General features: G+C 52.8%; 2 protein-coding genes across 6 annotated transcripts; one reads left to right on the top strand and one right to left on the bottom strand.

Annotated features, from left to right (window-relative positions):
- Positions 1 to 9,483: 9,483 nt before the first annotated feature.
- Positions 9,484 to 47,756, top strand: CE3H16orf96 (chromosome E3 C16orf96 homolog). 3 transcript variants are annotated; one of them, XM_043560666.1, is made up of 17 exons: positions 9,484 to 10,128; positions 21,028 to 21,132; positions 22,322 to 22,402; positions 22,564 to 22,650; positions 22,759 to 24,193; positions 27,091 to 27,176; positions 27,467 to 27,577; positions 30,763 to 30,837; positions 31,282 to 31,446; positions 35,160 to 35,278; positions 35,976 to 36,038; positions 37,935 to 38,027; positions 38,875 to 39,055; positions 39,181 to 39,283; positions 45,209 to 45,289; positions 46,036 to 46,237; positions 47,585 to 47,756. In XM_043560666.1, exons 1-17 carry the CDS (start codon positions 9,709 to 9,711, stop codon positions 47,598 to 47,600), a joined length of 3,423 nt encoding a protein of 1,140 aa, XP_043416601.1. In that variant the 5' UTR covers positions 9,484 to 9,708; the 3' UTR covers positions 47,601 to 47,756. The 3 variants fall into 3 exon arrangements, 2 of the variants coding, with proteins under 2 accessions (XP_043416601.1, XP_043416602.1); XR_006294253.1 differs by lacking the exons at positions 39,181 to 39,283; positions 47,585 to 47,756 and having other exon boundaries at positions 46,036 to 46,075; XM_043560667.1 differs by lacking the exons at positions 38,875 to 39,055; positions 39,181 to 39,283; positions 47,585 to 47,756 and having other exon boundaries at positions 46,036 to 46,149.
- Positions 47,757 to 53,310: 5,554 nt separating this feature from the next.
- UBALD1 (UBA like domain containing 1) lies at positions 53,311 to 58,434 on the bottom strand. 3 transcript variants are annotated; one of them, XM_043560670.1, is made up of 3 exons: positions 58,196 to 58,434; positions 54,714 to 54,776; positions 53,311 to 54,408 (listed from the first exon to the last, which is right to left on the bottom strand). In XM_043560670.1, exons 1-3 carry the CDS (start codon positions 58,313 to 58,315, stop codon positions 54,055 to 54,057), a joined length of 537 nt encoding a protein of 178 aa, XP_043416605.1. In that variant the 5' UTR covers positions 58,316 to 58,434; the 3' UTR covers positions 53,311 to 54,054. The 3 variants fall into 3 exon arrangements, with proteins under 3 accessions (XP_043416605.1, XP_043416606.1, XP_043416604.1); XM_043560671.1 differs by lacking the exon at positions 58,196 to 58,434 and adding an exon at positions 57,740 to 57,910; XM_043560669.1 differs by lacking the exon at positions 58,196 to 58,434 and adding an exon at positions 56,385 to 56,588.
- Positions 58,435 to 60,948: the final 2,514 nt, after the last annotated feature.

Here is a 60,948-nt window from a genome sequence, read left to right as displayed (position 1 = left end):
TCACATTTGTAAAAACCTGCCTTTATACTGAGCACAGGAAGGGAAGGGAGCGTGCCACCCCTGTGGAACCCACCTTGTGAGGTCAGTGATTTGTCTGAATGGTGGCGGCTTCTCAGACCTTTGATACAGAAAAGCACTCTCATCGCAAGTGCACGGCACGGTGCATTTTCAGAAACGGAACACGTCGGCATGCGTGTTTCCCAGCAGCCCGCCTCACCCTCCCTGGGTGTGAGGTCACCCCAGGGTCACCACGCTGCTGACTTCTAACAGAAAAGATCATTCCACCACGCTCCATTTTTGTGCTTTTTATAGAAAAGGATTCATACAGTATGAGCACCTTTCTATAAGGCTTCTTGTGCTCAATTTTCTATCAGTGAGTCATCCCTGCCGGTGCACAAGGCTGCCAGTGTTCATTGTCATTGCCATATGATGGTCCATTGTGTGAACTTAGCATGGTTCATCTGTTGTGCTGTTCCTGGGTATCTGGGTAATTCCCGGATGGGAATTCTTAGGGATTGTGAGATTGCTGTCACAGACATTGTAGTGCATGCTATGAGTCTCTTACGTTTGGCTGCCCACTGTGGGGTAGAATGGCTGGGTCATAGGGTCTACCCGTGTCCAGCCCTGCATACCCTGTCACAGACTTTCCCAAAGTCCTTCTCCCAATCTACACTCCACCAGAGGGTGGGAGTTCTGCTCATCATAGGCTCACCAACACCTGGCATTTCCAGACCCTCCACCCAACCCTCCAACGTAAATGCTAAATGATTCTAAATTTTTTTTAATGTTTATTTATTTTTGAGAGAAAGAAAGAGACAGAGCATGAGCAGGGGAAGGGCAGAGAAAGAGGGAGACACAGAGTCCACAGTGGGTTCCAGGCTCTGAGATGTCAGCACAAAGCCCGACGCGGGGCTCGAACCCACGAACTGCAAGATCATGACCTGAGCCAAAGTCGGACGCCTGATCGACTGAGCCACCCGGGCGCCCCTAAATGCTAAATGATTCTAAATGGAAACATGAATGATTTCAGTGTTAGCTTCTGTTTTGTAATATTTCTGTCGTTGACACAGCCTGTGAGAGTGGACCGCTCCTTTGGAGCTGTCATCCACTTAGCAAACATTTACTGAGCCCCTCCTGGGTGCGGGGCTCTGTGTTCCGGTGCTAGAGAGACAGACAAAAGGAAGAAAGATCTCTGTCCTGAAGGAACGCCAGGGACATCCTGTCTTCAGCTCAGATGTCCCTCCCGAGGCCTCCCTGAGCACCTGCCCGCGTCACCTCATGGCCCGTTTGTTGACATGTTTGCTGCTCTTGTGAGGGCAAGAATCTTGTCTGCTGGGGGTTCTCTGTCCTGGAGGGTAGTTTCTGGCCTGTAGTCAACATTCAGTAAATATTTATTGGGTGAATGAATGATTGAATACGTAAGTGATAGGTGGAGTGAGACCTGAGATCTTAGATTCAGATCCTGGCTCTGCCCCTCATTAGCTGTGTGAGGCTGTCAGTAAATTATTTAAGTTTCTGATCCTCATTCCTCATCTATAAAACAAGGGTGGTTGAACTGGCAAAAGAAAGAACAAATGAGCTTGAAGCTAAATTGGTAGAAATTATATAATCTGAAAAACAGAGAAAATAGAATAAGGAAACATGAACAGAGCCTCAGAGAAATGTGGGACACCATGAAGTGCACCAACACATGTGTAATGGGAGTGACCACAGGAAAGAAGAGAGAGAGAAAGGAGCAGAAAAAATAGTAAAAAATTTTTTTAAACATTTATTCATTTTTTTTTGAACGTTTATTTATTTTTGGGACAGAGAGAGACAGAGCATGAACGGGGGAGGGGCAGAGAGAGGGAGACACAGAATTGGAAAGAGGCTCCAGGCTCTGAGCCATCAGCCCAGAGCCCGACACGGGGCTCGAACTCACGGACTGCGAGATCGTGACCTGGCTGAAGTCGGGCGCTTAACCGACTGCGCCACCCAGGCGCCCCAAACATTTATTCATTTTTGAGAGACAGAGTGCAAGTAGGAGAGGGGCAGAGAGAGAGGGAGACACAGAATCCGAAGCGGGCTCCGGGCTCCAAGCTGTCAGCACAGAGCCCGACACCAGGCTCAAACCCATGCATCATGCGATCATGACCTAGCCAAAGTCGGACGCTTAACCAACTGAGCCACCCAGGTGCCCCAGCAGAAGAAATATTTAAAGAAATAATGCCTGAAAACTCCACAATGTAATAGAAGAAAACAAAAAGAAGAAAGAACAAACCCACATTAATCTACACATCCAAGCATCTCAGCAAACTCCCAAGTAGGAGCACTGTAAAGAAAGCCATGCCCGGATACATCATAGTTAAAAGACGAGACAAGGGAAACAAATTTTGAAAAGAGCAAGACAAAAATGACTCATCGCCTACGAGGGAACCCAAATAAGATCAGCAGCTAACTTATCCTCGGAAACAACAGAGGCTGCAAGGCAGAGGGATGATATATCCAAAGTGCTAATAATAATAATAATAATAATAATAATAACAAAAAAAAAACAAGGGTGATCCTTGTCTTGTAGTATTATTGTTTCAAGTAAAGGAACTGAAAATTCAGTGTCTGATCACAGCGGTTTCCTGAACACATTATTAAGGATCATACAATGTCGTTTCTGATTGCCTCTTTTGTGTTATTTAATCCACCCTGTGTGAGCGACAGGAGGAGTTCCCTGTGGTTGTGGCAGAAGGTAGAAATCAGCCCTTCTATACCCATCTGGAGGTTCAGCCAAAGGAAGCAAATGCCTCCTTTGTGGTCCTTCCTCAGAAAAAGGCTTTCTGCAAATGACTCTGTTTTATTCATTCAGTCAGCAAGTATTTATGAAGTATCAACTGTGTACTTGCTAGAAGCCATCTCCCGTTAGAACTCACATCTGCCTCCAGGAACTCAGAGTGATGAGGGAGAATGGCACTAACCAGATAGCCACACAAATGACCGTGGCCAACATGTGAAGGAAAGACATGGGAAGTACTAAGATCCCAGAGTGTGGAATGTTTATTCCAATCAAGGAGGTAGGGAAGGCTTCCCTTGGAAAGTAATGGCTGAGCTGAAGTCTGAATGATGAGTAGGACTTTCGCTTCTCTCATAAATAGGGGCAGGAAAAATGTTTCAGCCACATGCCAAGGACAGGGGAGGGGCTAAGGAGCCTCCAGGTGTTCGGGTCCTTTTCATGGGTCAATTGGAGGTCACATCTTTTTGATCACGTTCCTCAACAAGGACTAAAAGAAAGTTAATTGGAAAATTGTATGTCTGATAAGGGGTTAATATCTAGAATACATAAAGAACTCCTACAACTCAACAACAAAGTTTTAAATGGGCAAAGGACTGGAATAAACATTTCTCCCGAGATATACGAATGGCCAGTTAGCACGTGAAACGATGCTCAGCATCACCAGTGACCAGGGAAACACAAATGAAAACCACGAGTTCTCGCCTCACACCCACTGGGGCAGCTGTTATCAGAAAATAGCAAGTTCTGGTGAGCACATGGAGAAACTGGAGCCTGGTAGGAATGGTGCAGCCACCACAGAAACCAGCGTGTCAGGTCCCCAGACACCTGAATTCTCAGCAATTCCACCTGTGGGTTCAAGAACTTACAGCAGGGACTGGAACAGGCGTTTATACCGTCATGTTCACCGGCAGCATTATTCACAGGAGCCAAAATATGAACACAACCCAAAGGTCCATCGCCCATCAGCGGACGAAGGGATAAGCAAAATGTGTATATACGTGCAATGGAATATTATTCAGCCTCAAAAAGGAGGGAAACTGACACAGGCTACACCATGGATGAACCTTGAGGACACTATGTTAAGTGAGATAAGCCAGGCACAGAAGGACAAACAGTGCATGATTCCACTTATATGAGGTCCCAAGAGTAGTCAAAAACCATAGAGATGGAAAGCAGAACAGTGGTTGCCTGGGGGTGGGGGGGAAGGAGGTAGGGGGGGTTAGAGTAGAAGGAGCTGCTGGAATTAAGGCCAAAGAGGGGAGAGGTGGGTCCAGCCATGCATCCTACAGACCACGCCATGTGGTTTGGTCTTTGTCCTAGGCAAAGGATTTCAGGGCTGCTGGTGGACAAGGAAGGGTGAGTGACATTGGTCGTTATTTAGGAAGAAAACAGGGCTCAGTGAAGGATGTGATGTGAGTGACTGGGAGAGGAAGACCCTCCCCCCCACCCTGAGATCCTTGGTCATTTCCCAAGAGGTTCTGGAAACCTCTGGTCTGAGGCCTCATTAAGGAGCAATGCTCTGTCCAGGTCCCTGTGCAAATGTAAACCCACATTTTATACCCCCCCCCCAAGAAGAAATGTGGGCACCCACAGCCTGCACTCCCACCTGGACACACCCTCCTGGCTGGGTGGGCATCATTCAGGCTCGGATTGGCTGTGTTCTCCCTAGACCCATGTCCCCCTGACCTTCACTGAGTTCCATTTGTGGTTTCTCACCATTTGCCAGCCTCACAAGTGAGCGCTTTGGATCAGTCGGGGCAACAGAACCTGAGTCTGGTTTCCTGAACAGAAAAGGGCTCAAATGGAAGGTCTGACTGCTCACAGAATTATGTTCCTGGCTGGGGAACAGAGCTTACATGGGAACCAGGAAGCTGGGGCTGGTCATGAAGCCAACCCAGGACAGCCTGCCTGGAATCACAGAGTGCACCCAGCCACTGGCCCCTCAACCCCACTGGGGCCGTCCTGAAAGCTTCCTTCCCTTTCCATCTGCTCTTTACCCTAGTGAGATTAGAGCCATTAACTTTAGACACAAGAAAGCTGAGGCCCAGGGAGGTAAGAGGCCTTCGTTAGATCAGGTGTCTTGCCTAATGTGGCAAGTGGCTGAGTTCCCCGACCCCACACGCCACCCCCACGCCCCCCCCCCAGCTTCCAGCAGACCAGTCCACAGGTGATTTGCACTTGAAAATATTGGTCCTGAATTTCAGAACCAGGAGCAGCAGTTGCTTTGTTGATTTTTCACACCTAACCACAAATGAGACAGAGGCGAGTGGGGTGGCAGAGATCTGACTGGACAAACAGTCTCTGAGCAGGGGGCAGGTTGCCTGCACCTGTCATGAGATCCCCCCCCAACCCCTAACCCTCACCCCCGCCCCAAGTTAGGAGAATGTCCAGATACCAGGCAGCCAGAAATGGCATGTGTTGACTAACCACAAACTCCGAGCCTTCACCAGCAGTACTCGCCCTGGCGTCCAGTTCTTCCTGGAGCTTGGGAGGAAAAGGCACCTGGTTATCCTTCTTAGCCATCTATGCAGCATGAAAATGGCTGGTCTGGGAAAAATGTATGAACGGCATTTTACAAAACAGATTTAATCATTGATGTTAACTTATTTGGGAGGGGAAAAACGCTAATGGTCATTTCCAACCATGTTAATTGTCTTCTGGCTCCGACCAGCCGCTCAGAGAATGTCCAGTGACAACTTTGTCCTGAAATTGTCTGAGAGACGGTTCTGCCGTCAGAACTCAGCGTTGCCAAATGACTGGTGATGACCGGTGACCCAAGGGCAGGGTCGCTTCCTGGGGACAGCAAATCCTCCAGGAAGCAGGGAACACCCTGTGGAGCAGCATTGTGACCTCTTCCACTCAGGCAGTCTGGTCTTTAGGTCTTTTGATTTTGTAACAAGTGTTCTATTTCCAGACCTAAAATGACATGATATTTAAAGTTTTTGGATCTTCTCTAACACGTTGGCTTTTTTCTTTTCCTGCATTTGATCACAACTGTTTTGATTCAGCGGCATCAAATCACCTGCAACATACACAGCTTTCTCAAATCTTGCCATTCTGTGACGTGAAGTGAGTGGATGCATGTGTGTCCATAGATGCAGACTGGGAGTAAACATTCATACGTTGCATCCAGGATACACTGGGGCAGATATACAGGGTTGTTGCTGCAGTGTGGGCGGGGCCACAGAAGGGGGTCTTTGCCAGGGGAGATCTTCGGGGGGGGGGGGGCCGTCTTAGAGGCTGGCTACCCCACCAGCTCGCTTAAATTAGTGCCCCTCCCACACTCTCATTTTGTCCCGTCTTATTATGTTTCTAACTCCTATCCCTCCTTGACCTTAGTCTATTTCTTTCCTGTAAAATAAATGTCTCCCCCGCTAGCCAGCAAGCTCTGTGAGATCAGAGACCGCCCCCCAGACCTACTCACTGTGGTCTCCTCCATAATTAAGTGCAGCATGTGGTGGGGTGCCCAATAAATACTGGTTGAAGAAAAGAATGAAGAGTCATTGCCAGGCCCACTGCTTGGTGCTGGGAAATATATCCGTCTCTGCAGTCGGCTTGCAGCCCTATCTTGAAGGCCTGAGACCAGACTGGGTTCTTTGAGATGAGTTTCCACCTCTCTGAACTGTTGCAACCCGGGCTCATTTACTAGCCTCACGTTCTTAGACCCCAGAGGAACATACCCCTCGGGGCCCAGAGCTGCCAAAGCCAAGCACGGGGTCATGCCCTCGCTTCAAAGTGAGCCAGGGAACCTGTGAGCTGTGGTCGCCTCCAACCAGGATTCCTAAAGTGGAGGCTTCCCCAGCCAGTACATGGGTGGTTCCGGATGCCGGGCATCCCCTGCAAATGACAAAGCACCCTCACACCCACTTGCTCACCCTGGCCCCCCCCAGTGACCGAGAATTGCTTCCAATTCTGTCACTCACATTTCTTTGTAAGGCCCATGGGGAACCCCTGGTCTGGCCCCGTGCTGACCTGTCCCGTCTTGTTTCTGTGCTAACCTGCCTGTTTCCTCTTATTTTCCCTTGCCTGTTGAGGAAAGCCTTGCCCGTGGTTCTGTAATAATACAGCTCCTCAGCCCCTTGCCCGCGGTTCCCAAAGCCACAAAACTCTGCCCACTGAAAGGTTTTCCGTTAAGTTCGCAGAATGAACCCCTCCAGCCAAGAAGCCACTGTGTTGAGCAAAGTTGGTCTTGTTGACTTGTTGCCACAAGAGAGAACCCACACAGTCCGTGTCCTGATTACCTCCCATTCACCCCTTTGGTGGGGCAGGGGGAGACATGTGCCCTCAATAGTACAACCCCCGGGGCTGGCCAGGACAGTAGTTATCAGCCACATACGCTCACTGGTGGGGGGAAAAGAACACCACCCGCCACATGGGGCCACTCGGGGTTGCAGTCAGGAACACAGTGAACCAGCACGGAGCTCTGGGCCGCTCTTTCTAATGAGAGGGTGGGGTGCCTGCAGGAGGATGTGATTGGCTTGCAGGCTGGCAGGGAACTGAAGCCCTGCATGCTGAGAACAGGGAGGAGCGTGGCCGGTGTGGCCACTGGGGGACTGGCTGGGGGGAGCCTTGCCCGACAATGGGGGTGCACATCTGGACGAGGGCGGCAGGCTGTGTGTCTGGAAGGTTTCAGGGCGGCACTTGAATTTTTGGGTCTTGTAGCACAAGGGGGAACCCACAGGACTCTCTGGGAGGGTTAAGTTGAAGGGTTTACAGGACTTGGGTCCATGTTAGGTGATGGGGGAATGTCTTGGATCGGGTGCTGCAGTGCAGAGCCCCCACGTGGGGCTGCATTTCGTGAGCAGCGAGATCACGACCTGAGCCAAAATCAAGAGTTAGACTCTCAACCGACTGGGCCTCACAGGCGCCCCAGGGACCATGGCGCCAGGCCAGGTCCCGATGTCAGGGACCGCTTTTCTCTTCCTCCATCTCTACCCCCACGTAGCCAAAAGCACACACAGTCAGTCCTCAGAAACCTGGCCCACAGAGTCCCAAGCTTCGCTGTCCCAAGTGTTGCTGGTCAGGAGGTTGTTCAGAGAAAGCCATCGCAGCTGAGCTGTGGTTACCACCCTCCCGCTGTCCTGCACAGTGAATCGTCCTGTCCCCTCATAGGACAGCCGCTGCACCGACTGCCCAGAATACGTCAGCCACCCGCCACACAGTTAATTATCAGAAGCAAACCTGTGTCCTGGTTTGCTCTGGTACCAGGTCCTGAACTGGAGCCTTGATTGCCAACCCCAGGCTGTGAATACGTGCCCCAGACTCCAGCTGGTCTTTCCCTAGAGAGCCAGGGGGCTTTTTTTTCTTTTTCTTTCTTTTTTTTTTTTTTTTTTAGAGAGGGAGAGAGAGAGAGAGAGAGAGAGAGAGAGAGAGAGAGAGAGACGATGAGAGCAGGGGTTGGGGGGAGAAGAGTGACAGAAGGAGAGAGTCAAGCAGGCTCCGCACTGGGTGTGGAGGCTTGATCTCATGGCCCCAAGACCATGACCTGAGCCGAAATCAAGAGTCAGACGCTTAACCAACTGAGCCACCCAGGCATCCCGGTGGCTTTTTCTTTTTCTTTTTCTTTAAGAGAGAGAGGGAGGGGCAGAGAGAGAGGAAGACAGAGGATCTGAAGCAGGGTTGGTGCTGACAGCAGAGGACCGACACGGGGCTCGAACTCATGAATTGTGAGTTCCACCTGAGTGGAAGTTGGATGCTCACCTGACTGAGCCATGATCATTGGCTGGCAAGAGTGGAATATCAATCAGGTCAGTTCTGGGGGAAAGGAATTCTTTTGAGTCAGAGTGGCTGGCACTTCACATGTGTTATTGCAGCACACGTGCACACACACACACATACACACACACACACACACTGCCCCTCCCCTCGGCAACCTCACATGGAAGGTTTTGTTTCCAATTAGGCAGCGGGGAAGCGGAGACTCAGAGAGGTTAAGTCATTTGCACAAGGTCCCACAGCTGTTGAGAAAGAGACATGCACACATCTCCATGAACCCAGAGTGGACAGGTGCTCCACCCTTTGTGGGCAAGCTGGGGGAGACCGCCCCTCAGCCAACTATACCCCTGAGCAGGGCTCATGCCGTGCACTGTGCAGAAGCAGCGTGTGTTGTGTGCCAAGGATGTTCCAGGAGTGGGGCTCCTGGGGTTAAGCCAAGGACCTTCCCTGCAGACTTCCCCAGGAGACCAGGATGAGCATTCTTGTCCAAGAATTGACACAAGCAGGGCCTGACCACATAGGAGCCCAAGTGGCAGCTGGCTCACAGCCGTGTCCTCGGGGCATGGGGGCTTCTGGAGCCCTGGCTCTAGCGGGGAGCAGAGCAAGGTTTGGCATCCCCTGGTGGGGATGTCCTCACCGGGGTGGGCAGGGCCATGCAGAGTTCAGACCTGTGGAAAGCCAGCTGCCTCTTGCCCTTTCCACCCCCATCCCCACTCCCCACCAGAAGCCTGAACATCTGTGGGGCCTTTGGCTCATGTCTGGAGACCAGCTTAGCTCTTCAGACTCCTTTCTACGTCCTCTTTTCTCCTAACTCCAAGAACTGTTTTCCTGTCCTAATTCTAAAGGCTTCCGAAGAGCAAGCTTCCTCCCCATCACCTTCACTGCATGCTTCTTAGAAGGGGTCATGGGTCTTACATAACTGAAGGGCTTGACATGAAAGGCTGACCGTCCTTCTGTTCACTCATCAACTTTTCATTGAACGCCCACCCTGCCCCACTCCAGGCCCCCCGGAAGCACGCCGACCTGCCCACGTTCTTTGGTGTCTTAGCAACCAGAAGCTCTCACCTGAGCTCCGGCCAGCACAGAGGCCATTTTCTCTCTGACCGCCATGACCTGCAGCCTCCCTGGGCCTCTGAGGACCTGTCTGTACAGCTCGTGTGTCCCCTGAAAGCCACCACTTGTCCCCGTGGACACCCAGAAAGCCCAGCCCAGCCTCTCCTCCTTGCAGAATGAGCTTCTCGCTAACATTCTCTGAGCTGGTCAACATCGCCATCCCGCAGTGCGGGGTGGTGAACTTCAAGGCCCTGCACCTCCTGCTCCAGGGCATCCTGGAGCACATCCACCTGGCTGAGCTCAAGAAGGTCCTCTCGGGAGACGAGGACTTTCTCCAAACCCCGCTGGCCGCGTTCATGCCCCGGGAAGCAGACGCCCAGCCCATCCTGCACCCCATGAAGAGACTCAGCAACGTCTTTGACCACGTGGTGAGCCGCATCGACAAGATGGAGAGCCAGCTGGCCATGCTGCAGGACCTGCCATCCACTTCCCAGCTGCTGGACGGCAGCCGGGGCAAGGGCCAGCCCGCCCAGGATCTGTGGCACCTGATAAAGCTCCGGAAGATGGTGGAAAGCAATGAAGAAGCCATCGCAAAGGTAAACCACCTGGTCCGGAAGCTTCCTGCCCTTCCTGCTCTCCACCCAGGCGCCTTCTCCCTCTCCCTTTGTGCGCCTTGCGATGGGCTCTCCCCCACCAAACAGGGGGGATGGGGCTTTGGAGTCAGGCAGAACCAAAGCTCCAAGCTTGCACCCTTTGTCAAGCATTGAGGAAAGAAGCCAGACACAGAAGGCCACCTGTGGTGTGAAACAGGCAGATCCATAGAGAAAGGAAGCCAACAGGTGGTTGGCAGGGGCTGGGGGAAGGGGGAAAGGGGAAAGATAGGCCAGTGGCTATGGGGTCTCCTTTTCGGGTGATGAAGAGAGTTCAGAAACACAGACCAGATTCTGCCATTCCCTCATCTCCTCACTGTCCCCTTTGCCCTTGAGGCTCTGTTTGGCTCCCTGCCCAGGGAAGGGAAGTTTGGCTCCTTCCCAGTAGAAGGAGCGCTCCCCTGCTCCGGGTGAGTTAGAGGCTTACGTCTGTTAACCCCTTTCATTTTCATAGCACCCACAGGAGACAGGTGCGATGATCACCCCCAGCTTAGGTGAGGCATTGAGGCATTGAGAAGTTTAACCCACTTGGGGCCACACAGTGTTAGCAAATGTCCTCATTTGCCGGCGCAAACCTGAGCTGGGAGGGGCAGGTGAGGGGCATAAGAATGTGGGGGTGCTCAGCATGGTGCTGCTTACCCACTGGACCAGGGGGTGGGGGATGATCATGGTTTCCTCCTCCCAGGATTGCCTCAAGATTGGTACGAGACAAGGTAATGCGTCGGAAGTGCTTAGACAGAGCTCGAGGTATTCTGGGTGCCCAGGCAGCAGTCACTAGGAGCGTTATCCAGAGACTTGAACTGAGCAGGGAAACTGGGGTCACCGTGAGCTCAGCGAAGTCAGGCACCGGGAGCCCTGAGGGACAGGGAGAGGGTGAAGTCTGGCCAAGGTGGGCTGAGAGGCAAGGCAATGCGGACCAATGTGAAATCCCATGCTAAGTAAAGCAGCCAGATGCAAAGACCACGTAGTGCATGATTCTGTGTCTCTTTTCTTCCATCTTTTCTTTTCTTCTCTTTTCTTTCCTTTTCTTTTCTCTTCTTTCTTTCTCTCTTTCTTTGTTTCTTTCTTTCTTTTTTCTTTCTTTCTTTCTCTCTTTCCTTTCTTATCCAGGTTAGTTAACATATAGTGTAGTGTTGGTTTCAGTAGTAGAATTTAGTGATTCATCACTTACATATGACACCCAGTGCTCATCCCAACAAGTGGCCTCCTTAATGCCCATCACCCATTTAGCCCCTCCCCCTCCCCACCTCCCCTCCAGCAACCCTCAGTTTGTTCTCTGTATTTAAGAGTCTCTTACGGTTTGCCTCCCTGTTACTTTTCCCTTCTCTTCTCCTACGTTCATCTGTTTTATTTCTCTAAAAAAATTTTTTTAAATGTTTATTTTTGAGAGAGAGAGAGACAGACAGACAGAATGTGAGGGGGCGGGGCAGAGAGAGAGGTAGACACAGAATCTGAAGCAAGTTCCAGGCTCTGATCTCTCAGCACAGAGCCTGCTGGTGCGGGGCTCAAACTTGGGAATGGCGAGATCATGACCTGAGCTGAAGTTAGATACTTAACCGACTGAGCCACCCAGGTGCCCCCATCTGTTTTGTTTCTTAAATTCCACCTATGAGTGAGACCATGAAACATCCAGAAAAGGCAAGTCCGTAGAGACAGAAAGTATATTAGTGGTTGCCAGGGGCTGGGAGGTGGTGACTATGGGAAGCCACTGCTGATGGGTATTGGGTTTCTCTTCGGGGTGATGAAAATGTTCTAGAAGTAGGTCATGGTGACAGTTGCCAACCTTGTGAATGTACCAAATGCCCCACTGAATTAATTTTGTTTCGGTATCCTGTGCATTTTACCACACACACACACACACACACACACACACACACAGAGCAGAGGTTGGCAGAATCACTTAAAAGAAAAAAGGCATGATTAAACTATGCCATGTCTATAGGAGACACATTTTAGATTCCAAGACAAATAGGTTGAAAATAAAAGTTTGGAAAAAGGTACTCCATGCAAGCAGTTATCAGAAGAGCTAGAGTGGTCACACTGCTCCTATCAGACAAGAGAGACTTTAAGACAAGAATTGTTGCCAGAGACAAAGAAGGCTGAATGGGTGCCCCAGTGTAGATTACAGAGGCCTCGGAGGCTGGAGAGATGGACACAGTGTCCAAGCAGCCTGTCCCTGGCTTGCCCTAGTGGGTGGAGGTTTCTAGAATGCACAGTACCCAGAGTGACCCAGCCAGCACATGAAGGGCGCTGCTGGACGGGCTCCAGCATGGCTTCAGAGGACTATTTGTGCATCTAGGATTAGAGAACGTGCCCCTGGCCTGGCCTTGGCTGAGGTTGCTTGGGGTTACCGCAGCGACGGTCCCCACCCTACTCCCTCAAGGGTGTTGCTATGGTAACTGGTTCTGGGATGGTGCAAGCTGCTTACCTAAGTATCTGCAGCACCAGCCAGTCAGGCCCGCAGACCAAACACCATGTGGATGTCCAGGTCACGTCCCCTGCCCCTGCCTCCCCCCACCCCTTTCTCTGGGGCTGGCCGGATTGGTGTCCTGTGCTGTCCTCTACGAGTGCCTATCAAGGTGCAAAGGCCCAAAGTGTGGAAAGAGAAGCCTGCTGGACCTGGCACCCACCCCGGACAGAGTGAATGGTGCCCAGAAAACTAGGGTCGGCACCAAGGAGGCTTCTTGAGAGAAGGTTTGCGGGGCTCTGCAGGCATGGTTAGCGCACGCCAGATTTGGGGCTCGGGCACTGCAGGCTGAGATTGCAGCGGCCGTCACCCTCACAGATAATTCTTCCTCGTGAGGGTCAACGTGTGAGCTGTGGGATGTTAAGCAGCGTCCTCGGCTTCCACCCTCCAGGTGCCAGAAGTGCCCCCTCGTGGTGACAACCAAAACTGCCTGCAGACTCTGCCAAATGCCCGCTGGGAGCCAACTCGCTCCCCGCCCCACTCCTCCCGCCCCGCACCTTGAGGACTGCCGAGTTAGAAAAACTGTGCTCCCCATGCTCGCCCTGTGTATTGTCCCCGCAGCCCCCGGGGAGGCTCTGACCCGGGGCCTCCTGCGCCTGCGGGAGCGCCAGCCCCACCTGCGGAGCTTTCCCAGAATTGCATGCTCCAAGGCCCTGCGCGCATCTCCCCGGCCACCGGCCCTGAACGTGAGTTTTAGAAAGTGCACGCTGGAATGAGCCAATGAGCCCAGCCAGATTCTAGAAAGCTGAGTCTGGAGGTCCTTGACTGTGTCCTTGAGACCTCGGTTATCACAGTTGTGATGATAACCCCTGGCCATTAGCCTCACAGGAGAGAAGGAGAGACCGCATCAGCTGTTTATTTAGACTATTCTGGGGGCGCATGGCTGCCTCCAGTCAGTAAGTAGAGCAGGCCACTCTGGATCTCTTGGGTCATGACTTCAAGCCCCATGTTGCAGGTGGAGCCTACTGAAAAAACAACAACAACCACAACAACAACAATAAAATACCGTTCTGGCTGACCCTGTTTCCATAAATAAAGTCGAGGTCCCTGTAGGGATTGCTACAACCTGTTGTTGCTTTTTCTGATTTCAAAACTCCCTTCCCATTTGACTCGCTGAAAAACTCCTGATGTAGATCCCACAAATTGAAATGATTTTAAATTTATTTATTTTTAAAAATAAAGTTGATTTATTTATTTTGAGAGAGGCAGAGACAGCGCCAGTGGGGGAGAGGCAGAGAGAGAAAGAATCCCAAGCAGGCTCCGCACAGCCAGCGCAGAGCCTGATTCAGGGCTCAAACTCACAACACTGTGACATCATGATCTGAGCCAAAACCAAGAGTCGGATGCTTAGCCCATTGAGCCAGCCAGGTGCTCCTAAAATGATTTTAAATTTAAGTTAATGTTTGAAAATTTCATAATAGGGGTGCCTGGGTGGCTCAGTCGGTTGGGCGGCCGACTTCAGCTCAGGTCATGATCTCGCGGTCCATGAGTTCGAGCCCTGCGTCGGGCTCTGTGCTGACAGCCCAGAGCCTGGAGCCTGTTTCAGATTCTGTGTCTCCCTCTCTCTGACCCTCCCTCGTTCATGCTCTATCTCTCTCTGTCTCAAAAAAATAAACGTTAAAAAAAAAAAAAAGAAAATTTCTTAATGTTTGAAAATTTCATAACAAAGCTGAAAGGTGTGAAAACACTCTGGGGTTTTAGAGAATAGGGTCAAGGTTACTGCAATAACAGTAATGAAGTTTCTATGGGGCCAGCACCTCTTCAGGGTGCTGGCAAGTACCTTTGTATTGCTGTTCCCTGGGAAGGAAAGGCAGGGAAGGAAAGGCAGGGAAGGCAGGTGTTAGCCTGGGGTTTGCCACCTTTTCTGGGTTTGCCCTGGACTACGTGTGTGTGTGTGTGTGTGTGTGTGTGTGTGTGTGTGTGTGATGGGGGTTGGGGGGGGGTGACTCCTGCTCAGGTAACTTATAACTTAGGCCCCTGGTTGCCTCCAGGGAGACAGGGGGAGAGGGAAGCATTCCTGCACTGGTGTAAGATCTAGACTTCAGAGATTTCCCTGAAAAATGTTTTCCATCTACAGCAGATAAAGACTCATGAAACCCTTCCTATAATACCATTACCACTCCTGACAAAATTAACAACTCCCAAATACCATCCAATAGACTGTATTGAAATTTCCCCCAGTTTTTTCTAAAACAAAAATGCTATTTTTTGCATTTTTATTGAGATATACATATGTTCATATACATACCAAAATATTCATCCATTTAGAGTGTATGGTTCATGGAGTGCCTGGCTGGATCAGTCGGTAGAGCATGTGACTCTTGATCTCGGGGTTGCGAGTTTGAGCCCCATGTTGGGATCACTTAAAAATAAAAATCTTTGGGGTGCCTGGGTGGCGCAGTCGGTTAAGCGTCCGACTTCAGCCAGGTCACGATCTCGCGGTCCGTGAGTTCGAGCCCCACGTCAGGCTCTGGGCTGATGGCTCGGAGCCTGGAGCCTGTTTCCGATTCTGTGTCTCCCTCTCTCTGGCCCTCCCCCGTTCATGCTCTCTCTCTGTCCCAAAAATAAATAAACGTTGAAAAATAAAAAATAAAAAAAATAAAAATCTTTAAAAAGTAAAGTGTACAGTTCAGGGATTTTAGTATGCTCACAGTGTTCTGCAGCAATTACAATCAATTTTAGGACATTTCCTACAACCTCCTCCCAAAACCCCCTTAACCATTAGCTATCATTCTTCTTCCTGCTCCTTTTTGAGCCCCACTCTTGCACTTACCATGATGTCTTCAAGGTTGATCCATGCTGTCACGTGTATCAGTACTTTATTTTTTTTATTGCCGAATGATATTCCACTGGGTGGATAGACCACACTTTTTTCTCAATTGGTGGACATTTGTTTTTTTCCACCTGTAGGTTGTTAGGAGTAGTGGTCACTATGAACAATGGTGTATACATTGTCCTGTGAGTATGTTTTCATTTGGGCATATACCTTGTGGTTTTGATTTGCATTTTTCTGGTGACTGTGCTGAGCATCTTTTTCAGGTGTCTAGCGGCCATTTATAACTCCTCCTGGGAGAAATGCCTATTCAGATTACTTGACCAATTTTAATTGGATTGTCTTTTTATTGTTGAGTTGTAAGAGTTCTTTATATATTCTGCATATATGATGCCATGTGTGTGATTTATAAATGTTGTCTATCATTCTGTGAGTTGTCTTCACTTTCTTGACAGTGTCCTTTGCTAGGCAAAGTTTTAAATTTTTCTGGAGTACAATTTATGTATCTCTTTTGTCACGCTTTTTGATGGATTGTCGCTTATGCTTTTGGTGGCATATCTAAGAAACCATGGCCTGGCCAAGGTCTTGAAGATTTACTGCTATGTTTTCTTCTACAACATGGGAGTAAATGGTCTATAGTTTATCTCTTAAATTGAGACATAGGAGCCATTTTCAGTTAATGTTTATATACAGTGTGAGGTAAGAGTCGTTCATTCTTTTGTATGTGGATATCCATCTGTTCAGTACTGTTTGTTGAAGACAGCTCTTCCCCTATTGATTTGTTTTGGCATTCTTATTGTAAACGTGACTATTTCTGGACTGTCATTTCTCTTCTACTGACCTATGTATCTTTTCTTATGCCAATACCACACTGTCTTGATTACTGTAGCTTTGCAGAAAGTTTTGAAATCAGGAAGTGTGAGTCTTCCAGCTTTGCTCTTTTTTTTTTTTTTTTTTTTTGAGATCGTTTGGCTATTCTGAGTCCCTTGCATTAACATAAGAATTTTAGGGGGGCGCCTGGGTGGCTCATTTGGTTGAGTGTCCAACTTCGGCTCAGGTCATGATCTCACGGTTCGTGGGTTCGAGCCCCGCATCAGACTCTGTGCTGACAGCTCAGAGCCTGGAGCCTGCTTCAGATTCTATGTCTCCCTCTCTCTCTGCCCCTCCCTCACTCACACTCCGTCTCCCTCTGTCTCAAAAATAAATAAACATTAAAAAATTAAAAAAAAAAAGAATTTTAGGATCCAGCTGTCAGTTTTTATGAAAGAGAACAAACTGGCATTTTTATAAGAATTAAGCTTAATCTGTAGATCAATTTGGGAATTAAGCCTTCTAATCCAAGAACATGGGGTGCTATTTATTTATCAGTCAGCTTTATTGTGATAAAATTCACATACCAGGGGCGCCTGGGTGGCTCAGTCAGTTAAGCGTCCCACTCTTGGTTTCAGCTCAGGTCATGATCTCATGGTTCATGAGTCGAGCCCTGCATTGGGCTCTGTGCTGCCAGTGCAGAGGCTGCTTGGGACTCTCTCTGTATCCCTCTCTCTGCCCCTCCCTCCCTCTCTCTCTCTCTCTCTCAAAATAAATAAATAAACTTAAAAAAAATCACATACCATACAGTTCACCCCTTTAAGAGTGTACAATTCAGTGGTTCCAGTCTATTCATAGAATTGTACACCCATCACCACAGTCAATTTTAGAATATTTTCATCCCCCTAAAAGAAACCCTGTACCCTTTGTCACCAATCTATCCCCTCAGGCTCCACTGCAAACCACCCCCTCCCCCCCCGCCAACCCTAAGCAACCACTAATCTGCTTTCTGTCTTGTAAATTTTTCTATTCTATATGCTTCATATAAACGGAATCATGCAATGTGTTGTCTTTTGTGTTTGGATTAGTTAGCATCGTGTTTCTGAGGTTCATTTTCCTTGGAATCAGTACTAGGTTCCTTTTTATGGCTGAATGATATTCCATATTGTGACTATATCATGTTTTGTGTATCTGCCAGTTGATTGACATTTGGATTGTTTCTACTTGGAGCTGTTATGAATAATGCTGCTATAAACATTCATATACAGGTTTTCATTTCTCTTAGATATATACCTAGGAGTAGACCTGCTGGGTCATTTGGTAACTCTGTGTTCTATCTTTTTTTTTTTTTAATTTTTTTTTCAACGTTTATTTATTTTTGGGACAGAGAGAGACAGAGCATGAACGGGGGAGGGGCAGAGAGAGAGGGAGACACAGAATCGGAAACAGGCTCCAGGCTCCGAGCCATCAGTCCAGAGCCTGATGCGGGGCTCGAACTCACGGACCGCGAGATCGTGACCTGGCTGAAGTCGGACGCTTAACTGACTGTGCCACCCAGGCACCCCTCTGTGTTCTGTCTTATGAGGAACTGCCACACTGTTTCCTAAAGTGGCTGTACCATATCGCATTCCCACCAACAGTATGTGAAGGTTCCAATTTTTGTACATCCTCACCAACACTTACTATAGCTGACTTTTGATTGTAACCATCCTAGTGGGTATGAAGTGGTATCTCATTGTGGTTTTGATTTGTTTTTTCCCTGATGACTGATGATGTTGAACATCTTTCCTCATGTGCTTAGTGGCCATTTGTATATCATCTTTGGAGAAATGCCTATTGAGATTTTTGAATAATATTGGCCTCATAGAATAAGTCTGGAATTCTTCGACTTTTTTGGAAAAGACTATAAAGAATTGGTATTAATTCTCCTTTAAATGTTTGATAGAAGTGAGTGGTGAAGCCGTCTCAGCCTGGGTCTCTTTATTTTTTTAAGTTTTTTTTTTTTTTTTTTGAGAGAGAGAGAGAGCACAGGAGGGGCAGAGAGAAAGAGAGAGAGAGAGAAAATCTCAAGCAGACTTTGCACTGCCAATGCAGAACCTGATGAGGGTCTCGAACTCATAAACTGTGAGATTATGACCTGAGCTGAAACCAAGAGCAGATGCTTAACTGACCGAGCCACCCAGGCATCTCTCTCTCTCTTTTTTTTAAATCACTGTTTCAAATCTCTTCACTTGTCTTAGATCTATTCAAATTTTCTCTTCTTTCTTTTTTTTTTTTTTATTGAGAGAGAGAGGGCTCAACTGAGTAAGGGCAGAAAAGAGAGGGAGAGAGAGAGAATCCCACGAGGGGCAGGGAGGGGGAGAGAGAGAGAGAGAGAGAAAGAAAGAAATGGGACTCACCTGAAGCAGGGCTCATGTTCCCCTTGAAGTAGGGCTTGAGCTCACCTGATGTGGGACTTGGACTCATGAACCATGAGATCACGACCTGAGCCAAAGTCAACTGAGCCACCCAGGTAACTAACTTGTAGGCCTACAGTTGTTCACAGTAGTCCTTCATAATTCTTTTTATTTCTTTTAAGTTTATTTATTTATTTTGAGAGAGAAAGAGAAAGCATGAGCAAAGGAGGGGTAGAGAGAGAGGAATGCGAGAGAATCCCAAGCAGTGGGATTCTGCACTGTCTGTGCAGAGCCTGACATGGGGCTCAAACTCAAGAACCACGAGACCACAACCTGAGCTGAAATCAAGAGTCAGATGCTTAACTGACTGAGCCACCCAGGTGCCTCTCTTTTTATTTCTGTAGGGTAATGTTCCCTCCTGCATTTCTGATTTCTTCTCCTTTTTTCTTGGTCAGTCTCGCTTAAGATCTGCTAACTTTGTTGATGTTTTCAAAGAACCAGTTTTTAGTTTTATTGATTTCCTCTCTTATTTTTCTATTCTCTAATTAGTTCCCACTTTACTCTTTATTGCTTCACTTTTTCTACTTGCTTCAGGTTTTTTTGCGTTGCTTTTTTCCAGTGTCTGAAGGCTAGTTTCAGCTGCATCCCATAAGTTCTAGTGTGTTCTGTTTGTTTTAATTCATCTCAAACTGGATTTTGATTTCACTGGTGATCTCTTCTTTGACCCATTGCTTATTCAGAAGAGTGTTGTTTGGTTTCCATTTACTGGCAAATTTCTAATACTTTCTTCTATTATTGATGTATTTGAATCCATTGCAGTCAGAGTACACATTTTGCATGATTTCAGTCCTTTAAAAAATGTGTTGACACTTGTGTTATGGACTAGCATATGGTCTCTCCTATAGAATGTTCTGTGTATGCTTGGGAAGAATGTGTATTCTGCCATTGTTGACTGGAGTGCCCTAAAGATGTCTGTTATGTCTAGTTGGTTTATAGTGTTGTGCAAATCTAATTCCTTGCTGATCCTCTTTAGTTTTATTCATTATTGAAAATGGGGTATTGAAAGCTCAACTATTCTTTTTTAATGTTTATTTATTTATTTTTGAGAGAGAGAGAGAGAGGGAGGGAGAGAGAGAGGGAGAGAGAGAGGTGGTGAGCAGGGGAGAGGCAGAGAGAGAGAAGGAGAGAGAGAATTCCAAGCAGGCTCCACACTGTCAGCACAGATCCTGATGCAGGCTTGAATTCACAAAGCATGAGATCATGACCTGAGTAGAAATCAAGAGTGTTCAACCAATCACTTCAACCAATCAGTTCAACCAATTGAACTGCCCAAGTGCCCCTATTTGTTTTTTCAAGTTTATTCATTTATTTTGAGAGAGAGAATCCCAAGCAGGTTTCTCTCTGTTAGTGCAGAGCCTAACATGGGGCTCATCCCACTACCATGAGATGCTGAGCTGATACCAAGAGTCAGCACTTAAGCAACTAAGCCACCCAGATGCCCCTAATGTCTGCCTTTAATTTTTTTTTATGTTTTATTTTGTTTTTTTGAGAGACAGAGTGTGAACAGGAAAGGGGCAGAGAGAGAGGGAGACACAGAATCCAAAGCAGACTCCAGGCTCTGAGCTGTCAGCACAGAGACCGATGCAGGCCTTGAACCCACAAACGTGAGATCATGACCTGAGCCAAAGTTGGACCCTCAACTGACTGAGCCAACCAGGTGCCCCTGATATCTGCCTTTTAAATGGGAGTTTAATCCATTTACATTTAATGTAATTACTGATAAGAAGGATTTCTGCCATTTTGCTGTTTGTTATTTTTGTTAGCTGAATGCCTAACTATGCACTGGGCTCTTGAAATACATCATCACATTTTTGTTTCATCATCACATTTTTTATATTCATTTTATGATTGAGGATCCCAAAACCTGGAAGGATGCAATAACAGCCCCAATGAGTGATGGAGCTGAGCTATGATCCCAGCACTCACTGTTCCCATCAGCTCTTGCCTGGAAGTTTCCTCACTGGTCCTCTGGCTTTCTCCCTTACCTCTGGGAGCCAATCTACACATGCAGCCAGAGGGACCCTTTTAAAATGTATATCCAATCATAACTCCCTTGCTGATGTCCCACCAAAGGGCATGAGATGCTTCCTAATGAGGGACTCCTGGTTACTGAATACATTGAAATATAGAGTTGCCTCCTTCCCACCCGGACCACCTGGGAGCTCAGCACTGTTGACTTTGGTGTCATATGCTAGCCTCTGAGTATGTTCCAGCCTGGGCCTTGGTAGAGCCAAGAGGACTTCTTAGACCATGGGCATCACCAAAGAGCTTCTGCACTTTACATACCTTTCCCCCCAGCCACACCCAACTTCACATTTTCCCCTCTTCTTCCCCTTCAGTCCATGAAGATTCTGCAGGATTTGCTCACTGACATTTATGCACTCAAAGTCTCCACTGAAACTCTCAGAAAGGATATGGACAAACTGAAGGACATACTTGAAAAGGTAGACCCTCTCTAGCATCCTCCATGCTATCTGGCCATGCTGCTTGGACCTCAGATGGTTGGGGGGGGGACAAGGTAAATCTAGGGAGCCTGTTCTTAGTCAAAGAACACAGCCCTGAGAGCAGGAGAAGGGGTTTGACATTGACCAGCCACTTAGCCCATCCCACTAAACTCTTCATGGCTCCCACCTAGCCCGTGCCACTGAACTGTCCGTGGCTCCCACCATGCTCCTCGCTCTGCTGTGTTAGGAGACCATTTGTAAGTTACAGAAACCTAGTTCATCCTGGCTTAGGCAAAATAAGAGAATGTAGTGTCTCATTTACTAAAATGTCCAGAGTTGCCTTCAGGTACAACCAGATCTAGGTGCTCATGCCACATCAACATCTGTCACTGATGCTCTCCTCTGGACTGGCTTCATTCTCAGACAGGTACTCCCTAAGTCTTGGTAACTCCAGGCTTATATTCCACCAACTTAGCAGAAAGATTCCAGCTTTTCCTATAAAGCTCTGTCCACGCTGCAAAGTGGAATAAACCTAGCATAGGCATACAGTCTATCTCCCCTTGGAGTCACAAGGACATCAATCCAGGTATATACTAACTCCTTACCATGATGTGGAAGCACACAGCATCCCTGAAGCATGAGGTCACAGCTGGTGAGTCAGAGCTGGGCTCAGAGGCCAGGTCTCCACTCCTGCAGGCTGGTATTGTGATTGAGGTTTTACGACTTGCCCCCAGATAGCATGGTTTAGTGTATTATTCCCAACTCACAGGTCACTGTACACATTTGATTGTTATGGCACCTGTGAAAACTCAGTCTGAGTAGCTCCCATCTGAGAAGAAAGGGCATCACGAAGCGCTAAAAAGGTTTCTTTGACCAATCTATGGAGAAAAATAAATGTCTCCTCAGCCTACCTCTTGGAGATTCTTAATGTACTTTTGCCCATTAAAGGCTCTGAGAAGTTCTGCAGTACAGAAACCCATCGAATCCTTTTAAGCCCAGCATTTTCCAAACTTATTTTCCCAGGGAACCCTCTTCTACCCATTTCCCACTCCCCGGGAAGCACTTGCTTTGGGATCTGTTCTTCCTTCTCCAATTCTGTCACCTAGAGCTAAGTCCTTGTCTTTGAGCTGTGGGAGAAGCAGGGCCAGGACCAGAACCTGCAGGGCCACAAACTTGGCTCATTTGACAGATGCACCCAGAAAGAATGGATACTTTCTTGGAGGATCTGAGAGGACAGACCCAGAAGATAAGTGTGCTGCAGCGGAAAGTGGTGAGGGCCTCGGTGCTGTCCTCCCTCCTGAGTCCCCTGACCTCCAGGCCCAGGTGGCTGGGGAGGGGAGGGGTAAGGAGGAGAACACAATCAGGAAAGGCAAGTATGGACCAAGGAGCCACCTGAGGGCCTCGCCCATCATTCCCAACCCTGTCCCCCAGGTTTCTCTCCAGAGCAAGATCCTCACCATCCCCAAAGCTGAGGACATGGTGCTCTGGAGCAGCCTCCATGAAGCCATGTTCAGCCCCGTGAGTGAAGGGGGAAATGGAGGGGCAGCAGCTGAGGGTGCAGGAGCGGGCAGGGGGACCGCTGAGCTCGCCTGGAGCAGCCCTGGCCAGCCTCACCCCTGTCCACAGGGAACTTTAACACAAGGAACCAGTTCACTACGGTTTGATGATTCAGAGCTGTTGCAGATTGTGGATCAGCCCCCAAAGACAGATCATCCCCAGACCACGGAGTACCCTGAAGCTGTTCGTCGTGTCCCGGTCTCAGGGGTCACCGAGCACCCCAGGTTACCGGAGTCTGCCTGGCATTATGAAATCCTGGAGGAGCTACAGGAGGAGGAATCTGCCCAAGATGTTCTACTAGCCGGGGCCCAGGGGCCGGGGCAGTCTCAAGTGCCCAAGCCTGGGTCTGCGCCCGAGCCTGAGCCTGGGCCCAAACCTGAGTCTGCGCCCAAGCCTGAACCTGGGCCCGACCCTGGGTCTGCGCCTGAGCCTGAGCCTGGGCCCGAGCCTGGGTCTGCGCCCGAGCCTGGGCCTGGGCCCGAGACTGGGTCTGTGCCCGAGCCTGGGCCTGGGCCCACGTGGAGGCCACAGCCTAAGCCCACTCCTGCACCAGGGCCTGTGGTGGGGCCTAGTCTGACACCTGGATTCCTACTAGCACCTGGGCCTGCCCTCAGACCTGGGGCCGCCCTTGCCCCTGAGGCTGTCTCTGGGCCTGCACCTGCCCCAGGGTTTCAGCCCACACCACCAGCAGGCTGGCGTCTTCCCAGAAGCTGGTCCAGAGCTAGCAGTTGGCCTTCCGGGGTCTCGGGCTCCTTGCAGCTTGGCCCAGACCCATCAGGCCTCCTGCCTGCACAGTCCCAGGGATTCAGGGCCCTCCCACCAGCCACGGAGTTTGGCTCCGCTTGGCCCTGTCCACTGTGGTCACAGTCCAGCCACGCACAGGTACATCTGCTGCCGGCTGTCTCAGAAAATCAAGAAGAATATTTATCCCACGACATGCCAGCTCCTCAGGCCAGGACCCCCAGGCCTGAGGACCCCAAAGCAGCACCCCCCAAGGCTCCCCCATCTGCCCTTCAGCGGTTGAAGACCACCGCCACCATTGCGGCTTCCGCCGCCGCCTCCTACGCAAAGGCCGCCACATTGGCAGCCCGGCAAGCTGAGGCCGCCACCAAGGCCATCAAAAATGCCCCGGCCACCAAGTTGGCCACCATAGCAACATCCGTGGCTGCATCTGGGCCCCTAGGGGTTTTCGCAGACATCCTGGGCGCGGGTTCTTCCCGTGGGGCCTTGGCCTCTGTGTCCTTGGCTGAGGACACCAAGGCAGAAGACTTGCAGGGGTACAGCGAAGACTTCTATCCCCCATACTCTGCTGCCAGCATCTCCCCCGGTAGGGCCTTGTCCCAGGCCATGCTGGCTGCCCAGAATGCCGTGACCACCGAGGACAAGAAGGAGGCTGTCAGGTACTCCATGGGCCACATAGCCCAGATGCCCATTAGACACAACTCCCTGAAAGAAGATTTTGTACAGCTGTCGTCCAGCCTTCAGCAGCACTTGACTTATCTAGGTAGGCTCTGCCTGGCTCCGGGGGAGGTGGCAGGGGCTGAGGCCCTCCCAGTGGCCTCCGAGAAGTCCCTCATCGCCTTCATTTAGCTCCCCCAGCAAAATCCGTATTAACCGTTAGCCATTCTTTCCTTTGGCTTCAGCATTAGCCTCTTATTGGTCTATTCTTTTACCATGAATGTACAGTGAGGTCTTATCATAGGGGAGAGGGGTGGTTAGGGTCTAAAGTTGGCCCCGAAGAAGGAGAATCCCACATCACACTTACTCTGGAAAACTTCCTTTCGACAGCCCATGTGACGCAGCACTACTGTACGATGTGTTGATAAGTCTGGATCAGCCAGAATGTCCGAGAGCACAGAACAGGCCCCAGATGAAGTGGTCAGTTTGAGGTTAGGAGCCACTGCCAGGCAAACAAATGTGTCCTTAAAGACCACAGAAACTCTGTGGGTGGCGGTGGTACCTGTAGATTTGTGCTCCCATTTTACGCCCATGCTGGACAGAGGCTCACTGAGGGGACTGGAGGGCAGGGTAGCCTCATTTACTGCTTCTCAACCTTGTGGTTCCCTCAGCATCCCCAGGAGACTTGTTAAAGCACAGACTGCTGGGCCCCACCCCTGGGGTTTCTGACTCAGTGGTCTGAGCAGGGCCCAAGAATTTGCATTTCTGACCCACTCCAGCAGCTGATTTTTTTTTTAATGTTTATTTGTTTTTGAGCGAGCGAGAGAGAAAGAGAGCATTTGTGTGCACAGCACAAGAAGCAGGGGAGGGGCAGAGAAAGGGAGGGGGCTGAGGATCTGAAGTGGGCTCTTCTCTGAGAGCAGAGAGCCCCTTATGGAATTGTGAGATCATGACCCAAGCCCAAGTTGGATGCTTAACTGACTGAGCCACCCAGGTGCCCCCCAGCATCTGATTCTGATGCTGCTGGCTCAGAGGACCCACTGTGAGGCCTGTTGCCCTATCCTATTTGAAGATTTTTTTAAAAGTAATCTCTGGGGTGCCTGGGTGGCTCAGTCGGTTGAGCGTCTGACTTCAGCTCAGGTCATGATCTCACGGTTTGTGAGTTCGAGCCTCGTGTCAGGCTTTGTACTGATAGCTCAGAGCCTGGAGCCTGCTTTGGATTCTGTGTCTCCCTCTCTATCTACCCCTAAGCCACTTGCAGTCTGTCTCTGTCTCTCTCAAAAATAAATTAAAATTTTTTTTAATTAAAAAAAAAAAAGAAGTAATCTCTATACCCAATGTGGGGCTCAAATTCATAACCCTGAGATCCAGAGTCTGACTTGATCCGCTGACTGAGCTAGCCAGGCATCCCAGCTCAGGGCCCTTTCTGAGACTGGAATAAACTCCAGAAAGGCCTCCCTAGGCCTGTGCTGTCTAATATAATACCAGGAGGCACTTGTGGCTGTTGGACACTTGAGATGGGGCAAGTTCAAGTGCAGGTGTACTCCAAGTGTGAAGTGCATGTCAGATATTAAAACCTTGATGAAAACAGGAATGTAAAACATCTCAATAATTTTGTATCATATATTCAAATGATACTTTAAAAAAATTTTTTTTAATGTTTATTTATTTTTGAGACAGAGAGAGACAGAGCATGAATGGGGGAGGGGCAGAGAGAGAGGGAGACACAGAATCGGAAGCAGGCTCCAGGCTCTGAGCCATCAGCCCAGAGCCCGACGCGGGGCTCGAACTCACGAACCGTGAGGTCGTGACCTGAGCTGAAGTCGGACGCCCAACCGACTGAACCACCCAGGCGCCCCTCAAATGATACTTTTATATCATATATTGAGTTAAATAAAATATCAAAATTAATTTTATCTGCTCCTTTTAACATTTTTTTTAATGTATTTAGGGGCACCTGGGTGACTCAGTCAGTTAAGCATCCAACTTCGGCTCAGGTCATAATCTTCAGGTTCGTGAGTTTGAGCCCCACGTTGGGCTCTATGCTGACAATTCAGAGCCTGCTTTGGATTCTGTGTCTCCCTCTCTCTGCCCCTCCCCTGCTCATGCTCTGTCTCTCTCTCTTTCTCTCAAAAATAAACATTAAAAAGATTTTTTTTTAATACAGTTTATTTATGTTGAGAAAGAGAGAGTGGACGAGGGACAGAGAGAGGGAGAAGAGAGAGTCAGAGTCCCGAGCAGGCTCTACACTATCAGCACAGAGCCCAATTCAGGGCTCAAACTCCCAAACCATGAGATCATGACCTGAGCCTAAGTCAGACGCTTAACTGACTAAACCACCCAGGTGCCCCATTTTAAGATTTTTTTTTAAAGACTGTAGCTACTCGGGGCGCCTGGGTGGCTCAGTTGGTTAAGCATCTGACTTCGGCTCAAGTTATGATCTCATGGTTCATGAGTTCAAGCCCCACATCAGGCTTTGGACTGACAGTACAGAGCCTGCTTGGGATTCTCTCCCTCTCTCTCTCTGCCCCTCCCCCGCTTTTTCACGCTCTCTCTCTCTCCCTCCCAATGAATAAATAAACTTTTTTTTTATAAAGTTTTTTTTTTTTATTTATTTTTGGGACAGAGAGAGACAGAGCATGAATGGGGGAGGGGCAGAGAGAGAGGGAGACACAGAATCGGAAACAGGTTCCAGGCTCTGAGCCATCAGCCCAGAGCCTGACGCGGGGCTCGAACTCACGGACCGCGAGATCGTGACCTGGCTGAAGTCGGACGCTTAACCGACTGCGCCACCCAGGCGCCCCTATAAACTTAAAAAGAAAAAAAAGAAAAGAAAAGAATGACTACTAGAAAAGGTAAATGACCTGGAAGGCTCCAGGCTCACAGTATCTTTCTGGTGGTCAGTGCCACCTCGGACGTCTCCTGGCAGAAGCAAGTGGAGCCCTAGATGAAGGGTCTTTCCCCATCTCTGCCCCTAACAGCCACCCCCTCCTTTGCCCTCAGCTAATCTGGGAGCCTCTTCTAAGCTCGGCACGACAGTGGACGTACTGCAGGAAAAGATTGGGAACCTCCAGAGATCCAGGATGAAGGTCAGTGCCCCGGGGCAGAAAGACACTAGGGGATGGTGGCTTGAGGCAGGCTGACAGCTGAGTTGCTGACCCAGGACCAGAATTTGTTGTGTAGCTAAAAGGTGGCCTGGGGGAGTGAGTGGGGCAAAGGAGACAGACCTGGCAGGTGCAGGAGTCCCAGTGGGTCGTGGCTATGTGGTCCCCCACCGACGAGGGTTCTTGGCACTGGCTTGGTACACTCTTCAAGCCCCTTCCCTGCCATGGTGACCTTCGATGCCGAGGGCTTCATGTCTGTGTCTCCCCCCTTTTAGGAGGAGGAACTTGAAAGAATTTGGGGCCACCAAATAGAGATAATAAAGGATCACCACCTCGTGCTGGACAGGGCAGTGGAAAAGCTCCAGACTCGCCTGGGTGACTTGAAGGTCTGTTTGGTTTTCTTACATATTTTATTTTTTATTTTTGAGACAGAGAAAGAGCATGCACACAAGAGATGGAGAGGGGCAGGGAGAGAGGGGAACTGAGGATCCAAAGCAGGCTCTGCACTGACAGCAAAGAACCCGATGCAGGGCTGGAACTCATGGACTGTGAGATCATAACCTGAGCCAAAGTCAGATTCTCAACTGACTGAGCCACCCAGGCATCCCAAGTCTGGGGGTTTGGATGGGCAGGTAGGGGGAGGATTCCATACTAGGACGTTTGGACCGTCCTTTCAAGCGTTCACAGCTACACCCAAGGCAGGGGAACCAGGGACCCTTCACTGGCATTTCATCTTGCATTAATTACACTTCAATTGAAACCAACAAATCTGGCCCCCCCCACCTCCGCCCCCAAACATATAAGCAAGAGGGCCTGGGCAACATCTGTGTTGTTGACCGCTGGGTCACCCGCCCCCGGAAAGGTGCCTGGAGCACAGCCAACACTCAACATGTGCTGAAGGCATCAGCGAATGAGTGAGGGGATTTCTTGCACCAACTGTTAGGTTTGTAGCATTTCCCCTAACCCAGCTCAGCACCGTTGGGTCTTCCCAGACCCAGAATGGCAGGTTTACTGACATGACAATTGTGCAGACAGACACCAAGCACCTAGTAGGGGCCCCTTTGGACACCCTCTCCCACGGGCCTGGAGAGTCTGACTCAACTGGCCTGATGACCCTGGCCCCAAGGTCCTCAGGGCCAGTCCCATCCGTGCCTTGTCTCCAAGCTGTCCCCAGGCTTTGGAGGAGGGCCCGAAGTCCTTCCCAGCAGGAAGACAGGACCTTCCCCCAGAATGAAAGAGACAAAACCCCAAACAGAACCACACAATATAATTTCCATGGGGGCTTCTGATCCAAGTCAGGGGGCTATTGGTGGGGTGCACTAGGATGTAGGGGGCGCAAGAAAAAGGCACATCTCCCCCCCCACCCCCCGCCCCCATGCAGGTACCAGGCTAGGACACACACAGGGCAACTTGGTGGGGAAAAGAACTTCTGGAAAGGGAGCCAGTTCCCAGCCCGAGTGAGGGCGGTGGGTATCTGGGGTTGCAGGCTCAGACCTTTGCGAATACCGAGGTCAGGAACGACTTCATCTCCTGCCAACTCTGGACCCTTACTTATCACGGCCCTCCGGAGAAGCTGGGCCGCCACACCCTGCGGACATATCGATGGAGACCGGAGCCGTCCGTTCGGCATGTCTGCTGAGTAGCCAGCACCCTGCCCTGCCCTGTGCACAGTGTCTGCCTCCAAGTAGCTGTCACTTGAGGGAAACTCCAGAGGACAAGGCCTGACCAAACGGTGCCAAATGGAACAAGGCAGCCTTTGTCCTTCCTGCCCCTGTGCCAACAGGAAATAGTTGCTTATAAAAGTTAACCCTGGAAAGACCTGGAGCAGACTTAGTATACAACACATGCTTCACTAAATATTTCCTTTTTTTTTTTTAAGTTGTTATTTATTTATTTGCTTGTTTATTTAGGGAGAGTGAGCACGAATGGGGGAGGTGGCAGAGAGGGGGAGAGAGAATCCCAAGCGGGCTCCACATCACTGGCGCAGAGCCCCATGTGGGGCTTGAACTCCTGAACCAGGAGATCATGGCTTGAGCCGAAGTCGGACGCTTAACCGACTGAGCCACCCGGGCGCCCCAAAATGCCCACGTCTTAAGTCTAAGAGCTCAGTCCACGTCTGCCTGTTCATGCAGCCACACCGCCACCACGCAAGCAGGAGGGAGATGTCTCCATCCCCTTACTGTGCGTCTCTCCGAGAGTTTTCCACTGAGAACCAAGCGAGAACATAAGTGGGGGCAGAACTCTTTCTCACGGGCTTTGTAGAAAACGTGATTTGCCTTTTGCAAGTGGATGAGTGTCTTTTATAAGCCAGAGGCTGCATTCCAGAACCACTTCTGGAAGAGACCATCATATTCTGAGTTGTGGCTCGGTGCAGGAGGAGACTGAAAAGACGGCCAGTGAGTATACCACTTACTGGGTGTATTCGTTTTCTGTGGCTGCTGTAACAAATGATCGCAAACTGGGTAGCTTGAAACGCTAGGTACGTATTCCGTCACAGCCCTGGAGGCCAAAAGCCAGAATGCAAGGTGTTGGCAGGGCCTTGCTCAGACTGAGGATCCTTGCCTCGACCAGTTTCTGTTGGCTCCAGGGGTTCCTTGTCTTGTAGTCACATCACTCCAGTCTCTGCCTCTGTCGTCACATGGCCTCTTCCCTCTATGTGTCTGTCTTCACGTCACGTCTTTATAAGGACACCAGTCAATGGATTTAGGGCCTGCCCTGATCCAGTATCGTCTCATCTTTTTTTTTTTTAATGTTTTATTATTTTATCTTTGAGAGAGAAAGAGAGACAGAGTGTGAGCACGGGAGGGGCCGAGAGGGAGGGAGACACAGAATCGGAAGCAGGCTCCAGGTTCTGAGCTGTCAGCACAGAGCCTGATGGGGGCTTGAACTCACAAGCAGTGAGATCATGACCTGAGCTGAAGTCGGACGCTCAACCATCGGAGCCACCCAGGCGCCCCAGGTGTCACTTCATCTTAACCAATTACATCTGCAAAGACCCTATTTCCAAACAAGGCCACGTTCACGGGTTCTGGGCAGGCACGAATTTTGGGGAGGACATTAATCAACTCAGTACACAGGTGATCCTAGCAGTAGAAGTTAGAAGGTCCCAGCTAATCACTCCTCTTTATTCCCAGATTTTAATTAGAAAGAGCCAAGTGGAGATCTAAATATTAACATCAGGCCTGATGACTCCAAAAGGTCAGGGATCCCTGCTGATGTGAGGTTAGAGGAAGCAATGACTTGAGGCCAAAACAGGACCTTCCTTCCACACCTGCATTTCCCATTCTAGACTTTGGGACCCATCTTTGGGGAAGGTGGACATGGTGGAACTTGGCATTTATTAGAATTAGGTTCAGGGCACCCCGATGGCTCAGTTGGTTAAGCATCCAACTTTGGCTCACGTCAAGATCTCACAGTTCATGAGTTTGAGCCCCATGTCAGGCTCTGTGCTGACGGCTCAGAGCCTGGAGCCTGCTTTGATTCTGTGTCTCCTTCTCTCTCTGCCCCTCCCCCACTGTGCTCTGTCTCTTTCTCTCAAAAATAAATAAATGTAAAAAAAAATTTTTTTTAGATTGTCCATGCTCAAATTAAAAACCTCGAAATGCACAAGGTGGACAAAAGTGTGATGGAGCAGGAGCTGAAAGAGGTGAGTGAGCAGAGACTCCTCTCCCCTCCCGCCCCTGCATCCTGAGCCCAGCTCTCCCACCCAGGGCAATGGAGTCATCTAGACAAGACGAGACCAGGCAGAGAGCCTCCCAGGTTCCTTCCACCTGTATCGTATAGAAGGGCTGGGGAAGCTTCCCCAAAGTTGTCCCATCAACTCCTATTTTCAGTGACTCAGGGTGAATGACGGTTTGTTACTTGCACTTAAAAATCAGGCAGCAGCTTCTCCATCATGGGAAAACCTTGGCTTACACCTGATAGCTGTGTCTGAGCCAATTAGACCCCGAGGTTGAATTTCAGCCAAGGCCAGGCGTTCAGGGTCCCAAACTCGAAAACACGGACCAGAGTGGTCTGATCCCGCCCCCCTCCAGCTTCCTTCTTCTGCCACCCCAGCATCGCTGCCGCCCTGAGTCCTCTCTGTCCCCAGAAAGCCGACAGGAGCACCCTGGCAGGCAAGGCGAGCCGAGCTGACCTGGAGACGGTGGCGATGGAGCTGAATGAGATGATTCAGAACATGCTCTTCAGGGTCGTGACCCACGAGAATGACTGGAAGAAGACTGCGGAAAAGCTGAGCAAGGACCTGAGCACCAAGGTGAGTACCCCTTAGCAGTCGTCTCCTGCTGTGTAACAAGTGACCCTGAAATGTGACAGCTTGAAACGACAAACGCTCTACAGTTGCCGAGGGTCAGGAATTGGGGAGCGGCTTAATTGAGTGACTCGGGGTCTCCCATGAGGCTGCAGTCGAGATGCTGTTGGCGAGACACCTCACTCCCTCACCACATGGACTTCTCACAGAGTGGCAGCCAACGTCCCCAGGGCGGGTGGCCCAGGAGAGCGCAATGGAAGTGCCGTCAGCTTCTATGACTTAGCCACGGCGCATCATCTCTGTAGTAGCCTCGTTCCACAGGCCAGCCCTACCCCTTGTGAAAGGGTGTGAGCAGGGACGATCTTGGAGACTGACTGCCATACTCTCATGCCTGGGCAAGCAAGGGGGCAGGGCGGGATGGGGTGGGGTGTCTGCTGATAATTTATTTATCCATGCATCCTTTACTGACCACCTGTGATAAATGTTGCTAACGAGTCACAGCCCCTGCCTTGATTTGTACCATCCAGTAGAGAGACAGGCACAGTCAGACCAACAGTTATACTTCTGTGTGGTTCCTGCAGCAGGGGCTGCTGGTATGGCCAGGAGAGCGTGGGCTCAGAATCAGGCAGCCCCTCTGAGCAGCAGTGTGCCCCGAGTGCTACGACCTCACTGAGCCTCAAATTTCTCATCTACAAAACAAGGATTTGTTCATTCATCAGCTATGCGCTGGGCACGTATGACGCTCGTCACTGGGGATATAACAACAATCAAAACAGATATGGGATGTGTTTCTCATGGAGATGCCCTTGTCTTTCTTTTTTTTCCCAAATGTTTATTTATTTGTTTTTGAGAGAGAGAGAGCTCGAGCAGGGCAGTGGCAGAAAGAGAGAGAGAGAGAGAGAGAGAGAGAGAGAGACATAGAATCCGAAGCAGGCTCTGGGTTCCAGGCTGACAGCACAGAGCCTGATACAGGGCTCGAACTCACGGACCGTGAGATCATGACCCGAGCCAAAGTCGGATGCTTAACCGACTGCGCCACCCAGGCGCCCCTGGAAACACATTTTTCTTAAAAATCACACAAATCGGGCGCCTGGGTGGTGCAGTCGGTTAAGCGTCCGACTTCAGCCAGGTCACGATCTCGCGGTCCGTGAGTTTGAGCCCCACGTCAGGCTCTGGGCTGATGGCTCAGAGCCTGGAGCCTGTTTCCGACTCTGTGTCTCCCTCTCTCTCTGCCCCTCCCCCGTTCATGCTCTGTCTCTCTCTGTCCCAAAAATAAATAAACGTTGAAAAAAAAATTAAAAAAAAATCACACAAATCAATGCAGAATTGCAGCCGGAGGAACTATGGTCATCTACAGAACAACTGACCTATTTTTCTTCAGTAATTCAATGATAGGGTGGGAAAAAAAAGTGGAGACAGAGAGACTGTTCTAGATGAAAAGTGTCTCCAGAGACAAAACAACCCAGTGAAGTCCATGAGGAGTCCTGGCTTGTGTCCTGGTTCAACTGAGCCAAGTCTACAAAAGGGCTGGGAATGAGAACAGTCAGGAATTACTGTTCATCCATTGGGTATCACGTAGGAAAATGTCCTCACGAGTACGACAGTATTCATGAGTGAGGTGTCATGCTCTTTGTAAGTTTTCAAAAGATACCCCATCAAAAGAATAAGGCAGATGTAGCAATCTGTTAAGAATGATGAACTCCGGATGGTGGGTGTATGGGGGTTAATGATTCTGGTCTTTTCACTTTTCTGGGTGTTTCGATTTCTTCCTAATAGAAAGCTTTGTAAATTTTTGTTTTAAGTGCTTTTTCTTTTCTTCCTGTATTTTTAATTGTGGCAGAACTCACACAACCTAAAATTAACCATTTGAAGTGACTAAATCCATGGCATTCGGTACATTTATAGTGTTGTGCAAATACCTCCCCTATTTAAGATATTTCCATCCCCCACAAAGAAGCCTGTGCCCATTTATACAGACACTTTCCAGCCCTCCCTGCCCCCAGTCCCTGCCAACCCCTGGGCTACTTTCTGTCTCTGTGGCTTTGCCTATTCTGGACATTTCATGTAAGTGGAATCATACATCCTGTGACCTTTTGTGACTGGCTTCTTGACCTTAGCATCATGGTTTCAAGGTTCATTTATGGATCAGACTCCCCATTCTTTATCATGGTTGAACAATATTCCATCAGCCGGATAGACCACATTCTGTTTATTCATTCATCTGTTGATGGACACTCAGGTTGTCTCTACCTTTGACTATTATGAATAATGCTTCTGTGAACATACACGTACAAGTTTTTAAATCTTTTTTCAGAAAGTTTATTTATTTTGAGAGAGAGAGAGTGTGTGAGCATGTGAGCAGGGAAGGGGCAGAGAGAGAGAGAGAGAGAGAGAGAGAGAGAAAGGATCCCAAGTGGTTTCACACTGTCAACGCAGAGCCTGATGTGGGGCTAGAACTCAAGCTGTGAGATCATGACCTGAGCTGAAATCAAGGGTTGGACGCTCTACTGACTGAGCCAGCCAGTCAGCTGCCCCTGGAACGAACACCTTAAAAATTCAAAAGTCCCCCCATCGAAAGCAGTCTGGCAATTTCTCAGAAAGTTAGATATAGAGTCCTATACAACCCAGCACTTCCAACCCCTGTAGCCAACAGAAATGAAAACAGGTCCACGCAAAAGCTCATACAGAAATGTTCAAAGAAGCATTACTCACAATAGCCAGCGGGTGAATGGATAAACAAATTGTGGTCTCTCTGTACAGTGGGCACAATGAGATATTATTCAGCCATAAAAAGAAATGAAGCCCTGATTCATGGTATAACCCATGAACCTTGAAAACATGGTGCTAAGTGAAAGCCAAACACCAAAGGCAACAGAGGATGTGACTCCATTTATATGAAGTATCCTAAACAGGCAAATCCACAGACATGAATGGGATCAGTGGTTGCCTACACCTGAAGGTTTGGGGGGAAACGAGGGGCCATCGCTAACGGGTACAGGGTTTCTCTGGGGAGTAATTAGGATGTTCCAGAACTGGTCACACTCATGGTCACACAACTCTGTAGCTACACTAAAAGCCGTTGTAAGTATACTTCATACTCAGTGAATATGTGTCGCATGTGTGAATCTCAGGTCTGGGGACCGCTGGGAGAAATGTGTCTTGGGCCTGAGGGCCTCAGTTGAGCAGTAGTGCTGATTTTATCTTTTGGAGGCAGTAACTGGCAGTATTTCTTTGCCTTGGCTACTGGGGAGCTCACTTTGCAGCTCCATTCCGGCAACAGTGTGCGTTAGGGGTATGAACCGTAACCTAAGCTTGATCGTGTCCCCTTTGCTTGACCCCTTCGCTTTTGCTGTTTACTTATTTATTATTATTTTTTTTATTAAAAATTTTTTTAACATTTTATTTATTTTTGAGACAGGGAGAGACAGAGCATGAACAGGGGAGGGTCAGACAGAGGGAGACAGAGAATCCGAAACAGGCTCCAGGCCCTGAGTTGTCAGCACAGAGCCCGACGCGGGGCTCGAACTCACAGACCACGAGATCATGACCTGAGCCGAAGTCGGCCGCTTAACCGACTGAGCCACCCAGGCGCCCCTCGCTTTTGCTCTTTAATCTTGTTACCCAACATTGGGTAACTTTGCTGCAGATCCTTTTCTTGAGCAAGGTGGGGTATGAATTAGTTGACTAAACCCTCTTTTCTTCCCTTTGGCTGTGTGCAGCTGGCCCATAGTGATTTGGATGACCTGAAGAAAGACGTGGATGAGGTCTGGAAAATAGTCAGGAAGCTGCTGATTGAAGGCCTCCGATTTGACCCTGACAGTGCTGCTGGCTTTAGGAAGTGAGCCCCTCCTGGGTGGGGGTGCACCTCCCAGAGGCTGGGGACAATACCCTCTCTCCAGAGAGGAAATGAGATGGGTATCCCAGCAGATTCTGGAAGGAAGGATTCCAGACCTGTGGACCCAGGGAGAAGGAGTGGGGCTTCCCAGCTTGGGGGCTGAGGATGGGATGGGGCTGAGGGCACCCCCGAGGGGGGCATCTCTGGTCTTGGCTGGCAGAGGGGCTCCAGGAATGTATCTGCTCCAAAGCCCTTTTGTTGTGAATGAGGAAACTGAAGCTCGCGGATGGTAGGGGCCATGCAGGGCCTCACAGGGAGCCTGGGGCATCTGGGACTGGAGCCTGTCACCATTTCCCCCACCCCATCTAGAGAGAGTCCTAGGCAGAGGAAATCAATGTTGGGGGGGCGGTCTCCTGTCCTAAGATGACCCCTCATCCTTCCAAATATCCCCTGTGAAGGGCAGCTTTCCAGAAGGACCCTGGTTTTAAAGACCTCCATTATGTTTGGGCCAGACACATAAGCTGCACACACTTTGTCCCCCACTGCTGCAGGTGGCCACAGGTGGGGATCCACAGGGACCAGCAGGGCAGACTTGAGCTGGGCCAGGCCAGCGGGAGTGGGTTGTGGAGGGAAGTCCTGACCCTGTGGTACAGACAGGCCTTCCCCACGGGGCAGCAGCTGATGGCCGGCTGTCTTCCAGGAAACTGTTTGAGCGGGTGAAATGCATCTCCTGCGACCGGCCCGTGGAGATGATGACCGGCCCGTGAGTACCGCCACCAGGGGGCGTCTGGGCCCAACCCCTCTCTTCTGGATTCCCCAGAATCGCCCAGCCCTACCTGCCCTGGGGGGGTGGTAGGTACGTGATTTAGATGTTCATCTGGCCCTATATACCATTCTGTACACATCATGTCCTTTGCTCCCTGTCCTGGGCAGGAGCACCGGCATCCCCTCCTTTGCCAGCCCTGCCTGGTGTCCCATGTGTGCCAGGGTCAAGGTCAGCTCCAAAAGCAAAAGGATGGAAGGAAAGTGGGGAAAAGCTGAACTTTGTGGGACTTTGTTGCATGTATTTTTAGAGTCTAAAACTTTTGTTTATTGAGGTGAGATTCACATAACATAAACCATCTTCAAGTGAACAATTCAGGGGGCGTCTGGATGACTCAGTTGGTTAAGCATCCAACTTTGGCTCAGGTCATGATCTCATGGTTTGTGGGATCAAGCCCCATGTTGGGCTGACAGTGTGGAGCCTGCTTGGAATTCTCTCTCTCCCTCTCTGTTTCTCTCTGCCCCTCCCCCTCTCCCATTCTCTCTCTATTTAAATAAATAAACAAACATTTCTTTAAAAAGATACCTTAGGGTGCGCCTGGGTGGCTCAGTTGGTTGGGCGACCGACTTCGGCTCAGGTCATGATCTCACGGTCCGTGAGTTCGAGCCCCGCGTCGGGCTCTGTGCTGACAGCTCAGAGCCTGGAGCCTGTTTCAGATTCTGTGTCTCCCTCTCTCTCTGACCCTCCCCCATTCATGCTCTGTCTCTCTCTGTCTCAAAAATAAATAAACGTAAAAAAATAAAAATAAAAATAATAAAAATTTTAAAAAAATAAAAAAATACCTTAGGGGCACCTGGGTGGCTCAGTTGGTTAGGCATCCAACTTCAGCTCGGGTCATGATCTCACAGTCTGTGAGTTCGAGCCCCGCGTCAGGCTCTGTGCTGACAGCTCGGAACCTGGAGTCTGCTTCGGTTTCTGTGTCCCTCTCTCTCTGCCCCTCCCCCACTCGCCTCTGTCTCTCTCTCTCTCTCTCTCTCTCTCTCTCTCTCTCAATCTCTCAAAAATAAAACATTAAAAAAATTTTTTTAAGATTTTTTTTAAAAGATACCTTATAAAAAATAAGATGTTATTCTGGTTTAAATAATGTGGTAAAGTATATGAATGTTTTTGGTGCAACCTGGTGAATTTGTATGTGTGTATACACCTTTATAACCACCTCTCAGATCAAAGTGTACAACAGTTCCTGCTGCCCAGAAAGCTGATATTTTACTTTGTTTTCATTTTTGTTGTTGTTTAGGTAAAATACACATAGCGCAAATCAATCATTTTAGAGAGAACAGGCCAGTGGCATTTAGTGCATTGACAATATTGTGTAATCACCACTCCGGCTGGCAACAGGGCATTTCCACCAACTTCTCTGTTTCAAGGATTTACCTATTCTGGTTTTTAGTTTTATAATCAGAACGGTTGTTCTTTATGACATTTCAAAGATCACTGGGGCTCTTCAGAGCCCTTGTGCAGTGGCCCCATGCTGCAGATGTCTCTAGAAAGTAGGCTGGGTTTGAGGTGCCTGGGTGGCTCAGGGTGGTAAAGCATCCAGCTCTTGGTCTCAGCTCAGGTCACGATCTCACAGTTTGTAGGTTCAAGCCCTGCGTCAGGCTCTGCGTTGACATCATGGAGCCTGCGTGAGATCCTCTGTCTCCCTCACTCTCTGCCCCTCCCCTGTTTATACATGCTCACGCTCTCTCTCTCTCTCTCTCTCTCTCTCTCTCTCTCTCTCTCAAAGTCAATAAATAAACTTGACAGCTGGGTTTAAGGGAGGGCTTCCTGGAGGAGGGAGCCCAGGGCCATCTGCTGGCCACTTGCACCTCCCACTTAACTCTTGTCCCCCAACAGGCAACTCATCACCATCCGCAAAGCCCACCTCCTCTCGCGGCTGCGCCCCACCAGTGCCAACAGCTATGAGTACCTGCAGCGGCAACGGATGAGGTGAGCGGGCTGGGGGTCTGTCCCGTAGAGGGGGTCCTCAGGGGCCCGGGAGCCCTGCAGACACGTCAGCTCCAGTCCCGGGATCCAAAGGCGGTCCCAGGGCATTGTCAGCCATCTGCAAGGGAGCCGTTTTGGGACAGCCGTGGCTGGGGCAGCAGATGGCCTGGGAGAGAATCGCAGAGAGGGATGGGCTTATTTACTGGGCATCTATTATGGGCCGAGACGACTGGGGAAGGGTTCTCATTTAAGTCTCATGACTCTTATGAGCTAGGATTGAGGTGCCTGCTTCCAGCTGGAGGAAATAAGCGAGGACCGTGGCCTCAGGCTTGGTGTGGCCAGGCGGGCACTGCGCTGAGCGCTTGGGCATACCTGACCTCAGTGAATCCTCAAGCCTTCCCTTTGAGGTGTATTCTGTCATCACCCCACTTCATAGTTGAAGAAACTGAGGCTCAGATAACTTAGCCACCTGCCCAAGTGGGGAAATGATGGCTGAACAACTATCACAGCCACGTAAAGGGGAGGGCCATGGGGGGGCCTGTGCCTGACACCCCCCACCTTCCCGTGCCTGATTCCTTCTTGAGATCAAAGGTTCAAAGCCTTCCATTGGCAGGCCAGACTGGGATCCCAGGGGTAGGTGGGGTCTGGAGGAGCACAGGACTCGATTTTTCCCCTCTGCCCCAACTGTGCATGTCCATATCCACTCGCCAGCCCATAGTGGCCCCTCAAACTCAAGCTGGAAGAAATTCCAATCTTGTCTTGCTATTGGTCAGGCCCTTGGGCCCACCCTGCTGCTCCTCTGGGGCAGAGGGGTCTCCCAGCAGCTGCTGTCCTACCTGTCCTACCCCAGGGAACACCAGCAGCTACAGCAGCTTCAGGATCTTGAAGACCAGGACAGGAGTCTAGATGCGCTGGGACCCCAGCAGGACTGGGGCGACGGCCCCGGCAATGATGCTAACCTCAAGTTCAAGTCCTATGACTTGTCAACATTCTACCCCTACGGGGACCCTGAGGTGTTGGACTATGACACAGTGAGTGCGGCAGAAGCCCTGGGCATGGGCGACCCCCGGGGGAGGCCGTGCTCTGCCTGGCCTCTGTGTGTCCTGGAGAGGCAGGCAAGGACTCTCCCTGACCTGGGGCCCGGGCCATCTAACAGGCCGAGGTGGACATTCTGGGAGTGGACGGGATCCTGTACAAGGGCCGAATGATCAACCAGGATGGGGCACAGCCTTCGACGGGCGTGGAGAAGGAGCTGGCAGGTGAGGGGTATCAGGCCTTCCGGGGAGCCCCCACCCTCAATGTCCTGGCTTTGCTGGGCAGCATGAGGAGGTGCAGGTAGGGCTCAGAGCTGGCCGCATCCCTGACTTGGGGATCTTCAAGTGGCAGGAGGCCTTCACACGGCTACTTGAAAAAAACGGAGCCCTACTATATGCCAGGTGCTGCACCGGGCACTGGAGAGGCAGTGGGGAGCAAAGAAAGATGGGCTGCCCGGGGTCTCCACATGAGTGGGAGAAACAGAATGTAAGCAAATAACCTGAAGGGGAGGATCCATTGTTAGCAATAGCAATGAATAGCTGACCAGAGGGGAGCGCCCTGGTGACGAAGGATGCTGGCCTAGGGAGGGGCGCCAGATGGCCTCCCCAAGAAGGACGCTGGGCTGAGGATGGGAGGGTTGTAAGGAGAATGCCAGTCCAAGGAGAGACATCTGATGAGGGAATAGGGTAAGCTGGATGAAGGGGTCGGGTGGGAAGAAAGTGGTCCAGGTTGTGGGGAATAGCAGGTGCAAAGGCCCGCGGTGGGGAGAAGCCAGGCACAATTGGGAGTCAGGAAGGTGAGTCTCCCTGCGGTATGGAGACTGGGAAGGGGTTGGGCATGATGAAGAGATAGCATAGACACTGGAGGCCTGTGTCCTAATGTCCCAGGTAGGTGAGGACTGGGTTAGGTGGGGACACATGGATCAGTCACTCTGATTGCTGCAGCATCAAAGCCCCTGCTCCAGCTGGCTCCTACCCGGGACTCCAGGCCTCAGCTCCAGACATGGGCCAGCAATGCTAGAAGGGGTACCTCCCTGTACCACTCTTGAGGGTTTTCTCCTTCCGGAAGAGCCATACACTTCTCCATTGCAGAGGGACCCTGGAGTCCCAAAGTGGCTGGAAGGTTAAATTCTGCCCATGGTTTTCTTCCTCACCCTGCTTTGTCCCCAATGACTTGAGGACTAAATACCAGGTATGCAAGAAAAGGAAATGGGACTGTTTTATTGGGAATGCTGGGCAAAGAAGAGCCCGCGTTAGTGTCCTGGGACACATGCAACAAATGGCCGCAAACTGGGGGGCTTAAGACAAAAGAAGTTCTCAGAGTTCAGGGGCCTGGAAGTCCAAAATCAAGCTGTCACAGTGCTGTGTTCACAACCAGGGCTCCGGGACAGGCTTCTACCTGCGTCTTCCAGCTCCTAGTGGCTCCACACGTAACTTGGCTCATGGCCGTGTCCCTCCAGCGTCTGCCTCCGTCTTCTTGTGGCCTAATCCCTGTGTTTTCTCCTTTTCTCCTGGAAGGACATTTGTCATCGGGCTTAGGGCCCACCTTAACCTGGGATGAGCTCAGGTCGAGATCCTTAATTATATCTGCGAAGACCCTTTCTCCGAATAAGGTTACATTCCTAGGTTCTGGGGAGCGTATCTCTTTGGGGACCACCATTCAACACACTACAGGTCCCTGCGCTGGCCCAGGAGGTCAGGACACCATCTGAGCCCTGCATTCCCCCGGCATGGGTCCGGCTCCCCCTGGACAAGCCTCAACCCCCCAGCAGTGGCTGCTGTTGGGAGGGGGACTCAGGCTAAGCTTCAGGGGTCACCGGGCAGGGTAATAACCATGGTGGCTAATATTTAATGAGCCCCGAGTTCTTGCCAGGCCTGCACCGTCTCCTTTCAGCTGGCAACAACCCAGTGAGGCATTGCACCAACGAGCAGGTGAGGGCCGCTTGCTCGAAGGTGGGGGAGCCCTTATCTCCACTCAGGCACTAGACAGGGCCCCTCTCCACCTACCTCCCCTGGGCTGTCACCCAGAGGGCAGGGCTTCTCTCCCCATGGCTCAGTCATTCTTGAGACCCACGCAGCAAAGTAGGACTGAATCCAAGGACACCTCAACTGCTTTGTTCTGCTTGGGGACAACAAAGTCTAACTACTTTTAGAAGCTGGTTCAAAACCCGCCTGTGGCCAGATCTTTTGACCAGATTGCTCTTATCACTCATTTATTTACTCAAAAGAACATTCTAATCCAAAACGGACTCAGTATCTAAACCTAAATGAGCCATTGTGAGCCCTGCCCAGGTCCAGCCTGGCCCCAGATGCATTAGTCTGTTCATATCACTGTCCAGCGTGCCCTGCCATTTACTCAGCTCTTTGCCAGCTGGGGGCCACTGAAGGGCATCTGGCCGGCCTGTGCCCTCCAGGTGCTTGCACTGAGTCAGGAGCTCAGGCCGGGGCAGAGGAACACCCAGTCAGTCCCCAGTGAGCCGTGTCCCCATAGGAGGGTGGTGGGCGTCCCGAGGCTAGTGGTTCTCAGGCTTGACTTTTGAAGTGCCCTGGAAGGAAGGCTAAGTTCAGGCAGGACTCAGGACGTAGGAGGAGGCAGGCAGGGGGGCGTCACCAGCCTCAGGCCTCCTCACCAGCTTTGGGTGAACTGCCTAAAACACGCACAGTGACCGGGCCCCTCCCCAGCTCAGAACCTGTTGGTAGGAGTTTCCTATGGATGCTGTAACAAATTACCCCAACCGAGTGGCTTAAAACAACCCACATTTATTTTATCTTAGTTCAGGAGATCAGCAATCTGAAATGAGTATCACAGGGCTAAAATCAAGGGATCAGCAGGTCTAGTTCCTTCTGAGGCTCTAGGGGAGACCATTTCCTTACTGTTTTCACCCCATTTCTTGTCTTGTAGCCCCTTCCTCCAGCTCAAGATGTGTCTCTCCGTCCTTACCTCCTCTTCTCTGACCCTCCTGCCTTCCTCTTTAGAACCTTGTGATTCCATTGGGTCACCTAGATCATTCAGAATACTCTCTGTCTTGAGATCCTTAACTTGATCACATCTGCCAAGTCCCCCTCTGCCAAGTCAGGTGACAGTCACAGGTTTTGGGGATTGGAACAGGGACATCTCAGGGGCATTGCCCCCAGAGTCAGGCTCCTTGGCTGATCTGGGGGGGGGGGGGCTTGTCCCCTGTATGCCCCTCCCTTCAGCATCTCAGAACTGTTTGCTTGTCTCTCAGTGAGCCCAGCTGTCTCCCACCTCTGCCTAGGCTGTGCATCTGCCTCCAAGCCCTGGAGAATCTGTCTCATCTGCCAGAGCTCAGGGTCCCCTCCTGTTGAGAGCCTCATGGCTCCTCAGCTTCTGGCTTATGCAGAGGTGGAAAAGCCACAGAGGAGGGCCCAAAAGGAGCAGGTGTTGGGGTCAGATGGCGAGTTTGAATTCTGACCTACAGAATCCAGGGCATCAGTAAGACCTCAGGGAGAGTGCTGGGTCAGAACCCTGTTTCCAAGCCTCGCTGAGTCTCGATTTCGAACCTGTGCCCTGGGCCCACGTCCCTCACCTTGGAGGGAAGCAGTATGACAGCCTCACTGGTTGGCTGGTTGGCTGGTCCCGCCTGAGACCTGTGGACGGATCCAGGTGCCACCTGGTGATCAGAATGGGGGCCTGAGAGCGCCCCTTGATTGGGCATTTGCTTTTACGCAGAACCCACAAAACACACTGGAGTTGGTTCTTAGTACAGGCTCAAGGAACAGTAGATACAGACCTTAAGACATAGTTAGGAATGCAAGAGGTTTGGGGGTGGGGTGGTTAACAAAGAGGAGGGAGGAAAGGGAGGAGGCAAGCAGAGACCCCCAGTGGCCAGGCCCTGTGCTCCCGTCTTTGGCCTGAGGTGCTAACAGCCCCTGAGGTGCTAACAGCTGGAGGCTCTTGGCTCCCTGTACCCCTGCAGCTGAACAGTGAGTTGTTTTTTTTCCCTTCCTTCCTTTCTTCCTTCCTTCCTTCCTTTTCTTTCTTTCTTTCTCTTTCTTTCTTTCTTTCTTTCTCTCTCTCTCTCTCTCTCTCTCTTTCTTCCTTCCTTCTTTCTTTCATATGATTTATTGTCAAGTTGGCTAACATACAGTGTGTATAGCATGCTCTTGGTTTCCAGAGTAGGTTCCCATGATTCATTGCTTTACGTACAATACCCAGTGTTCATCCCAACAAGTGCCCTCCTCAATGCCCATCACCCATTTTCCCCTTTCTCCTGCCACCCCCTCCCATCAACTCTCAGTTTGTTCTCTGTATTTAAGAGTCTCTTATGAGTTTGCCTCCCTCCCTGTTTGAAACTATTTTTCCCCTTCCCTTCCCCCATGGTTTTCTGGTAAGTTTCTCAGGTTCCACATATGAGTAAAAATGTATGGTATCTGTCTTTCTCTGACTGACTTAATTTCACTCAGCATAAGACCCTCCAGTTCCATCCACATTGCTGCAAATGGAAGGATTTCATTCTTTCTCATTGCCAAGTAGTATTCCATTGTATAGAAAAACCACATCTTCTTTACCACTTCATCAGTTGATGGACATTTGGGCTCTTTCCATGGTTTGGCTGTTGTTGAAAGCCTGCTATAAAGTGAGTCCTTTCTTTCTTTCTTTCTTTTCTTTTCTTTTCTTTTTCTTTTCTTTTTTTTTTTTTTTTTTTGACCTGGGTTATTTATTTATTTATTTATTTATTTATTTATTTATTTAAATAATAAATTTATTGTCAAATTGTTTTCATACAACACCCAGTGCTCATCCCAACAGGTGCCCTCCTCAATGCCCATCACCCACTTTCCCCTCCCTCCCACCCCCCCATCAGCCCTCAGTTTATTCTCAGTTTTTAAGAGTGTCTTATGGTTTGGCTCCCTCCCTCTCTTTTTTTTTTTTCCTTCCCCTCCCCCATGGTCTTCTGTTAAGTTTTTCAGGATCCACAGAAGAGTGAAAACATATGGTATAAAGTGAATTCTTTCTTAAAAGGGAGGTCCACAGAGCACATCCTGCTGCCACACGGCCCTGGTCATTCATTTGGTCATTCCTGAGCCCTTCTTGGTGTCAGGCATATTTTAGATACCACTGGGGAGACCCAGTGTGGTCAAAATAAAGTTACTGCCCCCTTAGAGTTCTTACCCCATGAAGGACCATAGGATATAAATAGATAAAAAGTTCACTGAGTAAGATGAAACACGGAAGTTGGGGAGAGAATGTCCAGGGAGGAGTCCCTGGTGAGCTCACGAAGCAGGAATTGTCAGGACAGCCAGGAAGGACACAGGTGTCCAGGCAGAAGGAACAATCTGGTGTCCGTCGTGGGAAGGAGCTTGGTGCCTGTAACTCGTCCTGAGAGCCAGGCCCGGGCCCTCCCCTCACCCGCATCCTCACCCTGAGGGTCCCTCTTCTTGTGCAGCCTTTGGTCTGGGTGGCCAGTCATGGGGATTCTTGGCTGGATAGGGAGAAGGAGATGTGTTGGGTTCAAAAGTGAAGGACGGAGCCAGATCCTAGAGGCCAAATGTTGTACAATCCCTGGTCTGTGAAAGGTCCAGAACAGGAATATCACAGAAACAAGAAGCGGATTCGTGCCTGCCAGCGGTTGGGGGAGGGAGGAAGGGACATGAATATTTCATGGGCACAGGGTTTCCTTCTGGTGGGATGAAATGTTCTGGAACTAGCTAGAGGTGGTTGTCGCACACCATTGTGAATGAGCGTTAATGTCACTGAATTGTTGGCTTTAAATGGTTAATTTTGTGGGGCGCCTGGCTGGCTCAGTCAGTGGAGCATGTGACTCTTGATCTCGGGGTTGTGATTTTGAGCTCCACATTGGGCACAGAGGTTACTTACTGTGTGTTGTGTGAATTTTATCTCAAAAAAAAGAAAAATTCACACACACAAGGTGAGGGATGAGAGGGTGGGGGTGGGGGCATGAAGGCCGTGGTCTGGCCCCAGGGAGAACATCTACGCCTTGAGAAACTCTGGGTGGGAGGAGGGATCTTCCACAAAAGAGAGGCTGAGGGGCAGGTGTGTGCAGAAGGTGGGCAGGTCTGGGAAACGGTGAAAGCGCCTTTGCAGGACAAGTGGGGAGTCTGGGGTCAGGCGGAACTCTGCAAGAGTCCTCACCCATTCCTCTGTCTTCTCCTTTCTTTTCCTCTAAGCTGTGAAGGTTCCGCATCCCCCAACTCGAAGCCTGTATGATCGTGAACGCCCGAGTGCCTTGTTTGGTGCCATCTACCCCCGTGAGTACCTGCCCTCCGAACACCCTGGCCCAGCTGGGGTCCTGGCAGGGTCTCTGGGGCTCACCCGTCCCAGCCTGGGGTGCTCCTGACCCACCTCATCCGTCTCTCACCTGCTCTGTGTATGCCAGGTCCAAGAAGTCCCCTCAGGTGTCCCATCCCCCTGCCAAGCACCCAGCTCCCTGGCCATGGCTTCAAGCCATCCTGGGCTCCTGGTTTACCCTTCAGCCGGGCTTCCTGGCCAAGCACCATCCAGGGGGCCGAGACCAGGTGTCTGTCCCCTAGCTGCAGGGGTGGGATGAGGGGCCCATTCGCCATCCTGGGCCTCTCTGCCTGGGGCCCCATGAGCTGGGCTGGGGGATTCCTCTGATTGCCATCACCACGTACCAGGTACCTGCGGATGCTTTACAGCCTGTGCTGCGCTCTCTCCCTTCTCATCCACGCCGTCCTTGGCCCAGTTGGGTGGGTGTGCACTACTCTCCCGGCTCACAGTGCGGAGCTGCGGCACCGCAACCCTGACCCTGGATTCCACGTTCATGTGCACTTGAGCATCCGACTGTGGCGTCATTTATCTGGAGTCATCCCCGGGGGAACTTTAGGGTGTGTCTGGGACGGGGTGAGCCATGGGAAAGCACTTCCGGTCTTGTCTACTTAATGGGTATGACCCATCAGGCCAGCCGTCCCCCACCCCCCCCACCTGCCCCATGATTGTTGCTGGGACACAGCATCGTCTCTCCTGCCTCTCTCAGGCCTGCACCCCCGCAAGAGTGTGTGCTCAGCCACCTCAGGCTCCCAGCCTCCGATGCCAGCTCGGCCTCCATCGCTGCCGCCCCTGCCCCTGCTGCCACCACTGACGCCATCCCAGGGGGACCCCCAGCAGGTCCTGCGGCCTGCCCGGCACACACGACCTCTGCGCCTCGAGTCCCGAGCCAGCACGCAGCCTGCCAACCCGTGAGCCCTGCGTCCCTCACCCCTCCCTTCATCCCTCCTCTCCCCCTGCTGGCAGAGACTGGGCCCTGAGCTCAGCCTGAGGAGGGTGCAGGGGACCTGGACATGGGTGAAAGGCCTCCATAAGGGACTGATTTTGACTCAGTGGCTGTTTTTATTTGTGTTTTTTTTTAAGTTTATTTGAGAGAGAGACAGAGAGTGAGCGAGGAAGCGGGGCAGAGAGAGAGAATCCCAAGCAGGCTCCACGGTCAGCTCAGAGCCTGACGCGGGGCTTGATCTCATGACCGCGAGATCATGACCTGAGCTGAAATCAAGACTCGGACGCCCCTTAACTCTATACATACACACACAACACAATCCTTTTTTATCCTGCACTTCGTGGAGAACACAGCTCTCTAGATTGAATTTTCCACTGAGCCAACATAATTCCTTGACCAGTCTTCAATACAACAGCTAATGTGCTTTTAAAAACAATCACTTTCCTTTTTTATTTTGCCGAAATGATTCTATCAGAATCAGTTCCTAGTACAGCTACTGCCGACGTATGTTTTCTTTGGGGGCCGTTATTTCTGACCAGACCACTTTCCTCATGGGAGCCAAATATTACTGTGTGCCTCCTTTTGTATTTCATGCTGATCCTTCCCACCAGTCATTATAGTCATGCATTGGATATTTTTAAAACCTGATTGTTGATGTTTACGTTTTGGCCAGTCCTCGAGGAATTGGGAGCAGAGGCCCCTGGAACGCCCTGGGCTGCCCTTTCCCCAGGGCCAGAATCCCGCTCGCCTGTTTGACGTCCTTCTGTTTCTTCCGGGGGGTGACTGCCCATACTCTTGGTGGAGCGAGGAGCAGACTGGGAGGTCATGATGACCTGATCTGGCAATTTAGGGGGCAGCCCAGGACCGCAGAGGGCGCATACCTGCCTCCCAGCATTGGACACGCCCGGCTTGCTTGCGCTCCTTGCCTCTCCCCTTCTCTTCCTCTCCCTGTCCACTCCATGGCTCTGGCTAGTTGTGCCCACTATGCTTTTCATACTTCTGACACGTCTTCCACATTTCACAATCTCTCCCTGTATGGTTTTGGGGCATGACCCCCCCACCCCACCCCACCATGCACTGGAGGCCCCGGGGAGGGCGGCTGAGTGGGCAAGGGAGTCGGGGGAGGGAGCTGCCCAGGGGTCTGCTCTGGGGGAGCCAGAGTGCTGGCATGGAGTGGGAGCCCTGGACCTGGAGGCCATCAGAGTCTGGGAATGCTGCCTGCCTACCCCCTTCGTGATGGTCTCCCGGCCGTGTCCCCAGCTCCTCACCTGTGACCACTCCCAGCCCCTGACTTCTCTTTTCTTTCCCCAAGGAATGTGTCTAAATGAGGCCAAGCTTTTCCTGACCCGGGTGACTTACCTGTCCCAGACACCTTGGGGGGCACCGGCTGGTGCAGTCCTGGACCCTGCACCCACCCCCGTATCACAGATGAGTATTTTTGGCACGTTCTCCCCATAATAAAATCTTTCACTTTTTTGACCGTGGATGAGGGTGACTGGCCTGGCACCCCCTGCAGAGGGGGCCTTGTCTGCCCCACGTGGGTGGGTGGACCTGCTGGTCCCTACTCAGGCCCCCACCCCAAGGTCAACCTCCCAGAGCCGCTGGCCAGAACCACCCTGGCTGAGTCCCAGCAGAGAATCAACAGCAAAGCTTCTTGCCTCTGCCACATTTCCCACCACGGCAAAGTGTCCTGAGCCTGCCCTAGCCCTGTGTTCTGGGAAGATCGGAGGTCTGGGGGCAGGGGTAGTGATGTGATTGGCCCAGGTTTGCTCAGGGAGGCCTCAGCTCTCCAGCGCCCGGCCAGGAGCTGTCCTCTTTGGGTGTTGCTCACGGGTATGAGGTCCCCAACTTCCATCACCTCCCACGTCAGGAAAGAGAGGTGCAGCCCGGACTCAGGCAAAGCGTCCCATGCCAGGCTTGTCCCCTGCAGCCCTGACCCTCAGGCACCCACACAGGCAGGATTCTCAGACCCTCCTCTCCATCCCCGCTGGCCCCCGCAAAGCTGTCTTCCCAGCCATTTCTCAGATTTACAGAGGGAATCGTGCCTGAGTTGGTTCCTGTAGCTCAGGCATTGAGGAGTGAGGCCCAAGGAGGTCACGGTGTAACCATTTGCCCCCGACAGGCTCCTTGGTGTTTTGGAAGGTGGGGATACCCAACAGCAGCCAGCCGGGAGCGATGCCAGAGGATGACAGTCCTGTCCCCCATAGGGGTTGTGGGGGAACAAGCCAGCTTTTGGTCTGGTCCCAGATGGGAGCTGCAGGCAGAATCCTTGCCCCTCCCCTCTTCCAACCCCAGAGGGTGGGGCCTGCAGGGAACTGGGAGGGAGGTGCTCAGGAAGTAGCCACCCCAGGCCAGCAGGGAAAGGTGCCTGGGGAGCAGACAGAACCAAGATGGGGTCAGCAGAGTGGGAATCTCAGGAGGTCCTGGGTTTAGCCTCCTCCTCTGCCAGGGGGACATGGTTCCTGGCCTGGGATGCAGCGGCCGTACCAGGCTGGACCAGGAGGAAGGGAACCAACCGTGCCAGTCATGCGGGCTGGCCTGGTGTGGGGCTGCAAAATGAGTTGGGCAGGAGGGGGAGAGAGAGGCCTCTTGCCAAGCGGAGGGTCCTGCTTTGAGGGGCTGCTGGAAAGGAGATGCTGACTGACGACCACCCTGCACCCCCAACACGGCCCACAGCCCACCGCTGCAGGTGAAAGGGTCACTGAACATTTCTACCTTCCAAAGACGACGAACTCCGTAACTCTAAGGTATAAACAACCGAGAGCCGGTTCCCAAGGCAAGTCGCCAACAGCGGAGAGCTGAGGTGCTGGAAGGGCCGGCCTTCTGTGCAGGGACCTCCTCCACTAAAATCAGCGCACACTGGTGTCCCTGGCTTGACCCCCAACTCGCTGCGGTTCTGGGGGCTGTAGGCAGAGAACCACCAAACCAACACACAACCGCCAGAGAAAGGCTTCTTTTCGCAGTCCCCCTCATCTTGCTCGTGGCTTCCTCAGGATCCACGGAAAACGACCCCACCAACACGTGCAGCTCTTATCCCCCAGAAGAGGAGAAACGGCCCCCGAGAGCAGAGCAGATCGCTGCCATCGGGTTCCCAGCACCTCGTGCTGTGCCCCCGACACGCCTTCGGCCAGCCTGGGAGTGGGTCTGAGAGGACCCAGCGCCCCCCTCCCCTAAAGGAGCTGAGTTCTCCTAAGGCTCCTATGAAACACATATCGCCCAAACATAAGCTGTGGCTAAGCAACCAGAGACCTTCCCAAAGGCAGGAATTGCAAAGAACCTCGCATCAAGAGATCTGCTTTTGTCGGCACAGGCGGCCTCCCCAGCACTGGCCCCGGGAAGTAACCAGCCTCAAAGCACTCATCTGTCCTCAGAGGAGTCCTGACGTAAAAGCCCCTCAGAGACCTCCAGGGCCGTGGCAGCCCTGCCCACTGCCGGACTCGGGGGCCGGCCTTGGGGACACCATGCTTTCCTGCAGCCGGACACAACGTGTTCTTAGAGAACCCCGGGAAGACCCTGGGAACATCCCTTTCATCCGAGAGAATCCAAACAACAAGCCCCTTTTTTCAGCTGTCTCAAGGAGGAGCCCTGCCTGCCCACAGAAAGCGTTTTAGCGTCTCCATCTACCAGGTGCCCCCCTCCGTCCCCGCGGAGCAGGGCTTTTACTTCTGAAGCTCTTCCTGGTGAAAAACAAGATCCCCTCCAGATCCCGATTTGGAGACAGGAACTGGACACACGTCTGTGGCCAGTGGAGGGGGCTGACTGATGACAGGCAGGCTGGCTGGGTCCCCCCTCTGATGGTCAGCTTCAGCCCGTTGTGACCTCGCAGGAACCCGGGCCAGCTGTTTATTTCCAAGATCGGCCAGAAGTGAGACTTTTTGTGCAGACTCCAGTGATTAAATGTCGGCAGGCCATCCTGAGAGAGATGGAGCATTGTTTGAGCCAAGCTGCACATGTCAGGGGACTATGGGTTTGCAAAGCCCCAAATTAGCATGCCCAGGTGCTTTAACGGCAGACCGGAAAGATGCACCCACTGCTCATCACCTGGGGAGGCTAGACCATCCCACGTGCTGCCACATCCACTCTTCAGGAATGAGATACTCGGAGCTCAAATTGTCCTTTCAAGCACTTCAAGGATGCAGACAGGGTTTTTTAGAGCAGAACTTTGGAAACAGTCATTTGAGCTCAAGTCTGGCAGGCAGGTAGGGGGTGACCATGCCCAGAAGACGCTGGGCTTTTAGGTGACAAGGCCAGGTCCAAGGAGGTGCCAAGGTGGACAGCCAAGGATGGCCGTGTCTGTTCCCTTCCACTCATGCACCCAGTACCTTTGCTTTTCAGCCAACTTACACTTTGAACATGTTAATAGACAGTTACGGACTCGTTCGACTTTGCTTCTGAGCTTCCGGCTTGGGAAAGTTGAAGAAGGTTCCAGGTTCTCTGTTCCCACCTCTGGCTTCCCTTTGAGTTTGGCCCACTTTTACAGCCTTTCCCTTGCCTGGGGGAATGTTCAGACCAGGGGATCCTGGCACACCTGGCAGGGCCTCTGCATTGCTGGAAAGTACTAGAGCCCCCGGCCCTAGCTCCAACCCTGCTCTCTGCCCCCTCCTGTCCAGGTACCCACCTTGGCTGAGGCACCTAGGGAGAATCAAATTCCTGGGCTCTCCTCCAGAACAGTTGTCTCAAGCACCCAGGGGACCTTCACGCCCCACAAACTTGGGGGTCACAAGGCTGGTGGCTCCCAGTTGCTGTGGGGGGGGGGGGGCGCACTGAGGCTCCGCATCCCAATCACCTGAGAGCTGTTTTAGTAACAGCTGTGACGCTCTGTTAAGTTCACCCTTTCAACATGTACGATTAAGTAATTTTTATTCCCAAGCCGATCAACCAATAGCCTGGGGAACGTTTAAAATTATACCGTCGAGCCTTCCCCCCCGAGACTCTGATGCCGTGGGGTCTGGGAGTCTATGGTTTGTCTTTTTACAGAGCTCCCAGGAGGCTCTACTGTGCAGCCAGCCATGGGAACCACAGGTCTAGGAGACATTCTGCCATGTTTACAGACGTTTTTGGTTGTCACAACTGGGAGATGCTGCTGGCGTCTAGCGGGTAGAGGCCAAAATGCTGGTCAATATCCCATAGGGCACAAGACACTCCCAGCAGACAGTGAGCCAGCCCCAAATGTCCACAGTGCCCCAGTTGGAAAGCCACGGCCTACAGGAACTCCCAGTCCTTTCTGGCCTGAGGTGACCACCTGCGACCTCCAGGCACAGCCCATGGCAGTCGCCCAGGAACAGAAAAATGCACCTCACCTCCAATAGATCAGCACTGAGTAGAGATGTCGTGGAGGAACATTTCTCAGTGTGGAGCTCGAGGTCCTGCACCTCTAACAAGCTCCCAGGTGGTGCTGCTGGTCTGGGGACCAGACTGTGTAGCCGCCCAGGGTAGAGCCTCCTATGTCTCCAGGAGTGCAAATTCTAGATGGAGCCCTGGCTCTCTGGTGCCTCTGACACAGTCATCATTCCCTGGGGCAGCCCAGGCACACTCACCCCTCCGCAGCAGGTAACCCATAAACACATACTTGTCTCTGCATTTCTCCCACCACTTGAGGGGGGTGTGGCAGTTATCTGAGAATTTTCCCTCATCAAAAAGAACGGAGCAGCAGCGGTAGCGAAGATTCAGGAGGGCCCAAGATGTCCTCACTCTTATCCATCCCGCCCCTCCCTACCCTCCCCACACGCACCCCAGAAACAGCTGTGCCCCCGCCTCTGGACTTCAAGAGGAAGGCCCTTAGAAGGGTGGGTTTCAAGATGAGGACACAACTCCAAGACCTAAGCAACAGCTTGGGCGGGGGCCCAGTGGACTTCAAGAGGAAGGCCCTTAGAAGGGTGGGTTTCAAGATGAGGACACAACTCCAAGACCTAAGCAACAGCTTGGGCGGGGGCCCAGTGGTCAGTCTTCAGTGACACCCAGAGGGTACAGTCAACCAGGAGCCCGTCCAGGGTCCAGCAGGGTGGAGACAAAGCTGGGGAGGCCAGGGAGCAGCAGTGGCGACACCAGCACAGGAGCATCCTCATCCCTGGGCGCAAGGGCAGGACTGCGGTGAGGAGTGCAGAGACATCAAACAGGAGACCTTCTGCAACAGAAGACACTCTCCAACCCAGTCATCATCCGCAGAAGGGGGCACCTGAGGGGCTGGGCGCCAGGTGGGCCATCCTAGGTTAGGGAGTGAGATCTGCCTCTACTGAGGATTGGGCAGAGACCGTGGCCTCCCTCCTTCCCCAAAGCCCAGTCCCTCACAAGGGGTGCAAGGCTGAGGCTGCCCTGGGAACCGTATCCCCCAGCGTGGGCAGCTGTGGGGGGAGGGGGAGGGGACAGAGTGGGGCATCCCTGGCTTCTCCCTTGGGGTGAGAGCAGGTGTCTGTCCCAGCCCAGCTCAGGAGCAGCCTGGGATCCCATCTGCTCTCCCTGGTTTGCCGGTCTCCTTAGTGACAAAAGGTCTGAGTTGCAGGTTGGACTCTGCCCTGGGCTTGTCCTGTTCCTGTCACGAGCCCCCACTGGCTCTGCGCAGAAGCCTGCTATCTGACCACGGGCACTGTGGTCTGCGGCTCCCCAGGGGAGGGCCCTGCCCTACCAGGCATGTTTGCTGGAGGTTGGGCTTGGAGTGTCCAGCCTGCAGCCTGCAGCCAGCCATTGGGGCCCTAAAGACACACAAAAAAAGGTCCTTATGTGAAACCCAAGCAGACTGGAAGGAGTCGTTAGCCCTGGAGGTCAGGATCAGTCCAGCCGGACAGGGGAAGGATGGGCAGGAGGGCTGGGATTCTGGGAACACTGGCCAGAAATGAACTTCCTGGGAAGAACCTTGGATGGGCAGGAAGATTCCAGAGCCACGTTATGGTTGAAAAGACAGCAAGAGACAGCAGCAGTGTGGAGCCAGGCAGGACTGGGGGGGTGGGGGTGGGGTCTGGGCTCTGTCAGTGCCCTGCCTCTCCTCATGGAGCCAGCTGGCAGCAAAGCTTAGGATACGAGGCAAGACCACAAAGCCTGGTGGTAGTTTGAACTCTTTTCTTCTCTTTTGTTAAAAGGGGGAAGGGAAAGGGTGTGAGGTACCCCCGGGCTCTGGGGGAGGCATGCAGGCAGCCCCAGCAGGCAAGCGCTGGGGAATGGGTGGGAAGAGTCCTGGAGTTTCCCACAATTCTTTTCTCTGCAGGGAACAGCAAGGCTGGCTGACAAGGGGGTGGGAGAGAGGGGCGGGGCCCTGGGGAGAGGGGTGGCGGGCAAGGGGTTTGGGGGCTCACTCTAACATGCAAAGTCCAGCTGCCCTGTAAACTAGGTTGCGTCTTGAGGAGCGACATACATATAAATACATACACAGCTACACACACACATGCGGAGAAGGCTCTGCATTCCCGAGGGTGGGGATATAGGCCTGCTGGCCCCCAAGGAGCTCCAAGGCAGGAGCCAGCCAAGTCTCCGCTGCTGTGGCGATTCTCCGCAGCCCCCTGGGGTGGGGCAGGGCGAGCGAGTCCTCTGGGGAAGGCTGCTTGTTCTCTGAAGTTCCGTCCACCAGCACCAAGACGATTCTGAACCACATCCATGCAAGCTGGGTGCCGCGGGCCTGCGCCTCCGTGTTTGCGCGCGGGCGGCCTGTGTGCTGGCACCAGGGTCCGGTCTCTCCTCTCCAGGGCTCCGGGGAACGGGGGTGCAGACAGAGGAGGGTGAAGGGGGCCCGCGGAGACATCCTCTCCCCCGCCCCACAGGGTCCTGGCCTCCGGGAGGGGGGAGGGGCCTCCCTTATCTCTCGGCCTCCATGGCGGGGTGGGCCCTCGGTTCTGAGGCGGCCTGTTGGGGGGCCAAGGGCGGCCAGTCTGACGCTGGGGAAGGGGGTGCCGGAGTCCACAGGGGCGGCTGCTGTGGCTGGTGGTGCTGTGGCCCCCCTGGGGGCGAGGCCGCGGTCGGCCAGCTGGGTGCCGCGAAGCTGCCAGTGGCGGCGTGGGGGAAGTGCGGCGGGGGGGACGTGGCCGTGGCGGCCATTGGGCTGCCACTGCCGCCACCGTGGAAACTCTCGGAAGCCTTGAGACGGGAGAACATGGTGAGGGCATCGGGGAAGTTGGGGGGCGTGGCGGGGGTGTTGGCAGGAGTGCACATCTGTTGGGGGGAAGAACAGAGTGGGGGGTGAGCACCCCTTTCCGGGAGCCCCCGGCCTCCCACTGCCTCCTAGGAGCAGGCACACACCCAGCCACCGTTGGGAGCTTCTGTGCCTCTTCCCTGGATGCAGCTGGCTTCGTAGGACAGTCCCCTAGCTGGGGGCTCCAGACCCACGGGCCATGTCCCCGGAGGACCCTCCCGTGCGAGCCAGCGGCCTCTACACTGCGGAGAGCCACGGCGGCTTCCTTCCCCTGCCCTGTACCAGGAGCACCCCCTAGCACCCCGGGGAGTGGAGGGACACTTACCATCTGGTGGTGGTGGTGGCTATAGGGGATGTTGGTCTCCTGGAAAAAGGCGCTGAGGGCCGTCTGTGGGAAGAAAGGGCCCAAGCTCAATTACCCTCCGGCCCCCCACCCCCACCCCCTCCATGGACCTGCGCCGCCCTCGTTCCCAGGATCTCTGGGGCTTGGAGTGGCCCTGAGCCTGGCTACCGAGGGAGAGAAGTGAGTGTAAGCAGTGTGTCTGTCACAACTCAACGCACGCCACCTCCCAAGGAGGCGCCACAGGCTCCCAGGCAGGTCTGGCAGGCGGTGAAGACCCTCACACTGCCTGCCTCCCTCCAGCTTGCACTGTGACCTCGGGAGGGGAGCAGGCAGCACCCCTTCCTGGTGTCACAGGGAAAGGCCTTTAGCAGAGATCAGCTGTTGATTTGGGAGATTTGAGCCAGACAGTCACCAACTCCATGGGTGGCAGCTCCCTAATCTGAGCCTCAATCTCCTCATCTAGGAGCCAGGGAACAGCAAAAGTTCCCAGATGTTAAGTCTGTGACCCACCTGTCCCTCTCCTTGGCTGGCCACAGGAGCCTGCCATGACCTGGGCCTCAGTGTTTCCAAATGCACCACAAGGAGACCGGACCAGGTGGCTTCCACATTCCCGTCCCTTGCCGCAGTAACCTCTTAAGACCCCAGTTCCAGCTGAGAGAGCCAGAATTAAGTAGGATGGCCTGGGTTTTGCACTCGCTGGCCCCCTCACCCAAGCCTCCCTCAGAATGTTCTTAAGGTGTCAGAGCAGGGGGATGGCAGACATGCGGTCGGGCACCTGGGGTGGTGCGAAGGGGAGCGGGAGGGGGCAGAGTGTCAGACAAAGGTCCGGGGAGAGGGGGCTCCAGGAGCCCTGAGGGAGGTGCTGCATTTGGTCTGTCCTGGCTGGGGCCCTGCAGGAGGGGCACTGAGGAGAATAAGGGAACCAGCTGCTCTTGCGAAAGTGCTGGGTGAGGGAGTGTGTGAAGGGTCTGCCGGGCCCTGCCCAGGCCCAGGCCCAGGCCCAGCCCCAGCTGCCCTCCATCACTAGCCCCCCCCACCCCCAGGCTCACCACCCTCCCCAGCCCAGCCCGGACCCAATCCCTTCCCCCGCCTCCAACACAGCCAGAAACCCAAGCTGGCTCCCAGGGCTTGCCCTGGGGTTTTGTTATTTTTTTACATTCAAATGAATTTTTCTGGGAATTTCCTGCTGTAGATGCCCTACCCCAGTGTCCCCAGACAGGGTGTGGGAACAGGCTGGGGTGGGTGCTGGTCTCTAAGCGCCTCCTCAGGACTCCTTCCCACCCAGGAGCCCCAGGGGACACACCCCAACTACTCCTTCCCAACAGCAAATCCAAAGGCCATTTGAGTGAGGATTCCAGCACCGCTGCTACCTTAAAGCACCACCACTTAAACACACAGGTCCCCTCCCCCAGCAGCCTCCTGTCCTCATTAACACCTGAATCACAGAGATGTGACCCAAAAACACTGTGAGCCTGCGGGGGAGGGTACAGAAAGAGTAGCCCCGGGGAGCCCCTCACTCACTCTCACGCAAGGACCTAAGGTTTGGGGGTTCACAACCCATTTTCACCTTAAGTAAACCTCCCTAGTATCCATATCCCCCACTTTACAGATGTGAAACGGAAACTCCGCGAGCCCGAAGCATATGGCTCCTACCTCAGGAGGCCACCAAAACTGCAGGCAGCTCCGGCCCCTCTTGGGGACAGGGTCTCCCCCAGGCATTTCAATCCTCAAAGCAACACTTTTAATTCGTGTGGTGGAGCGACACCAACTCGTGCTGAGTGACAGCCCAGCTGGTGCCAGGCTCCCTGCGCTGGGCTGAGAGTCCAGACAGGCCAGGCCCTTCCACCAGACACCTGCCCGCCCAGCCCCAAGCAGGGAGGGAGCCATGTGTGCAGATGTGGGACTCAAGCAAACTGCCGTGAATGTGGTTTTGCAAGTTTTGCCACATCTAGCCCTTGAGACAAACAGGCTGTTTAGGGAGCTTCCTGCAGGGTGGGGCTGCAGGCCCTGGGGGTGGTGGGCACAAGGGAGTGGCCACTGGCTGTAGAGATCAACTCCCACGCTGGAGGTAGGGAGGAAACTGAGGCCAGAGGAGGAAAGGGAATTGCCCAGAAAGAGCAACCTCCCACATTGTGTGAAGACCACACAGGGTCGGCGGTCCCTGCTGAGAGCACGGGTAGAAAGGTGTGAGCAAAGATTCCCCTGGCTGGATAGGCCACTGCTTCCCCAGGCTGTCCAAACCTTTGGGCTGGAATTCTGATCCCCCATCCCATTCTTAAGAAGCTGAGTCCTAGAGTCCTCAGTGTATCCCCTGCAGGCCCGAACACCTTTCCTGGGATGGCTCCCCATCAGGAAACCAGGCTCCCAGCAGGCAGGGCACAGACACCGTCTGAGCTGTGACCTTACACCTGTGAGGGGTGGAGCTCAAGGACTCTGGCCTCTTCCCTAGATACCACCCTGGGTTATTTCTGGGGCAGTTGAGCTAGGCAAAGCCAGGTGGCCTCTTGGCAGCACAAGCTGTGGGCACTAGTGTTCTGTGGGTCAGGGAGGCCTGGTGGGTGGGGTCCTGACTGGGGCAGCCCCACCTCCTACCCAGCTGACCGAAAAGCCACCGAACCGTGTAAACCATGCTGTGCACTGTGCAGGTAAATTCATCTGCCAGCACAGAGGAGGCCACCCGAACACGCCTCTAGGGCGGGGTGCACAGATGCACACTCGTAGCTGTAGTGTGGGGCTCCCAGCACAGCACCCGTACACTCGTGTGTGTACACGCGTGGGCACCATCTGCAAAACGGCGACGTGTGTGTACACGGAGCACACAGCCCGCACCCGCGCGCCGGGTGGACTGCGTGTTTACACACACGCCGACATGCCCACACGTAGCGTGGCGCGTGCGTAAATACAAATGCACATGTACGTGGACACACGCGCCGCCGAGCTGTCCACTGGGCACGCAGACCCTCAAACCCACTCGTGCGGGGCGGCTCTGCCCACGGGCCCGAGCTCCCCGTCCCAGCAGGCGGCTCCCGAGGTGGGGGCGGCGCGCGCCCAACTCGGCCCCAGCCCGGGGCGTCCTCCTTCCGGCCGCCCGCCGACTGTCCGTCCGGGCCGCGGCGACGCCCCGCCCTGGCCGTTACCCGAACAAAAGAGGGGGGACCCCGCATCCCGACCGCCGGGGGGCTCGGGGGGGCGGGGATCTCGGGCCCCGGTGGGGGCGGGCCGCCCCTCCCGCGCGGGCGGCGTTTCCGGGGACCGCGTAGACGCGGCCGCACCGCCCGGCCGGACCCGCACGCCGCGTGTGCGCGCTGCGGCCCGGCCAACGGGGCGCGCGGACGCCAGGACACCGGGCCGAGTGCGCGGCCCCGGCCCGGGCGGAGCGCGCACCAGCACGTGTCCACACCGACCCAAACACGCGTGGCTGGCGGGACGGACCCCCGGTCCCCGGTCCCGGCCCGGCCGCGCACCTCGAACTGCCAGTGGGCCGCCTGCAGCAGCTGCTTCGCCTGGTCGGCCGCGCAGCCCGCCGTCAGCACGAACTGGTTGATCATGACCTGGTGCTTGAGCTCGTCCATGTTCACGGACATGGCGCCGCCGCCGCGCTGCCCGCTGCCTCCCGCCGCCGCTCTCCTCCGCCTCACGCGTCCACCATTAGCGAGCCGGCTCCGGCTAATACAAATATTTACTGTGCGGCTGTGACTCACCGAGCCTCGCCTGGCTCGGGGCCGCGGGGGCATGCTGGGAGATGTAGTCCCGCGCCGCCTGGCCGGCCGGGGGGCGCGAAGAGGTGTGTCTGGACTCTGCCCCTGCTGTGTGCGGAAGCGGGCGGCCGTGTCTGCGGGCCGTCACGCTCTCAGGGGTCCAGCAGGCGGGGCCCGCTGGCGTCTTTGCCCGGTGTGCCTGGCATCCCTCTGTTGAGTGGGCGCACACTTGGGGGTGGGGGTCCCCTAGGAATTTTGGTACAAATCGGCAGCTCTAGGACACACAGACCCGAAAGCCTGGCACACAATAGGCGCCAAAAAATACTCCTTCCTTGGATGAATGAATCTGCCCTTAAGGGCTCTGCAGAAAGTCACCGCCTCCAGGAAGCCTTCCAGTCCCCCACCCCAACACCCAGAGCAACAAGTTCACGTCGCCCACTCCTGATGCGGGTCCCTCCCCGACTTAGCGCTCAGCCACACACACACTACGTCTGGGGATGGGATGGCGCGGACAAAACACGAGGTGGACAGACCCTGGTGCCTCCGGGTTCCCTCCCCGCGGGGCTCCCACTTTCCCACGCAAAATCTCGTGCGCTCTGCCGGAAATCTCGGCTTTGGCAAGCGGGCGCAAGGACCCGGCGGAGCCAGTTCCGGGGCGGCCCCGAACTTCTATTCCCAGAATGCCCCGGTTTATTTGCATCGTTTTGTCCCGAATGACGTCAAGTGAGTGAGGCCGCGCCTTGGCCAATGGGCGGCCTCAGAGTGTTAGGACCTGGCCATATAAGGTAAACAAAGCTGGCCGCCCAATGAGGCTGCAGCGGGGGCGGGCGCTGGGCTGGGGCCGGCGGGGGCGCGTCACGTGGCGGGCGGGGGCGGGACTGGAGCGAGCGGGAGAAGGGGGGAGTTGCGGGTAGTGTTTACAGTTCCGCACGCGCCGCTTCCGGGTGACGTCTAGGATCGGGCGTGTGGGACCAGGGCGTGCTCGCAAAGGGATCCCGGGCGGGGAGGCGAGGAGGAGTCTGGCGCGGTTACCCCCCGCTCTGACTGACCTTGGCTCGGTTCCTAGAGCTTCCTGGGCTCCAATTTCATCCGTTGGGCAACCGTCGTTTGGGCCCTTACTCTGCCCTGCCCTGAGCCAGCCGGGGTTACAGTGGAGAGCAAACCCGAGAAGGGTCTCCTGGTGGCGAGCGAGGGTGGGTTGGGGCTGTGTGTCAAAAATCCCAAGGAACGGATGTACAATTGTGGAAATGTAGAAGCGTGAAAAGTGCCTTCTGGAAGCTGATACAGGCCCTGGGGTGTTAGGGTTAAAAGTCATTGAGAGGTTTTACTAGATCTGATCAATTGTCCACTTTAGGCTCAGTGTGGCGTCCAGATGGTGGCCGAAGGGTCCAGTCTGGATCAGGAAATGTTTTGGATGCGTCTGGTTCTAAGGGAGCACCCCCCCGGCCCTCCCTACCCAGCGCTTCACTGTTAGAATTGCGCTGGATGGAGGGAGCTATCCCACACCGGAGGGGTGGGGGGAACCCCTTCCTGGATCCTTTTATCTTTCCAGAGGTTCTGTCTTTAGCTGGTGGGAGGAGGATAATGGGAGCCTGGTGGACAGGGCCTTTAGGGATCCAGGGTTGTGGGGGCCTGGGGAGTGCTGGGGCACCAGGATAGCTCCAGGGAGACCTGCACAATGAGAGTGCTAAGCGGCCTCCAAGGGCTAGGTTCCCTGGCCTAGCCTACAGGCAGGGGGTGGACTCTCAGTGTCCTCTGCCAGGTGAGCACCTCAGCCTGGTAGAGGTATCCTGTCCTCATGGGAAATCAGATTTTGGTGTCTCTTCTGCCACATGGGGATCACTCAGGCTCTGCCATTTTTTGCAAACCCCGATAGTGCCAGGAGATTCCTGGTCTTGTTAAGAATGGCCCCTCACCTTGGGGCGCCTGGGTGGCGCAGTCGGTTAAGCGTCCGACTTCAGCCAGGTCACGATCTCGCGCTCTGTGAGTTGGAGCCCCGCGTCGGGCTCTGGGCTGATGGCTCAGAGCCTGGAGCCTGTTTCCGATTATGTGTCTCCCTCTCTCTCTGCCCCTCCCCCATTCATGCTCTGTCTCTCTCTGTCCCAAAAATAAATAAATGTTAAAAAAAAAAAAAAAAAAAAGAATGGCCCCTCACCTTAACAAAGCATCATAAGCATGAATTAACGTGGGTAAAGCGCTCAGCAGAAGGTAGTGGGCTTTGGATGTGGTTTCTGCCATCACTATTCCACTGAGACAGAGCGTGATGGACGGTGAGATGGTTCTGGAGCCAGATAGATCTGGTTGTCAGTCTTGACTCCACTGCTTAGTGACTGATGTCGGATACAAGTAGTGCAGCCCTGAGCTTCATTTCATTTGTGGAACCCAAGGTAGGAGTGTAGAGCTCTCCCAGGACTGCTGAAGGTAGATTCATAGCTGTGAAGTGCTCAGCACTATTTCTGGTACTCACCTCTTTGCCTCCATCTGGACCACTCTAGGGAGCCCAAGCCTCATTTTATAGA

Source organism: Prionailurus bengalensis, chromosome E3 (assembly GCF_016509475.1).
Source record: "Prionailurus bengalensis isolate Pbe53 chromosome E3, Fcat_Pben_1.1_paternal_pri, whole genome shotgun sequence".
NCBI lineage: Eukaryota > Metazoa > Chordata > Mammalia > Carnivora > Felidae > Prionailurus > Prionailurus bengalensis.
The sequence above is the reverse complement of the archived record's forward strand: the minus strand, read 5'-3'. Positions and strand labels throughout refer to the sequence as shown.

What these genes read in the sequence shown, in the direction of transcription:
- CE3H16orf96 (XM_043560666.1), top strand. Translation starts at nt 9,709, where the DNA reads ATGAGCTTCTCGCTAACATTCTCTGAGCTGGTCAACATCGCCATCCCG. An exon ending in CTCGCCTGGGTGACTTGAAG is followed by an intron (nt 27,578 to 30,762) that starts GTCTGTTTGGTT and finishes AATTTTTTTTAG; the next exon opens with ATTGTCCATGCTCAAATTAA. An exon ending in CGTGGAGAAGGAGCTGGCAG is followed by an intron (nt 39,284 to 45,208) that starts GTGAGGGGTATC and finishes TTTTCCTCTAAG; the next exon opens with CTGTGAAGGTTCCGCATCCC.
- UBALD1 (XM_043560671.1), bottom strand. Translation starts at nt 57,895, where the DNA reads ATGCGGGGTCCCCCCTCTTTTGTTCGGGTAACGGCCAGGGCGGGGCGT. An exon ending in GGGAGCCGCCTGCTGGGACG is followed by an intron (nt 54,777 to 57,739) that starts GGGAGCTCGGGC and finishes TTCTTCCCACAG; the next exon opens with ACGGCCCTCAGCGCCTTTTT. An exon ending in GCCACCACCACCACCAGATG is followed by an intron (nt 54,409 to 54,713) that starts GTAAGTGTCCCT and finishes TCCCCCCAACAG; the next exon opens with ATGTGCACTCCTGCCAACAC.